The sequence below is a fragment of the Emys orbicularis genome, chromosome 4 (assembly GCF_028017835.1).
Source record: "Emys orbicularis isolate rEmyOrb1 chromosome 4, rEmyOrb1.hap1, whole genome shotgun sequence".
Taxonomy (NCBI): domain Eukaryota; kingdom Metazoa; phylum Chordata; order Testudines; family Emydidae; genus Emys; species Emys orbicularis.
The window spans coordinates 151431166-151501281 of NC_088686.1; the positions used below are offsets into that span (position 1 = coordinate 151431166).

At 48.7% G+C, this 70116-nt stretch overlaps 4 protein-coding genes across 5 annotated transcripts; 3 read left to right on the plus strand and 1 right to left on the minus strand.

Moving 5' to 3' along the window:
- Positions 1 to 22006: 22006 nt before the first annotated feature.
- On the plus strand, positions 22007 to 33411 carry ZFP91 (ZFP91 zinc finger protein, atypical E3 ubiquitin ligase). Of its 2 annotated transcripts, none has more exons than XM_065403054.1 (9): positions 22007 to 22053; positions 22351 to 22387; positions 24816 to 24908; positions 25800 to 25928; positions 30518 to 30568; positions 31048 to 31126; positions 31711 to 31825; positions 32432 to 32531; positions 32754 to 33411. In XM_065403054.1, exons 3-9 carry the CDS (start codon positions 24835 to 24837, stop codon positions 33262 to 33264), a joined length of 1059 nt encoding a protein of 352 aa, XP_065259126.1. In that variant the 5' UTR covers positions 22007 to 22053; positions 22351 to 22387; positions 24816 to 24834; the 3' UTR covers positions 33265 to 33411. The 2 variants fall into 2 exon arrangements, with proteins under 2 accessions (XP_065259126.1, XP_065259127.1); XM_065403055.1 differs by having other exon boundaries at positions 22008 to 22053; positions 24819 to 24908.
- A 5332-nt stretch (positions 33412 to 38743) lies between these two features.
- Positions 38744 to 43227, plus strand: CNTF (ciliary neurotrophic factor). The gene is made up of 2 exons (XM_065404426.1): positions 38744 to 38857; positions 42751 to 43227. The coding sequence occupies exons 1-2, from the start codon at positions 38744 to 38746 to the stop codon at positions 43225 to 43227; spliced, it is 591 nt and encodes a 196-aa protein (XP_065260498.1).
- A 4895-nt stretch (positions 43228 to 48122) lies between these two features.
- Positions 48123 to 50285, minus strand: LOC135878629 (macrophage-expressed gene 1 protein-like). The gene has a single exon (XM_065404350.1). It carries the CDS (start codon positions 50283 to 50285, stop codon positions 48123 to 48125), a length of 2163 nt encoding a protein of 720 aa, XP_065260422.1.
- A 15064-nt stretch (positions 50286 to 65349) lies between these two features.
- On the plus strand, positions 65350 to 67071 carry FAM111A (FAM111 trypsin like peptidase A). The gene has a single exon (XM_065404466.1). It carries the CDS (start codon positions 65350 to 65352, stop codon positions 67069 to 67071), a length of 1722 nt encoding a protein of 573 aa, XP_065260538.1.
- The last annotated feature ends 3045 nt before the right edge of the window (positions 67072 to 70116 follow it).

The window sequence follows — 70116 nt, forward strand, 5'->3', positions numbered from 1 at the left end:
CTTTCTGGTAGCATCGGGACGCTGTCCATCCACCTTCACTTGCTCTGGCTGGCCGCCCCACCAGCTGCCATTCCCTCCACTGGCCACCCCGACAGCTGCTCCGCTGGCCACCCCGACAGCTGCTGTTCTACCGGCCACCCTTGCTGGCCGCTCCACCCGTCTGTCACCTTCTGCTCCCACCTCTCTGCTGTGACCTCTGGAGGTCAGTCTTCTGAGGTTTCACCCAGCTCCTAGTGACTGTCATCTCTTAGTGGGAGAACTGCCTTGCTGAAGCAGGCTGGGCAGAAACGCTGTCCCACAACAAGTGATTTACTCTAGTAAATCAGCTCTAGTGATCACTTTAGAAAACAAAAAACTCATGAAGCCTTAATTAGCTCTATCTTTGGGAGAGGCAGGTTAAACCATGCCTGGGACTATGAGATAGAGACCATGCCTCCTGGCAGGGACCTCTGTCCCCACCCTTTCTTACCTTCACAGGGGTCGGGCATTCGAGCCCCTGGCTTAGCAAGTTCATTTCAGTTGAGGATGACCCGCTCAATCAGGACAGGCTAAGCACAGTTCTGCTCCCCTTTACTCATACAATAAAGATAACAACACTGATAACATTTCACTACCCCTGCATTCAGTACTTAGGTGATTTGTAACCCAACACCAGCCAAAGTTGACCACTTTGGCAACACAGCTCTGTCTGCTGCATACCTAGGCAGAGTGGGTGCATTCATGTGATCCTGAAGCCTTTCCTCTCCCCAGCTAGCTGTCAGGGGAGAGCTCATTCAGACCCTGCTTACATTAGAATCGCAGGACTGGAAGGGACCTCAAGAGGTCATCTAATCCCGCCCCCTGCACTCATGCCAGGACTATGTATCATCTAGACCATCCTTGACAGGTGTTTGTCTAACCTGCTTTTAAAAATCTCCAATGACAGAGATTCCACAACCTCCCTAGGCAATTTATTCCAGTGCTTAACTACCCTGACAAGTAGAAAGTTTTTCCTAATATCCAACCTAAACCGCCCTTGCTTCAATTTAAGCCCATTGCTTCTTGTCCTATCATCAGAGGTTAACAAGACAATTTATCTCCCTCCTCCTAAGTGTTGCTTCATGTTATTGTTCCCAGTCAGGAGGAGGAGGAGTGCATACTATTTATTTTATTTATTGCATTTTAATAGGGAATGCACTTTGCATTACCTGAACTAGCCACTGGGTGTCAGGGTAGCACCACGAGAGACCAGGATCTCAGAAAAATGCTTTCCTGATTTTACTCCCTCATCAACGCAGAGCTGTGTGTACAGTTTGCTGTAATGGGGACTAATAGATAATGAGCTGAGACTGTGGATAAGAAAGGGGCATGAGGGAATGTCAAATTCATCACTCTTGTAATCAAATTCTGCCCTGAACCCAGTGAATACACCTCAAACGTCACCCCAACACTCAGTGAGACTTTATTAAATGTATCTCAAACTTATCTAGTCATTTTACATTAAACCTGGAGCTTAAGCCTCCACCCTCCAAGGCCCAGGTCCCCTCCGATACAATGCTAGAGTGCTTGCTGAATCAGTACTCCAAACCTCAAGTTCCAGGGCCAAAGGCACACCTAATCCTACACCCTGGGTCCCTCAAGATCAAGGTCACTCCTAATCTAGTGTCATGACCGTCCTTGCCTAAGATTTAGTGCTAGAATCATCCACAACTCCATACAACAACCCAGCAACCCCCTCAAAACCCAATGCATGAATGGTCCATTGAAGCACAGTCAGCACTCCTCGGTCCCAGATCAAATGCCACCCAATCCCCTGCTCTACAGTTTTCACCCCAGTCTAAAGCAATGAGTTTCTCTCCCCCATGAGATCCCAGGCCTGAGCTCCTAAACAAGTTCCCAGCCAGGGAAAGACCAGGATTTTATGTGGGGGAAAGGTAACCCCTTAAGATGCACAGCAACTAGGGGCTGAACAGGGGAGGAGAAAATGGAACTTGGAGCAGAGAATTGTCATTCCCACCACAAACCATTCAACACCTCAAGGGAGCTGCCCTCGCCACAGCCTCAGTGTTCCATTCCCACCCCTGCTCAGCTGTCACTCTCTAGCATCTCCACCCCACCCCTGGCATAGCTCCACCTTTCACAACTGTCATCCCCAACTGCCATGGAACCTACTCTCTCCAACATTCCATTGCTGCTCATGTCATAGCGCCAGTCAACTGTCATCCCCAATGGTACAAGGCCCAGCAGGACTCAAACCCAGGCCTACAGAGCTACCAGGCAGTGAACACCTCCACACTGCCACCCGACAGCTGCTGTAATCAGCTTCACCACCCATAGCCCACTGAGGACACAGACCCCAGGAAGCCCCATCTCAAGGGGTCCGGCAGGCTGCAGCCTCATGGCTCACCAAGGCACGCCCCAGGCACGGTGAACATTTCCCATGCCTCAAAGTCCAGGTCTGCCTCCATGTTCCACGGGAGCATTACTGAATTCCCCCACAGTGGGCACTGGTGGATTCTGGTGCAGCAGACAACTTCACAGATGCCAATACAGCCCAAGCCTTGGCTATTCTGGTACAACAAAAAATGGTCCCCAACCTAGTGGACACGATAGATTGCTCACTCCTGTCAATGGGGCCAGTAACACAGAAGACAGTTCCTCTGGAAGTTGCCATTTGGAACCATTGGGAAATGCTTCTGTTTGGGATGATTCGCTTGCCACACTTCCCCATAATCCTAGGCATTTTGTGGCTGGAAGCTCATGATCTGCACATCCTTCAGTGTGAGCGCCAGGTTAGCTTCTGCTCCAAGTTCTGCCAGCAAGTCTGCCTACATGCATCACCTAACAAACCCCGGAACCAAGACACTACACACCAGGCCCTGGCCATGGGAAAGGTGAGACCATAGTAGACTTTGACAGTGTCCCCAAGTACAGCGAGTACAATGACATCTTCGAGACGAATGCTGATACCCTACCATCACAATGAGAATATGACTGCCAAGGTGCCATTTGGCTGTATCTACACAATGATGGAACCTGAGCTGACTGCCCTGTGTTCCTATCTCCAGGAGAACCTGGCCAAGGGCTTCATCCAGCCATCTACCTCTCCTGGTGGGGCTCTGATTCTTTTTGTCAAAAAGAAGGATGGAATCTTGCGCCTATGTGTGGATTACTGGGCCCTCAATCAGGCAACAATCAGGAATCGATACCCCCTTCCTCTCATCCTGGAACTACTGGACTGTGTACGATTGGACCAGATTCACAAAACTTGACCTGTGGGGAGCTTGCAACCTGGTTTGGATCCTAACTGGGGATGAGTGGAAGACAGCTTTTTGACGGTACAGCCACTACAATTACCTGGCAATGCCTTTTGTCCTCACAAACGCCCCTGCAATGTTCTAGCACTTTATGAATGACATCCTAGACCAATACATCGTAATCTATCTAGACGATATCCTCATCTTTTCTGAGAATCCCAAGCAACACACCTAGCACATCTGGTTGGTCTTGGAATGATGAATGTTATGAAACCGAGCATAGGTATGTTTAATTGACATTCAAAACAGTGTTAAAGGTGACACACAAAGCTCTTTGGAATGTTTCTAACTCTCATACATTAGCCTCTGTTAAAGTCCTAATAAATTAAAAACAAGACAAAAAGAAGTTTAGTCTGTTTTTTATTCCTCCTTGAAGTTTGCCTTTTGATACCCTCTTTTGCCCTCAGCAGTTCATGCAACTTGGTTTACTGCAAAATAAAGACATCACAGATCCTATGGACATGTGAATTACTGAGCTGCAATTTGAATCCATTTTCCTCCCCCAATCTGCTGAGAGGCAGCATTGTAACAGCTTTAAGCAGGACAATGCAGCTTGTGTGTTACGTAGAAAGAGTGTTCCTAGATCTTGTCTAGTTAGGGGAAATTGATCGGCAGAGCTAGTCCAGTATTATTTAGCTATTCTGGAATAACACCCCTTTGTAGACACTATTCTGAAATGAGTGATTTTATTCTGGAATAATTACTCTGCAACCAGTACAGAGTAATTATTCTAGAAGTCACTTATTTTGGTATAGAGAGTATTCACATGGGGGAGTTATTCCAGACTAACTATAGCAGAATATTATTTTAAAATAGCTGTACTGGTCAATTTCCCCCACAAACCTTTAGACTAGAGAAAGACATGTTATTTGTATCTGCTTGGAAAACAGCAGTAATGCCAGAGATAACTGTAACTTAAGTGCTTCTCACTTAAGATTTTCCTTGAGAGGGAGAAAAAATTTTAATTTCAAAATGTGTGACAAGAAGGATTTTGTTAAAAAAAATGAGTACAGAAGTTGAGCTTTATGGACCACGAGTCTCAAACTGAAAACATAAACAAACTAAGAAAAAACTTTGCATATTACTTATAAAAATGCCAGTGACCCATCCTCTACATTAGGGCTCCCAACCTTGCTGACAGGAGTGGAGCCAGAAAATTGCTCTGGCATAGACACAGCCAGAGCTTCTGCAAGGTTCTGATCATCTAACGGAAGGCAACTGGTTGTAAGTAGTGGGATGGTTTCCAGGATGACCATCTTGAAGTCTTTTGGCCCGATACAGATTTGGGTCCCCAGATGTACTTTTTGATATTCCAGGAACACAAGGAATAAAGCCCCTTCCCTCTTTCATACTCTGGCATGGCCTCGAGAGCTCTCTTTTCCAGGAGGGACTGGATTTTATCCAGCAGCTCTTCATAATAAGATGGTACTCCAGAGCATTCTCAAGGGAAGACAGCTGGAGGGTTTTTGAAAACCTGACTATGGAGCTTCACCATACAATGCTCAGGACATAAGAACGGCCAGACCAGTGGTCCGGCTAGCTTAGTATCATGTCAGGTGCTTCAGAGGGAATGAACAGAACAGGATCTATGGATCCAAAGTGACCAGAGGCCTTTGAGAATAAAGGCTATCAACTTTACTGCCACCAATCAAAGATCCTACCAGGCTATTGAAAGTGATTAGGTGGCTAAATGCTCTGGAATTCTTCAAATTTCCATTGGTTTTTGATGTCTGTAGAAAGGGGATGCTGTACCTTACAAATTCTACTATTGAGGTGAGGCACCCTGCATAGAGGGGTACTGCACACCCTTGAAACCAAATGTGTAAGTAAAAACTGGCTTACAAAGAGGAGCCTCCCCTTTCCCACCTCCATGGAGGGGGGCAGGGCCTCAGGAGCAGTACACAAACCTAAGAAACTGCAGGGTGGCCTGCCTCTCCTTTGCCTTTTGTAAAGTGGCCTCCACCTGTTCCCCAGAAAGGTTCTCTCCTGTGTAGGGTAGGTTCTTGTGCTTTTTCTGGATCTCCTGGTGGAAGCCAGAGGCCTGGAGCCAAGCAGATCGATGAGTGGCCACTCCAGAGGCAGCAGCTCTCGCTATTGTATTGCCCGTATCAAAGGCTGCTCAGACCTGATGCCGAGTCAGGTCCATGCCCTCATTTTGGAATTCCTGGTGTTGATCCTGGAGAAGGAACTTAGCCAGGGAAGAAGCCTTTTTCCAAAGCTCAACTTGCCCTTTGGCCGTGTTTACCTGGTAATTCACAAAACGAAGAGTTGCGGCTGCAGAAGGGTACACCCTTTATCCAAATGGATCCAAGCATCAAAGTGCACGGTTTTGGGGCATGGCACCATGCACATCTGTCACCAAGATATTCCCGTCGCACAGGCACTGCCAGGGGAAGCTGCCTCCCCCACCCATAGGGCCGGAGGGAAGGGTGGGGGGGGAGGCAGCAGCAGCAGGAGACATTGGGCCCAGCTCTACCATGAACTCTGCGCCCAGGAGGATACCAGGTGGGAGGCCCCAGGGACTGCAGCCAAAGGAGGTTAGGCGAGACTTTGCGCAAGGATGGCCTGAGGAGGAGCATTTCCCAGCTGCCTTCGGGGCAGCTTCCAGGTTAATTTCTCCTACGCGCCAACTCCCAGCCTTTGAACTCTGAGACTACAACTCCCACAATGCGCTGCCCCGGAGCCAGAGCGCATGCGCGAGCAGGAGCGGAAGTGGGCAAACGTTCCACAAGCCGCGCCCCCCTGCGCTGGCCGCCATTTTGTAACCGACTTTCACCCGCCGCCCGACAGGGCTTTTTTTTTTTTCTTAAAGGAGAAGCGACAGCCAAAAAAACTCCTCCCCCGCTCCGGCACCGCGAGTGGCGGGGACGGTGCGAGAACCAGAGAGGGAGGGTCGCGGGGGCTACCGGCTCCCTCGCGGCCTCTCCCACGGACCAGGGACTCGGGGGGACCAGAGGGGCCCAGGCTGCGGCGGGGGCGGTAGGAACCACGATCGTAACAGCAGAGGCTGGGCGAAGCGATTACGCCTGCGCGGTGCGTGCCCACCCTCCCCCGAGCCGCGCGGGACAGGGGCTTCTGGGCAGAGGGGGGTGAAAAGGTCACCGAGTCGGGCGCGAGACGCGACTGTTAATCGGCTAGGGGGAGGGGGTAGGGGCGCGCGCCACGGGTTGGGAACGCCGACAGCGCGCGCGGTCCCGGGGAGCTGCGCTCGCCGATTGGTAAACGGAGCGGCGCGCGGACTAAGCTAGGTGAGGCTGCTGATTGGCCGGCTCTGGAGGGGGGTGTGGCGTGTCCCAGCCTGTGCTGCTTGATTGGTGGGGGACGGGGCAAGGGTGGAGAATCTTGCGCCCGGTCTGAAGCCGACGCCGGTTCCTAATTGGCTGCTATTGAGCGGGCGCGACTGCGTAGGGCGGGGGTGGGCGGAGCGCTGTCGGGGAGGAGCGAGGAGGAGCAACCGCCGCGGCCCCCTCCGCTCGCCGCCCCGATGCCGGGGGGGACCGAGCTGTCGGGGGGCGCCGCGGAGCAGGGGGAGACCCAGGGGCCGCCCTCCGCCGCCGCCGGCCGCCGCCGCGCCCCCGCCCCCGCCCCCGAGCAGGGGGAGGAGTCCGGGGGCAGCCGGGTGCTGAGGGGAGGCCGGGAGCGGAGCCGGGCCGCCGCCGCCGGGGAAGGAGCCGCCGCCGCCGCCGCCGCGTCCCGCCGCAGGAAGGCTGAGTACCCCCGCCGCCGGAAGAGCAGCCCCGGCGCCCGCCCGCCCGAGGAGTCCGAGCCGCCGCCGGCAGCTGCCGCCCCGCCGGGAGCCGGGGGCAAGAAGGGGACCTCGCGCCCCGTGTGAGTACCGGGCCCGGAGGAGAAACCGGGACATCGCCACACCCCCCCCCCCCCACACACACACACAGTGACCGGGGGAGACTTTGGACCTCCACACACACGGACACTTGGGGGGGGGGGCGGGGTTCTGCGTCTCCCCTTCTCTCTCTCTCTCTCTCTCAGACACTTGGGGGAGCGGGGTTCTGCGTCTCCCCTTTTCACACAGACGGGGGGGGTTCTGGGTCTCCCCTTCTCTCTCACACACACGGACACTGGGGGGGGGGGATGGGCTTCTGCGTCTCCCCTTCTCTCTCTCACACACACAGACACTTGGGGGGGGACGGGCTTCTGCGTCTCCCCTTCTCTCTCTCACACACACAGACACTTGGGGGGGGCGGGGTTCTGCGTCTCCCCTTCTCTCTCTCTCTCTCTCTCACACACACACACAGACACTTGGGGGAGCGGGGTTCTGCGTCTCCCCCTTTCACACAGACGGGGGGGGTTCTGGGTCTCCCCTTCTCTCTCACACACACACGGACACTGGGGGGGGACGGGCTTCTGCGTCTCCCCTTCTCTCTCTCACACACACAGACACTTGGGGGGGCGGGGTTCTGCGTCTCCCCTTCTCACACGGACACTGGGGGGGGGGGGGGGGGGGGGAGAGGGGATACTCTGCTCTTTAGCCTTATCAGAATCTACTTGTACTTTACTTCTCTATGTTCATATGCACTCACAGTACAAGAGGGTCTTCTCCTCAGAAGAGTGCAACCTTTTCCATTCTGCAAAAACTGGATTGCTAGTCAAAGGCATTGAATGAATATCATGATAATTTGGCAGCTACTTGAGTAGTGCTGGGGGGATGGAGGGGGGGGGTGGTCCACTGGCTTGAAAGGTGCATGAAGACTCTTGGGACTTGTCTATGTGAGAAAATTGCACTGGTTGAGGCTTCAGGTCATGCCTTGGGTAGAACTGTATGACTTTTTCATGTAGACAAGCCTTTATAGCCATAAGATTTCTCTTGTTAGGATGCATTTCAGAAAGCATTTTTGTCTCACCCTAAGAAAGCCATAGATTTTATTCAGTGAGGGAGGGATGCCATGGAGAAACTGCCAGTTTTATTTGAAAGTGGTTAAAAACCAGCCTTTCAAGATAAGGGAATCTTTATTTGTTTGTTTACTTTGCAGGAGCTGCCCACACAATTACAGTTTAATGGAGTTAAATGTTAGTTTGTGTAATATGGCAGCATCAATCTGTTACTTATATTTACTTTTATATTTCTTTCAGATATGCGCATAAAGCAGCTGGTAAAGGTAAGATCTGAATGCCTCCTTCATTCTGATTTGTTCCTTATGATTAACATGTGGCATCAGGGAAAGGGAGACTTTTCCTAAGGCAGACTTCCATCTGATGCATCTTCCATTTTAAGATAGCATTTCATGTTTGTTTGGTGTTTAATATTGCAATAGTGCCCCAAAGCTCCACTCGAGATTGGGGTCCCATTGTGCTAGGCTCCATATAAACATAATCCTGGACCTGAAGAGCTACAAGGCCTTGGTTCTCAACAGTCTCTGTGAACATCACAGGATCAGGCCCTAGTGTGACATATGAAAGGTACAGGGAGAGGGATGCAATCCAATATATACATTTGTATATGCATATGTATTTGCTTTCTACTGTAAATGATGTCATCTAGCCCCATCTGCCTCTCCATGGATGGCAGTAGATTTCTTCTAGGTGCTGCAGCAGAGGTGACTGAGGAGAGATTTGGAGGAGAAGGTAGTGGCCTTGTGGATCAAATCATGGAGAGCATTTAGTGTGTAAGGGGCAGCATGGGAGGAGTAGAAACATTATGTGCAAAAAGCTGACAGATGGATACACAGGGCTGACAATGGTGGAGCAGGGGGATGATAGAGGCCTCCTCCTGCAGCAGTTTACAAAACAAAGTATTATGTAGTGGCAGGCTGAAATGGACAGAGCCTCACAGAATGGGAAATCTCCCAGCAATCTCAGAATGCAGAGACTGTATACATACACAAACAGCTCACTTTTCTCTGCTGCAGTGTTCAGTTTAATTTTGATTTGTAGGCATTTGTGCCCAAAAACCTTGGGGCATCTCTAGTCAAATGATGTGCTGTAACTTCCTATTGGCACTAATCTGTGTTGCCATTTGTAGACAGACAAATAAATAGCCAAGGAGGAAAAGGAAGGATTGTAGGCTGCAATGTTATTAACAAGCAATTTGAGCCTTGGATCCCAGGCATATAGTGAGACCTTAAGAAGGGAGAAACCAGGGGCCTTGTCAGAGTTCAATCCAGCTGGGTGTTAAAATGTCACTCTTCTACCTACCATATGATAAATTAATTCTGTGCTGATTTGCAATGCGTGCTTATGAATTCATTTAGCTTATACACCGCTAATATATATTCACATTTTACTATGTAAAGAACATAATTAGTGATGTGTGTTGAGTTAGTGCCTTCTAGGTTAGAGTTAAGGTTGCTGGAATGTGTAAGGGGAATATCAATGCTGTTTTCTGAATGTATGAAGCATAATTGAATATTTATGTAAATTATATTTTATCTAGTTACTCCCACTCTATTAAATGCTTAGGCTTTTTTAAGCGATCATGCTGCTAAGTTGGCCTAATGATTCCACTTTTTTCAGTTGCTTAAAACTTTCTGAAACTTTTCATGTTTCAGATTAGAAAAAGACAAAGCTTGGGAAATTACAAAGTTTAATTTTTTTAAACTTTGAGCAATGAATGCTTTAGCTGTCCTTGAATGTGAAAACATGGAAAAAATTCTCCACATTGAAATTCTTGTGCTTTTTCTTTATGAACCAGCCCTAAAGCCAAAATAGATAGCTCTATTTCCATGCCAAATTTCAAGCTAACTGAAGAGCTGTGCCTAGCCTTGTTTAATAGGAAAACTTGCTTTGAGTTTTTCACCTTTTAAAATCCCATACCAAGTAAGAGCCTTTTGTAGCTCAAAGTGTGAATGAAAGTAACTATGTTCAGTGATTGTACAGCACCTAGCATAATGGGTTTCTACTGCAGGGCTGGGACCCCAGACACTGATAGTACAAATATTATACACTTGCACGTTTGTACTGAGTGAACCTGGGAGTACATGAAAATATCCAGTCAGCTATATTACTGTGCATGGACAGGGATGCTTGGAGCTGGGGAAAAGTTAAAGGTGTACAGAAATTACTCATAGTCTGGTTCACCTTAGCTTTATCGTATAGGAAGATGCCAGCATCCTTCTCAGCCACACAGCTCATGGTGTGCAGGAGAGAGGCTAGAATATTTTGGTGGCATCTATTCAAATAGTATCAGATTGTGTAACTTACGTGGTATAGTGGCAGTTTTTGCTAGCCAGCAGACCTTTGAAGTCCTGGAGGGTGAAGCTGCTGCATGTTTAAAGATTTAAGTCAATAAATGCTAACATTAAGTTTATATGTGGAATTTAACTGTGCATCCTTATGTACTTGAGTTATGGTGGTATTTAATTATCACATACTATTAAATACAATACTGTATACAGTTTTTTATTTAGATCAGTTGTTTTCAACCATTTTTCATTTGCGGACCCTTATAAAAATTTCAAATAGAGGTGCAGACCCCTTTGGAAATCTTACACATAGTCTGTATCCCCAGGGGTCTGCGGGCCACAGGTTGAAAACTACTGATTTAGATAAATCTGTACAGCATCTTGTAATTGCTTGTCTGTGTATGGCAGACAAACAGTTCATGAAAATCACTTAGTTGAAAAGTACACAGTAAACCAGGGGTAGGCAACCTATGGCACGTGTGCCGAAGGTGGCACGCAAGCTGATTTTCAGTGGCACTCTCACTGCCTGGGTCCTGGCCATCGGTCCAGGGGGCTCTGCATTTTAATTTAATTTTAAATGAAGCTTCTTAAACATTTTAAAAACCTTATTTACTTTACATACAACAATAGTTTAGTTATATATTCTAGACTTATAGAAAGAGACCTTCTAAAAACGTTAAAATGTATGACTGGCACGCGAAACCTTAAATTAGAGTGAATAAATGAAGACTTGGCACACCACTTCTGAAAGGTTGCCGACCCCTGCAGTAAACCATATGTATACAACATGCATCTTAGGTATTCAACTGAGCAGAAGTGTAAATTTTCTGCAGTATATAGGTCACCAAAAGTTTTAGCTCAATAAGCTCTTCATATTTGGAATTGTACTTAGAGGGGCAAGCATCTGTGCTGCAGCTTGCAAAGAAAATGTATAGTTTGAGTGCAGACAGAATTACCTATTATTTAATAGGTTTATTACAATAGTGCCTCCAGGCCAACCAAGAGAGGGGCCCCATTTGTGCCAGCATTGCACAAACATAGAGTGGCTGCTACCCTACAGAGTTTACAGAGGGTGGGAGAAGGGGTATAAAACACCAACAGAGTGAACCATGGGATGGCAGAATTATTAAAATAAAACAAGTACTTACACTATCAATAAAAACCATAAGGAATTGCTATGCCAGTATAACTAGTATTGTGTAAAAGAATAAAAATAGTTAGTGTAATGTGTATCTAAGGGCTCACCGGATCATTGACTTCAGTGCATAGGCACAAAGGTCTGCCTTTGTGCATCTGATAGCAAGATTGTGGGAAGGTTAAGGTTGAAGAAGGTGTGTATTGTATTTCATGATTGATATCAATCACAAATAGAAAACTAGCACATAAGGAGACCATTAAAGTTACAAAGTCAGCCTTAATTATTGTATTTCCTGGCTTGTGTGCTTTATCATGCAACTGTGATAGAATCCTAATATATTTTATGGGATGATTGTATTTTCAGATGTTCTTGTACAAGTACTTCTTGCTTTTTATTAACTATATTTTTCAGTATAATTAGTAAGTCCTTTTATATAGCTGTTTAATTTTGTCAGTTTTCATCCTAATATCCATAAAGTTCTAGACAAACTGTGTACTATAGTTCATAGATTCATAGACTCTAGAACTGGAAGGGACCTCGAGAGGTCATCGAGTCCAGTCCCCTGCCCTCATGGCAGGACCAAATACTGTCTAGACCATCCCTGATAGACATTTATCTAGCCTACTCTTAAATATCTCCAGAGATGGAGATTCCACAACCTCGCCAGGCAATTTATTCCAGTATTTAACCACCCTGACAGTTAGGAACTTTTTCCTAATGTCCAACCTAATGTGCAGTTTCACATGGGTTTAGATATTCTTCTCATGAAAAAAAATTTAAAACTGCAGTTCTAACTAAAATGCTAATGTTGGAAACTACTGGGTTGTAGATTTAATGGTTAAATTTTGATTCTTGCTTTTCCATTATCTCTGAATTGAAAATTGACCTTATAAATTGAACCTGTCAGTCCTGCAGGTACTGAGCCCTTTAAAGCTACAAAGTAGCTTTCTTTCTAAACCCCATCCCATCATTCATCTGACATTAGTCATGGATATATTTTGAGCTAAAATTTTACCTCTGGTTTCTGCCAGAAGCTGAATGTTTTTGGAAAGTTAGAGTAAAATCCTTTCACCAGTAAGAAGTTATGAAAGTTTTTTGTTTTTTAAGACCTTTTTGTATCTTTAAAAAAAGATACTTCTGAGTGGGCTAACTTTGGGAAGGAGGGGGGAGATAGCAGCTGAACTTTAAAACTTGATGTGTAAATAAGGCCTTAAATGAGCAGGAAGTGCTTTGCTAAGTTTGGGAAAAAATGACATGAATATCTGAAACTTCAAGATTAAGTGCTTGCAGTGGAAATGTGTGAAGATGCGAACTTTGCATTTAATGATTGATTCTCTGCATTTGTGTGTAGCCTAAGGTCTCAGTTACTGGTTCACAAAATACATATGCTTTGCCTTCAGTCATTAGTGCTTGTAAGCTGTACAAGAAGCCTACTTTTCTTTTTGCCTTTTGAAAAAGAAACTAGCCTTCAATATTAAGTTTGGAAGATCAGTCACTCAAGTCCCAAAATCCCCAAAGTTAATGTTGCTCTGCCAATGTTAACACAACCACATTCAAAGTTTGTACAGTTATTCATTGCAACCCCCTAAAGATAGCATTCTTAAGGTATACCACGAAATATACAAGATGTTTAATATGGCAGTTAACTTTTCCAGAGTGTGACTTGAGTGCCCTGATATTGCAACTTTAATTTCACATTGTTACTTTTTTGCATTTAATACAGAAATTACTTTGTGTCCAGATACTTCCTAATTTTATTGCTACAGTACAGTACTACAACTTGCTAAATCTGTGTTTCTAAAGTTGCAAAGAGAAGATTTATTCTGTTTTGAGAAATAGAGTGGGGCTACAAAAGACAGTGCTAGAAACAAGAGGGAATAGTTAAAGATGACCTGTAGGATATTTTTAAAAACTGGGTTTGTCCTTTTTTTACCTATGATCAAGGATTCCATGACTTACCGTGACCTCAGTGACTTCTGCAGCAGCCGGTGTGGGAGCGGGCTCAGGGTTGGGGCAGGGGGTTGGGGTGGGGGGCGGCACTTACCTTGGGCGGGGGGGGGGGGGGGGCGGGCTCCCGGGCTCCTACCAGTATGTTCCTGCAGCTCCCATTAATGAAATTAATAAGCAGCAGGTTTAAAACAAACGGAAGTGTGTTTTCACACAATATCCAGTCAACCTGTGGAACTTCTTGCCAGAGAATGTTGTGAAGGCCAAAACTATAACAGGGTTCAAAAAAGAACTAGATAAGTTTATGGAGGATAGGTCCATCGGTGGCTATTAGCCAGGATGGACAGGGATGGCGTCACTAGCCTCTGTTTGCCAGAAGCTGGGAATGGACGACAGGGGATGGATCACTTGATGATTACCTGTTCTGTTCATTCCCTTGGGGGCACCTGGCATTGGCCACTGTCAGAAGACAGGATACTGGGCTATATGGACCTTTGGTCTGACCCAGTATGGCCGTTCTTATGTTCTAGGGACCGGGGGCTCAGCATACTACCTGTGCCCACAGGCACCACTCCCATTGGCTGTGGTTCCCAACCAATGGGAGCTGCGGAGCCAGCGTTTGTGGCGGGAGCAGCGCGCAGAGCCCCCGGTCCCTCTGCCTAGGAGCTGCAGGGACATGCCGGTCGGAGCCAGGTAGGGAGCCTGCCAGCCCTGCCACCCTTTCCTCCCCACCCCCCATCACCAGCAGGGGTCCCAGGCTGCACGCCCCCCTTCCCTCCCAGTGCCAACCGCGGTGGGGGGTGGGCCTGGGCCATCACCCGCGGTGACCCCGGACTACCCTGGCCCAAGTTTTACTTAGGGGTATATAGTAAAAGTCATGGACATGTCACGGGCCATGAATTTTTGTTTGCTGCCCATTACCTGTCTATGACTTTTACTAAATATACACATGAATAAAACGTAGCCTTACTTATGATGTATAATGAAGGCCTGAAAGAAAGGTGTAGTCTGATTTTTAACCTTGGAACTATCAGAAATATCACGTCTGGTCTTTGTTTTGCTGGAGGCTCTGATATATATTATATGCTTATGTCTTAGTTGGAGGGGTGGGTATAGTGCTAGAGGGATGGGGACCTAGGCCCAGAATTAAGGAGTTAATGAGACTCTTGTTTACTACCACTGAAGAATGGCAAATCTTATTACAAATGTATCTTTTCTCCCAAGTGTTCATTACATATTGGAGTTGAAGGGATGATACATTTTAAAACAACCTGACTAAAAATCCCTTCCTGTCTCAGTTGATCAGGTCTCCAGTTACCATGGTCTTTCAGTGTGGACAAGATCTAAATTTCTAACTGAAAAAACAAGCCAGAAAGCTGCCTTGGCAAACCTTTTGAGTCTTTATACATTACAAAAAAGAGGCTTCGGACCACTTTATTGTCTTTGCAGGTCACCTTTATGGTTGAATGTGTCATTTAACTCTGCATTTCCTATATCTTGTGTTTAACTGTGCAGTCTTCACATTGCATTATTGCAGTGGTTCTCAAACTATTTATCATTGTGGGCCACATATGCAGCTTGCTATGTATTATGTGGGATCTATCTATCTATCTATCTATCTATCTATCTATCTATCTATCTATCTATCTATCTATCTATCATCTCCTAGCTGTGCCACAGCAGAACGGTGAAATCGTATTTAATGCAACTTCGTAGTCAGTTAGGCGATTGAACTAATTAAAAGTCTAAACGTACATCCCAGAAAGCTAGCATATGTTAATACAGTTTTGTCTTCAGATTAGTAGCTCACTTGAAACTCTAAAGCACAAGTGAATCATTTTTCACTTAATTGTCCACGATTACTGTCTACCGTGTAGAATGCCACTTTCAAACACTCGTAATTTAAAGATGACATTTTTAAAATTTAACAAAGGTCCTGCCCCTCACTTAAAAACCAAGTTTAGTTGGTTTGGGGTTTTTTTGTACCTGGGGAAGTGGGAAATGAATATATAAATGGCATATTTGTCTTACTGTTTCAACTTAAAAAAAAAAAAAAATTACCTTTGGGCTGAGGTGGAGCATAAAATGTTTGAGTCGTAATGGGAATGGGAATTGTAAATAAAAATGGGTCTATAATGGGAAGGCCTGCAAACTTTATATAGCTTCCACTGGCAGTGAAATCAGCAATTCAAAATTAAAAACACTGTTGTAAAAGCTAAATATAGCAAATTAAACAATTGCCATTTTAGTTCTTACAGTGATAGTGGTTGAAAGGGTCCTCAAACTGCTGCTGAAAAGGTACCATGCCACACTGAGGGAAAGGAGCAACTTAAAACTCACTTTCCTCATTCCTTCTTTCTCTTCCCTGTCTGCCTGTTTCTTTAACCCCTCCCCCCCTCCACTGACTCCCATCATCCTTTTGTTTAATGGGAGGATTGGAATTTTTGTTTTTAATTGATGGAATCTCAACTGTGCACTCTTGGGAACTGGTGCATGGGGGTGACACCATCAAAATAGGCCACCAAGCTAAGCGGAATGTGACTTTGCATGTTGATTGTCCTCAGCCAGTTCTAATGTGCAAATATCCCTTGAATCAGTCACTTGTAAAATACCATTTTAGACTCTTCCCTCATCATATGATTCATTGAACCTGCTTATTGTCACTGGCTAACAGCAGCTGAAAGGTTTTAGCAATGATACATTTCTGGTGCACTTGGAAGTCAAGCTAAAGCTTCAGTTGCAGATTCCACAGGAGACTGTGGCTCTTAACAATGGATGGAGCAAGTTACATTGGCTTTTCAGAAGACAAGAAATGTAATAAAGGTTTTGACCCATTTTTGCTCTTTATGGTGAATTATGTATTTTTGCTGTCCAGTATCTGATTCCTCTCCAGGATTTCACTTTCCTTTTCCTCCAGTGTTCTGGTGCTTTCACTTCAAGGAGAGCTTGTCTATGGAGTGTCTTTCACTTCTGCTGGGACTCTTTGATCAGCCAGCATGCTAAAGTACAGATGCACTATGGCACTCTTACATAACTCATTTGGTTGAAGAGGTCAAGAATGTAGACCAAGCTCCTGGAAAACTCCTCTTAAGGAAAAAAGCTGGTATGGGACAGTGGTACGCTACTGATGGATAAGAGTGTACTAAAAGTGTGGAAATTTCACTGTTGCCTTCCAGTGAATTGTCATGAGAGCTGTGGGAATGAGGTTTTTTTTGCCATGCTGCAGAAAGCTGAGGTTCAGAAGGAAAAAGTTGTCTCAAGCAGTAGCAGAGTGGAGGGCTGCCAAAAGTACTTCAGCATTTAACCCTTCTGATATCTGGCTGCTTCAGCTATCCTTACATTTTTAAATAAACTGAATAACTCTCTGATCTGGGGTTTGAAGGAGAGGACTTCCTGATCTCTGTGAAAAATGCTTCCAAATCAAAACTTGCATAGTGGAGAAAACTGTTTATCTTGTGCATCTAGAGTTCGGACTCATGATGCCCAGCAGATGTTATATTGAGTATGGAGGGTTATTTGGGGGAGGGATAACTCAGTGGTTTGAGCATTGGCCTGCTAAACCCAGGGTTGTGAGTTCAATCCTTGAGGGGGCCATTTAGGGATCTGGGGCAAAAAACTGTCTGGGGATTGGTCCTGCTTTGAGCAGGGGGTTGGACTAGATGACCTCCTGAGGTCCCTTCCAACCTTGATATTCTATGATTCCATGATTTGAGAGCATTCAGTTGAGAGAAGTGAAACACTGAATATCCAGACTCTGTCCCCTTCGTTAGCATGGCATGGAAAAATAAACATTTCATAACAAATCTGTGTGGCTAACTCCCTTATTTTCAGTGGATAGTATTTTCTTTGCTTGCAGTAATATTTTAAATAGTTTAATGGTTATTGTGATGGAAGTGGAGTTACTCAGTAATTTACAAATGCAGTATGGTGACCTGATTATTGGGATGTTTACTATGTGAATGTATTTGTAATAGGGGACTATAAGGGTAAACAAGTGGAAAGGGAGGAATGGCTCAAGATGGAAGCTGCTTCTCAGCAAACCCTTAAGAGACAATACCAAGATAGGGAAAGACCTGGAAACCAGAAGATCAAAAGAACTGAGACAGAATTTAAAGAAAGGACTCTGTCAGGAGACAAAGATAGGTTTTTGCGGGGGTGTCTGAAGAAGATCACCACGTGCCCAGGTCAGCATCAGGAGATGGGAAGCCTTTGGGTAAGATAAACATGAGACTAGACTGCTTTAAAATTCTTTTTTCTCTAAATGATTTGTTCCTACTGATAAAATAAACAATCTTTTGGTTTTAAAAGGCTGTTTGGTCACTATACACCAATGGTCATAGACTCCAGAAGGGAAGAACCATGGGTGCCAAACTCACTCAGACCTGCCTGGTAAGCACGGTTGATACACAGGATCCCGTAGCCCAGGGCCCAGTGTAGGGGTAGGTGAATCTCAGAGCAGGGAAGGAGCACCAGGTGGAGTTGTGATATATCTGCAGCACCTCCAGAGGAAGGGGTAATAGCTTCTTCTAACACATTGGGTTATGTGAGCTAGACAAGAATACGTCCGTGGAAAAGGTGCTGCTTTTTCCTTTAAAGGATTCTCAGCTCTATAGACACAGATTGATTGCAGAGTTGTAATGGTTAGGGACACATGAATACTGAATTGGAAGGCTGGCTTCTTCAAAAGAGCCACTCTTTTCCTCTGCAGAAATGGCTAAGCACTGTGAGGAGAAAAGGCTTAATCCTACAGCGGTTCATTGGGATCTCTTCTTTAGCATGATGAATTTCAGTGAACATCAGTTCTGAGTTCACCTATTAGTAAGGCTGAATGTTTGTTGGAGCTTGCATGACACAACTGTGACTTTTACAAACATGGCTCTGTATGTACTCAGGATAGTGAATTCTGGGGTTTGTAATGGTTTTAAACTAATAGGTGTACATTAGTTCATAACAGCTTTTAATGTAAAACAGAATATTTGACTTATAATTTCCCAGTATTCATCAAATTTGTGTTTTGGCTGTACAGAAGCCAGCTTAACATGCAAAGAGCAATGAATTTGCTAGACAAAGTGATACTAAAGCAGAGGAACATGTGGAAATGAGAAATTGGGAAATGGCTTATTAAACATTTTTACTTTGAACAAGTGCCCTGAAATTGCCACATGTGGTGTTTTGGGTGTACTTTATACATGGTAATTCTGAAGCCTGTTTCAACTTGATTCACTGAATTAAGCCTTAAAATATTAGTTTTTGCCAGCCTGCCAGCCAAATAAATGTGTAGGACATATGTCCAATCTGCAACGTGATTAAAAACATTTTTCAAGAGCAGCAGTAAAAGGGTTAACATTTATATAGAGGTGGCACTTGATAGGGAAATCTCAAATTATTCCATAAAGTATTCAAATGAAGGGACTGATTTGTAAATCCACCCAAATGAGAGCATTTTGTGAATTGAGACAGAGGTAAAGCAGAATAGGGCTAGAGATCTTAATGTAAACTGGGCAGCAGAGAAATGGGGTAGGTCATGCTCTGAAATTAAAGCTTACTCAATATATGTAAAACCATAGATAAATCTTGTTCACTGTTTCACAGTAAACTTGCAATACTTCATACAGATCTAAGCCCCAGTTATTGATTACTTACTCTAACCATGGCGGCTGGGCTTGAAAAATCCACTTACCAGAGATAAAGGGAAACTTTGCCTGGTTGGGGTGAAAGTGCTAAGCCACGATTTCTGCAGAATCCAAGTCTTACATTTTTTTTTTCTTAAAAGGATGATTTCTCATCCTTATGTTTGGGTAGCTAGGTGGGGACTTTTGAATATGACTCTCTGTGGGGCTGTATCCTAAGGCTGCAGAGGGAACCATTGTGTTACTGCTTAAACTTTGAACAGCAGTAGAGTAAAATTACCAACTCTTGTCTGTTTCACAGTTGCTATTCCCTACCTCTGGACTGCAGTGAAACTGTCAAGAATCATGTCAGTTTCACAGTACTGCTGTTGCCAAGAAAGCTTTGAGTAGCAGTAGAGGCAAGCATTTGAGCTAGTAACTGTGGACGACTCCAAAAAAGAGACTGAGAAATTAGTAGAGTAGAGAAATACTCCTACAGACCTCCTCTACAACAAGGAGGCCCTGGAATAGGAGAAATCAGTAAGTGCCTTTTTCAAATATCTGGAGAGGAGTAGAGCTTCAAGTTTTATCAGACAGTTCTTAGCCAGAGGCTGATATAACAGATGGACCTTACATAGGGACTCCAGAGACTGCATCCTGGTAGAAATCCCAGCTGGTGTTGATGGAACACAGGTTTCTCACAGGAGACTTGGCTCTGGTCCAATAATTCAAGAATCAGTAGTAGCGCAGAAGAACATGAATATATTGAAGATCCATGATGGTTGGGTGGGGGGACCATGATATGAGACTTTGTTCACTTTGCCCATCAGACTTTATTAATTCTGGGACTCTGAATTAAGGTATCAGAATGGTGCTTTGGATGGTTTTCACACCCACATGCATTTGGGCTGCTGTTTTCCTATTAGAATTCAGCCCTGATATCAAGAGAGGGTGACTGTCGGGGAGAGATGCACTTAATAGCTGTGTCTCAGCCTATCCTTCCAAAACTAGGACTGCCTCTTCTGCAGGTCCAAATGGAAAACTCTTCTAGGTATTTACAGTTGGGCAACTAAATTGCTTACTTAGCTAGGTTATTTTCTTGCTTTGCCAGACTTTCCTAGAAAAGACAGTACATACAAATGAGCTAAAATGGACAAGTAAAAAGGAAAGAATGGATGCTCAATTTGGATTGCAGGTCTCTTGGAGAGCTGCACTTTGTTCTAAAACAGTAACAAAATACCTGAGCATAGCCAACAATTCGTTTCTTCTGCACACCAGGATTCACTAAATGTGAAGAAGCACTTGGCTTCATTAGGGCTAATCTGATGGCAAGTGGGAAATGGGGGGGAATCTTGGCATTACTGGGGCACAAAAGATTTTTCTGAAAGTTGCTCCCACAAAGTTTTATTGACTTCCCAAACATTTACATGTGGGGATCAATCTGAAATGCATCAGCCCAAAAGGAACAACTTCTAGTAGTTATAAAGAAGTGAAAATGCAGGTTAAGAATGCAAGGGCTTGTTAAAATTGTTACAGGTGATTGTGTTGCTTGCTTTTGCATAGAAACCAGCAAGTCTCAGCTCAGATTCTTCAGGATTTTTGCAATGTGTAAATTTCAGTTTAAACAGCAGTGTTTGGCGATTCTATGAACAAGATATTTAATGTGGGCCAAACTTTTGCAGACCTTTCATAAAACTTGCTTACTGAAATCTGTTTCAGTGCTTTATAATAAGTTATAGGAGAATGATGGTTGGTTGGGGACAAAGGGCAACAAAGATGATCACGGGCATGGAATGGCTTCCATACGAGGAGAAACTAAAAATATTAAGGCTGTTCAGGTTAGAAAAGACACAACTAAGGGGGCATATGATAGAGTTTTCTAACATCAGAATGGTTTTGAAAAGTGAATAGAGATGTTTTGTTTACCCTTTCCCTCAATACAAAAACCACGGGTCACTCAATGAAATTAATAGGCAGTGGTTTTAATACAAACAGGAGGAGGTACTTTTCATACAATGCACTGTTACCCTGTGGAACTCATTACCAGGATATGTTGTGGTGGCCAAAAAGTATAACTGGGTTAAAAAAAGAACTAGATAAGTTCATGGAGGATAGGTCCATCAATGGATATTAGCCAAGATGGTCAGGTACCCAACCCTATGCTTTGGGTGACCCTCTCTGACTGCCAGAAGCTGTGAATGGAAGATGGTTGGATCTCTCCAAAATTGCCCTGTTCTGTACGCTCGCCTTGAAGCTCTGGTACTGTCAGAGACAGGATACTGGGCTAGATAGATGATTTTTCTGACCCAGTGTGGCAGTTTGTGTTTTTAAGTCCTTTTCATGTGAGCCTTCGCCTGAGAAACTTAATTTTTAAAAACATCAGATTATTTTGTTATCTTTAGTCTGAGTTACAGAGATCAGGGTGGCTTCCAGAAAAAATACATGGGTAGAAAAGTGTGATAAGACTCTGTTTATATGCTGTACCAAGAGCTCTTCTCTGTGAGGTGAAGGATCTGGCCTGTAGCCTATCTGTATCACTTTGCAGTGTTATAGTCCAGGTCCACAGCCCTCCACCCACTTACTGAACATAGAGGGACATCTCCATTATTGAATAAGCAACACACTGGTGGAAATATGGCCAGCAAAGTGTAGAGACGGGTTTGTGTTCATTGTTAACCTAGGAATTGCTTTGCGTGTTTCCCTCATAGATCCCAAAGAAGAGAGGGAGGAGGAAGAGGTTTCCACCATTCTCACCCACGGGTCTCCTGTCAGTACAGCCAGGCCCGGACGAGGCTGGCGCAGCAGCAGGACGGCTGCTGCTGCTCGCCAACATGACACAGAAAATTCACGCAGCTCCAGGTCCAAGACTGGATCCCTGCAGCTCATCTGCAAGTCAGAACCAAACACAGATCAGCTTGAGTATGGTATGTAGCAATTATGGGAGTGGGAAATATTGGGATTAAAGTGTGAACAATGCCAGCAGAACAGTTTGAGGCTGATAATTTAGGTGTGGGAGACTGGTGCCAAAACACAAACAATCTGCTAGAGACCACTGGCAAAAAGCATGGTGCCTCGCTATCCTGAGCATATTCTCATCAACTGCAGCACATCCTAGTGCTGAACATTGGCAGAAATACTTCCACACAGATATGCACATTGCAGTCTGGTCTGTGTCCCTTGTGAACAGTGATTAAAAACCTAATGGTGGCTTTTCTTTTCAGAGGTCACAGAAGAGCATCAGTCTCCAACTGGAATCAGGTAGGAAGCTCTGGTTTGGGCCTTTTTCTTTTTGGTTAGGGCCATGGGAAGAGATGTGGTATCACTTTGAATGGTTCCAAAGTTAACTCTTCAATCTAATGGATCCTGAGCTTGCCATGGAAGGACCAGTTCAGTTTCCATTTTCATTCAATTTTGGGTCTTTCCTCCCTACCATGTATTGGAGGTGACATCTTACAATGTAGAGCAGTGGTTTTCAAACTTTTTTTCTGGCAACCCAGTTGAAGAAAATTGTTTATGCCTGTGACCCAATGGAGCTGGGGATGAGGGGTTTGGGGTGTGGGAGTGGCTCAGGACTGGGGCAGAGGGTGGGGGTGAGGGCTGTGGGGTGGGGCTGGGAATGAGGGGTTCAGGGTGTGGGAGGGGGCTTTGGGCTGGGGCAAGGGGTTGGGTTGCAGGAAGGGGTCATGGCTCTGGGCTGGGGGTGCAGGCTCTAGGATGGGGCCAGGGATGAGGGGTTTGGGGTGCAGGAAGGGGCTCCAGGTTGGGGGGGGGGGTGGAGCTCAGGGCTGGGGAAGGGGATTGGGGCATGGGGTTGGGGGGGGAGGTTACCTTGGGCGGCTCCCGGTCAGCGGCGCAGTGGGGGTTCTAAGGCAGGCTTCTTGCCTATACTGGCACTGCGGACCACGCTGTGCCCTGGAAGCGGCCAGCAGCAGGTCCGGCTTCTAGGCGGAGGTGTGCAAGCGGCTCCGCGCAGCTCTCGCCCGCAGGCACTCCTCCCCCCAGCTCGGTGCAGGGGCAGCGCGCGGAGCCCCGTGGTCCTCCCACCTAGGAGCCGGACCTGCTTCTGGCTACTTCCGGGGCGCAGCGCGGTGTCAGAACAGGTAGGGACTAGCCTGCCTTAGCCTGGCAGCACCGCTGACCGGGACTTCTAAAGGCCCGGTTGACGGTGCTGACCAAAGCTGCCATGACCCAGTGCCTTACATTCTGTGACCCAGTACTGGGTCACAACCCGCAGTTTGAAAACCACTGATGTAGAGGTGTGGGGATGTAAATAGTACAGTGTGGATTGTATCCAGGCTTATTACATAGCAATGGGGCTCCTTCAATAGAACCTATAACCAGGTTGCTTGGTGGCCCATTGTTGCTAGAGCCTAGTAAAGCTTGAAAAGGTAAAGCAGGGTCGTGTTCCCATGAGGCTGTTAGTCAGAGTCTGCTGTGCGGTACCTAGAGGGTCTATTTTGAAGCTGTCTCTGATGCATACTGTCACAGTTCAGGGCAACTGCATCTCTAGTCCCCCTCCATGGTCCAGCAAGGGCACACACTCAGGCTTCTGGCTCCCCATCTGTCCTCTCTCCTGCAGGAGACCCACATTGCTTTCCCTCCCAGGCTGCACAGTTCCCTGACTACACTGAATTTCCCCAAAGGCAGACTGCCTTAGCAGGCCTTCTTGGCCTTCTCTTCAGAGGCTGTAAGCAATGTCACTGCCAGAGTTAAGTTACCACATTGCTCTTTCTAAGCAACCACATATATTCTTCAGGTAAAAGCATTACCTAGAACATGAACACAATAGGAGAACCTATATGCATGCTAACAAGCTTACCAGAGATTCCTCAACCTCAACAAGGCCTCTGGCAGTTTTTCACCAGGATTTTTTTTCCCTGCGGTTACAAGTTCATAACCACATTGACTCAGAACAAGCACTCCCATGAATCTAAGAGTCATTCTCTTATCCACTTTGGGGCCTTTTAATCTGTCCTCACATAACAAGTGGTCAGCAGACAAAAGGCCGCCGCCTCCTCAGCAAGCTTCAAAGGCTGAGTTCGGTGCATCTCCAGAGGAGTTTACAGTTGCACACACCTCCCCCTAGAGACTTCTGGGAAACCCACTTTAAAAAATGCGCATTATTTCAGATAGTCCTTTGAAGCTCAGAACCCCTCCCAGAGCTTACATTAGTCAGGCTCACCCCCCTAGAGACGTTCCATAATAATACAGAAACAGGTGCATTTTCAACACAGTGAACTCCTAAAATACTTAAACCTAATTCAGTATGGTTCAACTTAATTCCATAAGGTTTGGCCAGGATATAGGAGGAAACTGTCATATCTGTCACATGTCCCGTTCCTATTCTGTATAGTCTGTTCATTTTCCCTAAACAGTCTTGGCTGAAGGATATCCTCCCCGTTCCAGGGAGTGTCATGCAGTGACTTATTTCATATATAACAGGGGTTCTCAAACTGGGGGTTGGGACCCCTCAGGGGGTCGCCAGCTGTCAGCCTTCACCCCAAACCCTACTTTGCCTCCAGCATTTATAATGGTGTTAAATATACAAAAATGTGTTTTTAATTTATAAGGGGGGGTCGCACTCAGAGGCTTGCTGTGTGAAAGGGGTCACCAGTGCAAAAGTTTGAGAACCACTGATATATAAGCAGTTCTACTACCTCTTTTTTTTTTGCCTTCTCCATCATAGCAGTGATGAAGAGGAGGAGATGCTGATCAGTGAAGAAGAGATTCCCTTCAAAGATGACCCAAGAGACGAAACCTACAAACCCCACTTAGAAAGGTATGCTGGATTATATACATGCATAGCTTGCAAGACCAGAAGGGAGCATTATGATCATCTACTCTGACCTCCTGCAGAAAACAGGCCAAAGAACCTCACCACATAGCATCTGCATCAAGTCTAGAACTTTGAGCTATAGCATATATTTTGAAATAAATATGGTTCTCTATTAGTCAAGATTGATGAGTCTCCACTGCTTAGAGCTAACAGCACAATTATCTTATCTAACAGCTCAGACGACTTGGGTTTGAGTGCCACTGACTACCAGCTTCTCCCTGAACCTTGGTTTGAGCTATCCCTGTCTCTGCAGGGAGGTGTATGTAACATTTGTATAGGAGTCCAAAGTTGCCTATTGAACTCCCTCCCCTCATCATCCTTAATTAAAAGCATAGGTCAGAAGGAATATGACAGGGAGGCACTAAGGATGGTTAAGACAATTCATTTGCAAACTTAACACCATCAATTTGGGCTTGAATAGGGACTGGGAGTGGCTGGCTCACTACAAAAGCAATTTTCCCTCTCTTGGTATTGACACCTCATCAATTATTGGGAGTGGACTACATCCACCCTGACTAAATTGGCCTTCAACATTGGTTCTCTACTTGTAAGGTAACTCCCTTCTCTTGATGTGCCAATATCTATTTATGCCTGTATCTGTAATTTTCATTCCATGTTTTTTTACCCACGAAAGCTTATGCCCAAATAAATCTGTTAGTCTTTAAGGTGCCACTGGACTCCTCGTTGTTTTTACTAGAGTTGTGCAGTTCCCAGGGATTGCTCATGTGTGGCGAGGGGGAGAGCAGTGGTGTTGCAGTGTAAATGCAGAGGGCACTATGACAGATGGAGGATTTCTGCTGAGTACTAGAGTGTATCATATCTGTATCTTTGCAGGGACACTCCAAAGCCAAGGAGGAAAGCAGGCAAGGGGAAGGAAGAAAAAGAGAAACAGAAGGAGATTAAAGTGGAGGTGGAGGTGAAAGAAGAAAGTGAGTTTCGGGGAGATGAGGAGCCACCCAGGAAGTGAGTAAAAGATTCCAGGAACAGCTATTCCTGCATGTATGTTTTTGCATAGGCATCCTGGACAGTGTCTTATGCTTTCCCCTCACAGTTTTGTGGGAGGCAGGAGTGGTTCTTTCCCCTTCTTCACCTGAAAAGTGATTTGAAATCAGTAGGCTGAAAGGATCAAAATTCCTTACCCTGGTTGGAGATCACCTCTTCTAAGGTCCTGTCTCTACTGGGCAAGGAGACATTAAAGAACACTATTTCAGTATGGTTCAAGCTAAATTGTCTTGTAACATGGCGTGGCCAGCCAATCTGGATGAGGCAGCATAGTGTGAAAAATGGCTTATTGTTTTTTTAAGTTGTATGGTTTTTAAACACATTTCTATTGGCCCCATCTTTGCTGGTCATCTAAACTATATTAGAAGCCTTGTTAGATGGAGCAGTTATTCACAGTGCTCATTTTTAAGCCCAATGCAGAAGAGACTGCCTAAAGAAACTAGTCTGGAAGAGTCAGATTTTTCTCTGTAATGTGCATCCAGGAAGACATGAGTATTGTTTACACACTGCCATGGGAGAGGTGCCCCTCTTTCATATCTGAGGCAGGCATGCTTGGATGTGGGAAAACAGAGAACCTAAGAATGACCGTACTGGGTCAGAGCAATGGTCCATCTAGCCCAGTATCCTATCTTCCATCAGTGGCCAATGCCAGGTGCTTCAAAGGGAATGAATAGAACAGGGCAATCATCAGGTGATCCATCCTTTGTCATCCAGTCCCAGCATCAGGCAGTCAGAGACTTAGGGGGACACGGAGCATGCGGTTGTATCCCTGACCATCGTGGCTAATAGCTATCGATGGACCTATCCTCCATGAACTGATCTAATTTTTTTTAATCCAGTTATACTTTTGGCCTTCACAACATCCCCGGCAACAAGTTCCACAGGTTGATGGTGTGTTATGTGAAGAAGTGCTTCCTTTTGTTTGTTTTATACCTGCTGTCTATGAATTTCATTAGGTGATCCCTGGTTCTTGTGAAGGGGTAAATAACATTTCCTTATTCATTTTCTCCACACCATGGTTACACAGACCTCTATCATAGCTGAATAGTCCCAGTCTTTTTAAATTTTCTTCATATGGAAGCTGTGCCATACCCTTAATCATTTTTGTTGCTTTTCTCTGCACCTTTTCCATTTCTAATGTATCATTTTCAAGTTGGGGCAACCAGAACTGCACGCAGTATTCATGGCCTAAATTTTTTAGGGGTCCGCAAATGGAAAAAAAGATTGAAAACCACTGCTCTAGACAAACAAATAGTTCGCATCAAGCTAGGGTATAAGTCTCCTTTGCACTAGTCCGCTGTAGGGACCCTGCTGCACTGCACTAACCGTTCTAGTGCACTTTGAGTGACTCCAGTTTCAAAGTGGGGTAAATCAGAATGCACTAGGGAACTTTTAGTACATGGCACCTGGGTCTGTATGGCCAGTTAATGCTCAGAAGCCTGGTACGCTGGAGATTTACACCCCTTCTTGCCACGCACTGTTTGTCTAGACTTTTCCAAATTGTCTTGAGGCAAATAAAATTTTGCAACAAGCAGGCAGGATCCTGTTAAAAAAAGCAAACATAAAAGTAACTTGCAAGCATTCTGTGTGGAACCTCAAAAGCTTCAAGAATTGTTTTCATTGCCCTGTGGCTTCTTGAGCTAAACATTAAGAAGCTCTTCTCTTTAGCAACTGAGATAAATCAGCTGGGATGCATCTAGGGCTGTGGTTTTCAACCTTTTTTCATTTGCAGACCCCTAAAAAAGTCGAATGGAAGTGCAGACCCCTTTAGAAATCGACATAGTCTGCAGCCTCCCAGGGGTCCACAGACCACAGGTTGAAAACCTCTGATCTAGGTTCAGGGGTTTCCAAACTGGGGTGCATTTGCCACTGGAGGTATGCAATCATAGTGTTCCATCAGTTCACTTCCCAACAATTTAAGAAGGTGGTGCACGAACCAATAAAGTTTGGGATCTGCTGGTCTAAGTCAAGGCCTCACTCTAGCATGAGGTAAAAAGGGACATTTTAATCTCGAGAGAACTTCTGGATGGGAGAGGGAGAAGAGCAGGTCTCGCTCTGCTGGACTGCACTGCCAAAAAATCAGCTGTATGTGGAGTTCAGTCCCCAACTGTGGTATCTGTTCTTCAGCTGTAGTTGATTATATTTCTGCAACTCTAATATTAAAGTGCAGTAGTCCTCAGAAAAGTAACTCTTCTAAACCCTGGCTTTGTGGGGCTCCTTGATGTCTTAGTGACTCCAGATCAAACATGCTCAGTTTGAGGAATTAAAATTATGCCATTCCTGTGAGCTCATTTTGAGATCTAAGAGTCCCTGTGGGTTCTTACTAGCTCACATATCGCCAACAATAAAAATTCAGCAAATAGTGTTGTTAACGATTCTGCTTTGTGAGCCAGGAAAGGATCCATCTCTCTGCTATAAATATATTTGTGTTGCAGTGTTAACAGAAGTAACAAGTTACTTTAGGCAGGTCTGTTGCATAAGTTTTTTATACAATTATTCTTCAGAGCAGAACCACACTTAAAGCTTTTTGTGTCTGGATGTGTGTTGGTGTCACGGAGTCACCAGGTCAATGCTCTGGAACTACTCCGTATGAAGCCAGTCTCTGAACATACTGTCTCCTGGGTCTGACCTCCGAGCATTCAGCATCCCCGTCCACATCGTGCGCTTCCCGCAGCGAGTTTGCACAGGCGGGGCTCCTGGGGAAGCTAGAGGGCCCTGCACCCCAACTCTGCAGTCAGACATGACTCTCAGCCAGCTGGTAAAACAGAAGGTTTATTAGTCAACAGGAACACAGCATAGAACAGAGCATGCTATTACAGAAGTCAGTGACTTTCAGCCAAGTTCATCTTGGGAATCCTGGGCCAGACGCCCTGGACTCCCCCTCTTCCAGTCCCCCCACGCAGATTACCAGCTTCCAGCGATCCGACCTCCCAACACCCCCGCCCCTCCTGTTGCTCCTCCTCCTCCTTTCTCACTTCCTGGGCAAAAGATGTCACCTGGTTGCATCCCCCCTCCTGGGTCTCAGGTTACATAGGTGCAAACAGCTGGGCAGCCTCACCTGCCCTGAGTGGCTCAGCAAAAATCACACACACCCAATTCCCACCACTGAAGTATCAGTGCAGTACACAGGGAAACTAAGGTACACACGGTATTAGTATAGGACAGTAAGACTCACATACAACATAACAAGGTGAATAAAACCTACTTCGTCACAGTTGGACAATCACATGGGCTACGGTGTTCAATTCTTGAGTGCTCGATATTGCAAACTAGAGAGCGCTGAGAGAAAAGCAACAAAACACCTTTAGAGTTGAAAAGATTCTTATGACATGCATCATATCAATCCTTTAATATATCTTTTTAACAAAAGAGCTGTCTTACTCCAAATCTTCGTGTGTCCAAGTCATACCTGATTGCTTTTCTGACATGAGGTTTTTGCTATTTTTGTTATGCCTGTTAGCTGAGCAGAGCAGATAGCAATGGAGAGTGAGCTGGCTTCTGTATTAGCTTGACTATTAACATTCACTGAGTGCAGAAGTTCTTGTGCTTATATATGAGCCAAAAGGGACCTAACTTAACTTTCCGATCCCAACTTGTTTTCTGGACAGTCAAAAACACGTCCTATAAACTGAGCAAACTTCATAGTGTCGTTGAGAAGCTTGACTGTCCCAGGTACTGTCACATCAGAGCAACCTCTTCTATTAAGCCATACCCCTCATCGCTGTCAGTGCGGGCTCCACTTTCTTTGGTTCTCTGTGGTGCTTGTGTGTTAACAGGGATAGCTCAGTGGTTTGAGCATTGGTCTGCTAAACCCAGGGTTGTGAGTTCAATCCTTGAGGGGGCCATTTAAGGAACTGGGGTAAAAATCTGTCTGGGGATTGGTCCTGCTTGGAGCAGGGGGTTGGACTAGATGACCTCCTGAGATCCCTTCCAACCCTATGAGTCTGATTCTTTTTCACTATACAGAAATGTTTTGTGACTACTAGTATATGTTTTAAAGATTCTCTGTGAGCTCTTTGGTACAAGCAAAGTCTTTTGTATGTGTTTGTATGGTATTTATCATCTTGATGGCCTCTGGATGTTACGCAACAAATAATTGATCTATATGACATGAATACTTGGCTGCAGGGAAAAACAGTAGATGAAAAAGCACAATTTCCCGAGGACCTTTTTTGATTTTTCAACCCTTCATTCTGCTTGAGATCCAGAGCAGTGAGTACAGAAGCTAGCTACATGGACTGAGCATAGCTGGATTAGTGGGTTTGGCACCCTCTTGTGGCATAAGAATACAAAAACCAAAGTTCTTGTTAATAGTTCTTATGGAGGAATATCCCTATGTGAGTGGCACATTCCCACTGAAAGAAAACCCCCCATCACTTGGAGTTCCTCTAGTGTAGCATGCTGGGGGCTGCAACATGTGTATTAATGTTTGGATGGATGCTGGTTATCTGAGGTCATGTACTCTATATGACCCTGATCCAAAGGCTATGTGCCCTTATGCCTTGCAAAGGAGCATAATTTTTAATCCTATCTCTGTAATCCTATCACAGGAGGGGAAGGAGGAGAAAAGATGACAAGAGCCCACGGCTGCCTAAAAGAAGGTGAGTGTGACTTACCTTTTCTCCACCTTCCTTACTGTAGATTTTCATCCTTTCCATTCCTTGTATGGAGGAGCTTAACCCCCTAAGAACCAGCTACTTCATACAAGTTTTTATTGGGCATAGTTTAGAAATAATTGTAGCTCACTCTAAAACCACCATGATGGATTCTTGCAGTCAGGTCATTTTGAGTTGGTCGGTAGCATGGCAGAAGCCAATGATAAGGCTACAGGCGCTCTGTCACTGTCATCTCTTGGGTGATGAGCACATGTGGCTAAAACCCATGAGCAGTCCTAGGGGTGGAGAGTTACAGGGGAGAGCACAAGTTGAAATGTGTTGACTCACAAGACAGTTGATCTGGTGACCTCGTCACTTCCACATTATTGGTGAGCTGCAATGGCTTTCTTGTTTAATCTATACTGCATCTATTTCATATTTTCCATCTAACCTCCCTGTGCATTACTCTCCCATGTACTTCTTAGGAAGAAGCCTCCAATACAGTATGTACGCTGTGAGATGGAAGGCTGTGGCACAGTCCTCGCCCACCCTCGCTATTTGCAGGTCAGTCAGGCTCTTCCACTCATTTGGATCTGGGGTCAAGGAGCTGCCACTCTTTCACCTTTCACTGCAGTGTTCCTTTTTAATGCAGTTTGGTAAGGGAGGCACTGGTTTAGAAGGTGGTGCACTGGACTGGGACGCAGGAGTTTTGGGTTCTGTTCCTAGCTCTGGAAGAGGCCCACTGGGTGACCTTGGGCAAGTCACTTTCCCTCCCTGTGTCTCAGTTTCCCCATCTGTAAAATGGTGATAATATGCTGACCTCCTTTTGTAAAGTGCTTTGAGATCTACTGATGAAAAGCACTAAAGAAGAGCTAGGTGTTCTTACTAGCCAGTAACAAGTAATGAAGCTAAGCCCAGCCCCGTTGTAACTGTACCATATGTGCCTCTTCACCTGTATTTCTGCTTTTCATCAGATCTCAGAGTCTGGTGTAATTGCATCCTGTTAGCTCTCCTGCAATGCACAAGGAGGTTGATTGTAGCCCTTATGGTCTGTCACGTTGCTTAACTTGTCACCTGGGATCTGATTTTCAGCAGTTCCTTTAGTCAGCCAGGGAGAAGGTTTGTAACTTTTTCGTCGTCTTTCCTAGCATCACATCAAATACCAGCATCTGCTGAAGAAGAAATATGTGTGTCCCCATCCCTCCTGTGGACGGCTCTTCCGGCTCCAGAAGCAGCTGCTACGGCATGCCAAACACCACACAGGTACTGGGGGAGGTGGGGAGACTTGAATCCAACCCATCATCCCATGGATGGTTGGAGAGGGGAAAACACTCACCTCTCCCGAGGTGAGGAAGAGTCTAACCTAGGTAGTGCAGATGACTGGTGGTTATTCCCTTCCTGCTGGGACTACTGCCTAATTGCTCACGCACACCCATTAGGCAGTGCGAGTAGGTGGAAATAAGCCTTTGGGTTTGTACTGTAGCATTATTTTATTTGGCATACAGGTTGCCTTTTTGCAACAGTGTCATCCTGTTTTCTCCATATTTAAGATGCTCGTGTCAGGCTTCACCTTGTCAAGCATGTGGGATTGGTCAAGATTCCCTTTCGAGCCCATCAGCTCTACCTTTAATAATCCACAGGGCTTGCTGTTGAGCATCCTGAGATGCTTCCTCCTTCATTAGTCCTGGTGGGATCAGACAGTTCTTAACTCTTAAATTGCTGCCTCGCTTTCAGGAAGCTTCACCCAGGAACCTTCAAAATTAAAAGTGGGGTCTTAGGGCAACTTTCAGATGAGTGGACTTTCAACCCAAGAATGTGGTTCTGATCCAGATGCAGGTGTTAAGCTGAGATGTGTCTGCTGCTTTACAGATCAAAGGGATTATATCTGTGAATACTGTGCCCGGGCATTTAAGAGTTCCCACAACTTGGCAGTGCACCGGATGATCCACACGGGCGAGAAGCCTTTACAGTGAGTACTCCTGCTTTGCCTTGCCTTGCCTTTTGAAATATGCCTCTACCTCCTTCAACTGGCCACGTTTCCCTGGCCACAGCTGACTCTGCCTTGTGCGCCGGTCTGCGATTCTGTGTCTGGCCTTCATATGCCTGCATTCTCTGTTGCATCGCCTTATTTGTGTCCATGTTCCCCTACTGACCTCTTTTTTTAATATTTTTTTTCCCTCCCACTCCCCAGGTGTGAGATCTGCGGCTTCACCTGCCGGCAGAAGGCCTCTCTGAACTGGCACATGAAAAAGCATGACGCAGACTCTTTCTACCAGTTCTCCTGCAACATTTGTGGCAAGAAGTTTGAGAAGAAGGACAGCGTGGTGGCACATAAGGCCAAGAGCCACCCAGAGGTGCTTATTGCTGAAGCACTAGCTGCCAATGCAGGCGCCCTAATCACCAGCACCGACATCCTGGGCACTAGTCCAGAGTCCATTGCCCCACCCACCGATGGCCAGGGCCTTCCCCTCCTCCCTGACCCCCTGGGAAGCACTGCCCCTGGCGAGTGCCTACTGCTGAACCCTGACGGGATGCCAAAGGCGTACTGCAGTGGGGCTGAGCGCATGAGCCTGATGGCCGATGGCAAGATCTTCGTTGGCAGCGGTAGCAGCGGGAGCACGGAAGGTCTGGTCATGAACACGGAGATTCTGGGAGCCACCACAGAGGTTCTGATTGAAGATTCTGACTCTACCGGACCTTAGCAGGCAGGGAGCACGTGGTTGTTGGGACAGCTCGGACTTTGTATTTAAAAAAAAATGGAGAAACTTATTAAAAAAGAGAGAAGTTAAACAAATTTAAAATACTAGTAAATAAACGAAGGGCCTGCTCCCCTCCAGCGTGGATCACAGCACCCCCCGCTTCCTGACCCCTTCTCTGTCCTACTGCCCCTTTTCAGAAAGGGGATGCTGCAGTTACTAGAGCGAGACAGAGCAAAGGAATTCTCCGAGTGAAGGGAAGCAGCCAGAGGCCCTCACTCACCCCAAGCCCAGGCGCCTTCCCTGCTCAACAAATCCCTGTTTGCAAACTTGAAAGAGTTTGGGCTCTGGACCAGCTTCTCGTTCTTAAGCCTCCCTCTGCCCAACGTCTATGCATTGCTGCATTCTGATCCTTGCAGTCTTGTCTTCTTCCTCCTGGGTCTGGGAGTTTGGCTTGGCACTTTAGGGCCCCTCAGCAGGGTGAGCTGTAAAACAGCACCTGTCCCCCCTCTCGCACCCTTCCCCTCTGTCACTGATGGGAAGTAGAGGGCACGCCCTGGCGCTCAGATGGTGCTCGCTTGCTGAGATGCTGGGGCTTGGCTCTGTACGAGAGCCCTGGGTGGGAGAGGCAGTGAGAAGGCTCCGATTGGTGACAGTCATTTGCACTTTGAACATGTTTCGTTTTTGTGTGGTGGTAACAAAAGTCCTTATTTATTGATCAGAGGGTCTGGTGTTTTTAATTACATTTGCGGGGGGTTGGGCTATTCCAAAGTGGGCTCCTTGACATCAGTGGAACTCCTAGGGGTTAGCCGTGCTGGAGCAGCAGCTGCTAGGACTGATCCCCACCACAAAGAGAATCAGGGTGAAGAAAGCACTACGGAAGCTGAGTAGCTGGTTGTAAACAGGGCAGTGTGACAGACCCCATGGGAGGAACTCCATTTGCATTGTGGAGTTTTGGAGCAATTGTTTGCTTTGGGGTGGGGGATGAATAGCTTAGTTTAGGGCTCTGAACTGCAGAAACAACTTATATAGCGTTCTCTCTCCCTCCCAAGTTTATTCCAAGCTCCTTGCATTAACCCTTTTTTTCTCACTGATTCATCCTCACTCCCTGCCATCGGAAGGATTAGCACTGATAGCCAAGGAACTTGTTCCAGTCTTGTGACAGATGTATAACTAAGTGGTGCAGGATACCGCGTTCCCCATCCAATTCTGCCTCTCCTTTCCTGAAAGAGATACAGCTATGGGGGGAAGAGACTGGGCTCATGATTTGAATAGAGGCAGGCAGACTGACTGACATGTGGTTGCGGGAATGGCAACTTCTCTCCCTACATGGACACCCTGGGGACAGAGCATGGGGTGTGTTCCCCCTACACATGCTCCTTACAAGGCCAGCTTTCGCAAACGTTCCTAGTTTCTGTGAGACATGGTGGTGTGGTTTTGCCTGCGAGCGAGAGATGGGCATGCATAGCTTAGTAATTAAGACACTTCAGAAAGGTTTAGGACATAATGTATCTTAAGTCTTGAGCGCAGATCTTTGCTCTGTCCATTGTCAGAAACTTCGTGCAGTGACCTTACATTTGTTTGCTTTTTGGAAAAAGCGAGGAATAATCTGTTTGCTTGTGTCCATGTGGTTCAGGAGGAAGTTACAATACCCTGTTTAAACACCGAGCCAGCAAAACTTGTTTGTTGTAGAGCTGGTTGGAAAATGGAATTTTTCTGCAGAAAAGTTTGACAAACTAGAAGAATTTCATTTTCATTGGAAATTTATCACAGAATGTTTTTAACTTTTGTCTAAAAACTGGAAACAGGCTGACCGCTGAAATCTTTTGGGAAAATCACAGCAAAATGTCTTGTTTCTGGTCAGGTCGACCCACATTTGTCAAACATATTGTGAAACAATTCACTTCAGTTTGGATCAGTTCAACATTAAACTGTGTTTACCTGAGCTGCTGCAGGTCACCCTATGGGGTGGGCTCCCTGGTCAGACTGCATCTCCCGGGATGCACCATGTTCTTCCCTCTTTCTGATAGATTGGTTGTCTCATCTAGTCACATGGTTGTGGTGCATCATGGGAGATGTAGTCCAGCTGAGAACATAAGTTTTTAAGAATGGAATGGGGGCTTAAGGCATCGGAGCTACAACTCCCAGCAACAGCAGCTCAGGAAGATGTGCTTTAATGTTGAAATGAGACACAACTAACTTTCATTTGGAATGTTGAAATGTCTCATTTCAGTTATAAACCTCAAAACCGTTTTAACATTTCCAAATTGAAGATTTTGGCTTTTGGGCAGGAAGCTGAAATTTTCTGCAGATAACTGAATTAAATAAAATTTGCTCAAAACCAGTTTTGATGGAAAGCTTTCAACTAGCCCTAGATGTGTGGTTTTGCTGGCCAGGACGGCTGTGGCCATCTCCTGACACCTGTTTAAAACTCTTCTAGTCTAGGTCCTGACCTTGCATGATTAAAAGCTATTGTGGTGCAGGTTAGTTTTGGCTGGCTGGTCAGCCAGCCAGACACTGCTACAGACCAGTTCTGCGGGAGCTCTGTGGAAAGCCTCCGTCACGTGGTTTGAAGTCTGATGCAGACCGGGCCTTCCAGGGAACACTAAAAGGAGAACTTTGCCTTATCAATTTCCTTTTATTTCTAAGGATGGCACTAAAATGCTGTTGGGTGGAAATCTCACTCTGGGGTGGTGCAATAGCTAGACAGCCTGCTGTGGAGACTGCCCCATGACTTGCCTGCAGAGTGATGCAGCCCAGTCACCTCGCCTGGGAAATAAGGATGTGGGCTGTTCAACTTCTCCAGTAGAGGGAAAGTTTCTCCCATTTCCAGCAGGCAGCAATGAGTGGGGAATTCGGCTCTGAAGTCCTTCCTATCCCTGTCACTTCCTTGCCGTCATCCCACACACTCTTCTGATTTAACCTTCCTTCCTCCCTCCCCCCTTTGGTCTCATCCAATTGTTTCTGTCCTTAAACACAGCCTTCTAACCTCCAGGGCAGGAGAGACCTGTGTAACTTCCAGCCTCGGGTTTAAAAAACTAAAACTGACACTCAATGCCTTCCTGCTGCTTCTCCCCCTCCGTGTCTTTCCCACCACTCGCATGCAGTTTGCTTCAATAAATTATTGTAGTAGTTTGCAATAAACTTTTTTGTATTTTTTTCCCCCATGTATTTATTTTTTTCTCCGGCGGCGGGAGCACATTGGGGAGCTGGGCTTAGGGTGCTTCCTTTTCCCCTTTCACGTAGGCTGGTTTGTGGTGACTGACTTAACATCACTCCCCACCCCTTCCTTTTAGTGGTCAGTGTGGGAACTCCCCATGTAAGCTGCATTCTCCGCAGTTGGAGTTGCCTCTTCGCGTCCCACCATCAAGGTTAAGCTTGCATGGGAGTTGTGCAGAGGGGCTTTTGCTTTGTGCATGGGGCATCAGCCGCCCGCTGTGTCACTCTGCTGCCACTCCATCTGGCATTGATGCTTCCTGAAAGCTGGCTGGGCATCCTTCAGCTCCTGGGACAGGGTGGGGAGGCAGGGGGGACAACCTGGATTAGCATGAAACCTGCCAATGGGGAGGGGGGGTTAAACTTTATACTGCTTAGCAGCACTACCTGCAGTAGCCACCAGGTGGCAACACAGCTGTTGCATTGGCACACCCCTCTCGTGTGGAACAAAAGCTGGGGAGAGGAGATGCATAAGCTGACAAACCTTTGATTGCTAGAAGTCTTGTCCCACAGGGAGAGGGGGAGCCCAGGTAGCTACCTGAACCCAAGTTGGGGAAAGGGTAATGTAAAATTTAATAAAGGGATACTCTGCTTTTCAACTCGTTTTCTCTTAATCTGGGTAAGACATAACCAAAATAAATGTATAAAGGAAAACACAATAAAAGTTGTTTGTCTTGGTGCATGCAGCTTGTCTGCAGTGGTTGTAGTGGATTATGCTGGGATCACAGGGGAAGGGCATGGTTATATATAAGCAGGGTGGGAGCCATTATTTTCAGTTACATTTGAGCAGGGTAAATGTCTAATTAAATTCCCAGAGGACTGCAGATAAGCAGGGATGTGGGTGGTAAGGATGGATGGCACTAGTATCCTGCCTGCTGGATGGGGCTTTTTCCCTTCGCGTCACCAGTTTGGATCGTGGTCAAAAGTCTGGAAATCAGGTTGAGCTGTCTGCTGTTTGGTGACGTGAGTGTGCAAGGGCTGTCTTCTGCCTAGAAGGACACAGTCACCACTAAAAGCATTGGGACCCTTTGAATCTCAGGAGAGCACCAAATCTTTCCAAGTCCATATTTGGGTCCAGATAAACTGACAGTGTGCAGAAACAGTTGCGCATGCTGTCCTGGATTTGCGAGTTCTCCGCTGGGGGCTCTGGGCCTGAGCTCCCGCAATGTGAGTGGTGCTTTCTCCAGTCTCAACTCAAGGGGAAAGGGGAGAGAAGCGGCCCATGGTGATAGAAAACATCCCTTGCCTCTCTGCAGTGACGGGCTCAGTAGACAAACCTAGTAGGGAGTGCTGGCCAAGATTTTAAAACCAGCCTAAAAGGGATGGCTTGAGCCACTAGCTCCCGTGGACTGCTGTGGGAAGTTATAGGGTGCTCAGCATTTTGGAAAATCAAGTCACTTATTTAGACACCTGTTTTGGCAAAGCTTGGCCCCTGTGGAATGGTTGCAGTCTCTGGCTGTTGATCAGATCACCTTTGCTGGACAAGAAAATTCAAGTGTGGATGCAGCATGCATGCTTATTTTCTCTTATATTCATTTATCGGGCTGTGATTTGTCGTTGCTTAACATTAGCTAGTGAAATGACTCCAGGTCTGGGAAAAGAGGGTTATGGGCACTAGACCTGGCTCAGCACGAAAGGAAAGAGCGAGAACTTCCCAGACAGAACAGGGAGGATGCGGGAAATAACAGATCATATCAGGCTTTGTCTCATCTCAGTGGGGGATTATCAGGACACCCATTTGGCAACTGTATACAACAGGGGTAGTCAATAGGACCGTGGGCCAAATCCCAATCGCCAGATGCTTTTGAACAGACTCCAAAATCTTTTTATTTACTTATTTTTTATTCTTTTCCCTGGAGTTTGGACCTTGACCAAGAAATTTGGACCTTCACAAAAAATAGACTACCCCTCATACAAGTTGTGAGGGACAGATGTAGCCGCAGATGAGTGGACTAGAGCTGTAGGGGAGACAGGCTGTGGGGGAGGAAGGGTGGAGTGAGTGGGAGACTGATTCTGGGCCAGGCAACTTGAAGGCGCGTGGAGGAGGGACATGGTAAGATATGAAAAATCTGCCTTTGTCGATCTCCATGGCAGACATGTTCAGTCTCTCCCCAGGCCTCTGGGGGAGAGAGGCGCGTGAGTGGCTAATGCTCTCTAGAGCTGGAATGTGCGAGCTGAGCAAGGGATTTTTCTGGCTTGGCCGTGGCGCAGCCCCGTGTGATCTCTCTGGCTCAGCTGCTCTCTGCATCTGGGACAGCCGGCTGGCGTGATGGCTTCGGCCGAGCAATCCCCTGTGACCCTCCAACACCACAACCTCTGCAGCCGCATCATCCTCCTAGCCAGGAAGATCCACTCCGACGTGGCCAGCCTCCTGGAGTCCTATGTGAGTCTCCTCCCAGGCCCATCCCTGAGCTGCGACATCTCGCCTGGCAGCCAAGCACGGTGGCACCTTGCTCTGCCACCAACACTGCCTTTAAAAGCAAAGGGTGTGGCTCTAGTTTGACCTCCCTGCCTTGGGTTTGGGTGCAACTTCCCATATTTGATACAGGTTTATAATGAGCATGGGGAGGGGTTGGGGGTATTCAGTCAATCAGCTCAGCCAGTGGATGGAACTTGCCAGGTGAGTAAAAGGGTCCTTGTGCAGCCTCATGAAGGTAAGGTGTAGACTGAATTCCTCCTGTGCTTTTCCCCCTCTCCCTGTTGGTAGGGAGGTGAGTTACCAATGTCTCTTCCACCTGTTGCAGAGAATCCAGGCTCTTCTCCTTTGTCCTACTGCACCTCTAGGGCAGGTTCTGTTCTTTTCTATCACCCCTGAAGCAGAGAAACCGCCACCTCTAAGGTAGAACGTGACTCATGCTTGAGAGCATGCATCACGCACACCCTTCTGGGGATTGAACTAGCGAGATAAAGATTGCTACGGCCTCACCCGCACCCTCTGGATCAGGGACAGAGAGGACATGTAACACGTTCCCCCTGTGCAGCAGTTGAAACGGTCTCCAATTGACCCGTCAGTGGGAGGGAACGTACATCTTTGGGCGGTGTGGGAATTCAGGCAGGGTATGGGTTAAAGTTCCTGCCCTTTACCCCAAAATGCAGTGGGAGGTTTGGTGGGGGGAGGGGAAGGACCTTGGGTTTGTCTCAACAGATGCTAGAACTTGGTTGGGGGGAAGGTGGGTGTGCTCAAGGTGCCTCAGGCCTGGTGTCACCTTGTGGGCGCTGCTAGAGAAAGAAACGGAGCTGATGGTTCATGGAATCTGAGTCAGGTCCTGAATCCGCTTTCCACCAGCACATGGGTGATGTGGGCTGGCACTATCACAGGAGCCCAGGGAGCACTGGGTGCCAAGCTCTGGAAAAGCCCTGCTGTAAATTCCCCTGATCCTCGCACCTTCCTTGAATGCTCCTGACTTTTCACCAGGAAGCTTTCCAGCGGGGATCTTCTAGCCAGCTCTAGAGGGCAACTCCTGCAGAGTTCCCACCGTTTTGCTTTTCCATTAGTTTGGGGCTTGTTTAGGAGAGGAGTGACCCCTAAATTCATAGATTCCACCACTGGAAGGGACCATTGTGATCATTTAGTCGGACTCCTGCAAAACACAGGCGAGAAGACTGCCCCGAAATCATTCCTGGAGCAGAGCTTTGAGAAAAACATCCAGTCTTGATTTTAAAACTGTCGGTGATGGAGAATCCACCATAACCCTGGGTAAATTGTTCCAATGGGTAATTACTCTCATCAGTAAAAATGTACTCATTTCCAGCCTGAATTTGTCTAGCTTCAACTTGCAGCCAGTGGATTGTGTTAGACCTTTCTCTGCTAGATTTAAGAGCCCATTATTTAATATTTGTTCCCCAGGTGGGTACTTATAGACTGTGATCAAGTCACCCCTTAACCTTCTTTTTGTTCAGCTAAATAGATTTTGCTCCTGGAGTCTCTCACTGTAAGGCAGGTTTTCCAATCCCTTAATCATTCTCTTGGCTCTTCTCTAATCCCTCTCCAATGTATCAACATCCCTCTTGAATTGTGGGCTCTGGCTCCGGACATGGTATTCCAGCAGTGATTGTACCAGTGTCAAATACTCTCGCCTCGAGAGTCCCATTTGTGCATCCTAGTATTGCATTACCTCTTGTGGCCACAGCATCACCCTGGGAGCTCATATTCAGTTGATTATCCAGCATCACCCCCCACAAACTTTTTTCAGAGGCCCCTACCATGTATGTATGGCCAGTACCGCCATAGGCAGCACCTAGGGGCTGGCTCCTGTTTTTGCTGACAACAGGGCTTGAAACAGGGACTTCCAGCGTGACCTGCTGCATCTTCAGCTAAAGAACCAGCCTCGGTAGGTGGAGACTGTAGCAGACCCATCTCCTCTGTGGATCAGGGACAGAGGGGGACACAACACTGGCTGGTAGCTACCCCCTAGCTGTCCCAGCTAAGGGCTGACTGAGGCTAACCCAAAACAGCAGAGGCTAGGCTACCCTGTCCCTTCTGGTGGGTTCGCTAGCAACAATTTTGCAAGCTCTTGTCGTCTCCTTGCTCATTTCTCCATTGTTCAGACAATGTGGAGCAGCCAAGGCCCAGGGCAGTGCCAGTAGCAATCTGGTTCATAATAAAGCTTCCCCTTCCTTCCCTGGCCCTACTGTGGTCTGGCTCAGTGTGCGAGTGATAAGTGACTGACATTCCCCAGGCTACAATTTGGACTGCTGGACAGTTGTCCCCTCAATATTCCAGCCTGGGGTGCCTTTTACACTGCTTTGCTGTGAGAACCGCCACTCCAGGTCTGTTCACACACCGTCTTTAGCATGCAAAATCACCCCCAGCTGTATTACATGAATGCTCTGGTCAGCCACTCATGAATTACATACAGGGCAACACCATTCGCAGACCTTTCCCCAGACATGTAGAATCATAGAATATCAGGGTTGGACAGGACCTCAGGAGGTCATCTAGTCCAACCTCCTGCTTAAAGCAGGACCAATCCCCGGGCAGATTTTTACCCCAGTTCCCTAAATGGCCCCCTCAAGGATTGAACTCACCCCCCTGGGTTTAGCAGGCCACTGCTCAAACCACTGAGCTATCCCTTTCCCCACAAAAGTTGTCTCCTTGGAGTCTGTACATCTTGTACAGCCCAGCACCCACTGATGATACAAGCTCATAGAAAGGCCGTCATTTCATCAATGGACAATGATATGCACAGACCCTGCTATCTCAAGTGGATGTTCCCAAACACTTCAATCCAAACAACACCGGTTTAGATAAAACAAGTTTATTAACTACAGAAAGCTTATGCTCCAATACATCTGTTAGTCTATAAGGTGCCACAGGACTCTCTGTTGCTTTTTACAGAAAGAGAGAGATTTTCAGTGATTACAAGTAATGAGGCATAGAAGTCAGAATTGGTTTCCAAGGGGAAAAAAGATAAAACACCAGTTTATACCTAACAAGTGAAGTGAGCTTAAAAACCAAAGATTTTTCTCAGTATAAGCTTACAGCAGTCTGGATTGGCTGAAAAGCCTCCTAGCCGGGATCCTTGCCCCAGTTCAAAGATGTTTCCTTTGTCTTTCAAGCTTTGTAGCTGTCCTGAGTAGAGATGGGGGGGAGAGAAGTGATTTGTGTTGTGTGTGTCCTCCATTCTTATACCCTTCTCACCGTTTGTAGGATTACCTTTAACTGGGGTTCAGGCAACAGGCAGTCTGTTTACACAGAAGCTCCCAGTTGTCCTATTGTCAATATGTAAAGTTCTCGCTCACACCCTTCTTCCTGCCACAGAATGGCCATTTAACTAGGTGATTGTCCAATTGATCATGCTGATACATGGCTGGGGTGCCAGTGTGTCTGTCTCTGAAGAACTGGTTTGGGCTTGCCTTTCTAACTCTGGAACATATCACAGCAATGTTACACAGTAGAATCTTATAACTTTACATACAATGTTGCCACACATTTTACTCTGACAATAATGTTCAGCAGATTATGAGTTTTTGAATGATACTTCACAAGGCATACTTTGTACAGAATTTATCATAGTCTTGTTAAAAGGGTGAATGTGGGGTACAGTCTGTCTCAGTGACACTGGGATTTCTCTTCTCCCTGGCATGGTTTCTGGTTATCAAGAAAGGAGCGAGTGATTGGGTTTGGCTGCGGGGGCTGGTGAAGTGGAGTGGGTGGATTTGGGGTGATGGCGTGGGAGAAGGGGAGATGATTAGGTGGAGAAGGGAGGGGAGTGGGTGGGGCTAATAGGGGAGAGTGGGGGGCTGATCTTTCTGTAACTGAACCTCCCCCCTCAGGTGGAGAGGCAGGGGCTGGACAGGACCATCAGCCTGGACTCGGTGGATGGCGTGCCAGTTGCGGCCGTGGAGCAAGGGGGCGAGCTGACGGTGGCCGAGCAGTTGGGCGCCAACCTGCAGGCGTACCGGGCATTCCAGGCGCTGCTGGGCGAGGTCCTGGAAGAGCAGAGGTCTCACCTGACCCCGCTGGACACGGACTTCCACGCCTCCATCCAGGCCGTCCTGCTGCAGGTGGCGGCCCTGGCCTACCAGCTGGAGCAGCTGCTGGCGCTGCTGGGTCACAGCAGGCCAGCCTGGGAGGCAGCCGGCCCCGAGGACCCGGGCCGTCACAGCTTGTTCGAGATGAAGCTGCGGGGGCTGAAGGTGCTGCAGGAGCTGGCTCACTGGACTGTGCGGTCCGTGCGAGACCTGCGCCAGGTTGCCAAGCACAGCCGGGGCTCTGGCACTGCCCATGGGGGCCAGGCCCAGAAGGAATGAGGCCGCCTGCCACTGGGGCAGATCCCCCCTCCCTTCAGCAAGCCAGGAGCTGGGGGGGGGGGAGGAGGGTGCTCTCCCACCCAAGGGTTGGGGCTAGGCTCTGGCACAGGCAGGCATCCTGCTCAGCCTCCCCCAGACAACGTGGCCAGCTGGGCCATAGAAGGAACCTATTCCCAAACCACCCTTGCTGGCTCTGCAAGCCAGCTGGCTCTTTGCGGGGGGGAGGGGAGGGGCAGGCATCAAGCAACCACTGGCCAGCGCCATAAGGGCTAATGGGCTGCTGTGGCAAGAGGTGGGAATGGCCAGATGGGGGAGGGGGGGGGGGGCTCAAATCCCTGTTGTGCCTGCTCTGTCCATTCCCCCCTCCTCTTTGGAGAGGAAGGTGGGCTGGCTCTAGCTCTGGGGTGGCTCAGCAGAGGGCAGGGGGGTTGAGGGAAGGTGTGGGCAGGGTACGTGTGTGGCGAGAGGGGGACAGGAGGCGGCTCCTGACTCCCACTTCTCAGCTTAGAAGCTGATGGCCCCACTTGCTTGCTGTGGGGAGGGAGCTGGGAAGCGGCTGGAGCCCAGAGCAGCTCCTGAGGGGTGGGGGCAGGGGCTGCCCGGGGGGGGGGGGAAAGGAGGCAGAGCTGCTGCAGGGATCCCCCACATGTCCCAGCCTGGGTCCCCCTCTTCCCTCTCCCACTGAGCTGCCTCCCTCTGCCCCACGGCTGATCCCTAGCACTGGGGAGGTGGGCATGAGCAGACAGGAGTGAGTGGAATGAAATCTCTGCGGGGAGGGGGAGCGGGGACAGTCTTCCAAGGCAGTCAGAGGGAGATGGGGGTGGGGGATTGTCTGAGACAGAGTGAGGAGGATAGATGACTGGGGAGGAACCCGGAGCTGCTGCGGGGAGTCGTCCTACCCATCTCCCACATGGTTTGAGGCCAGCTGAGGCCATCACCGAGTTCCCACCTAGCACCACGTGTCCCCTGCCCTGAGATTACAGTAGCTCTATTTGATGGTCTTGCTACTGGGGGCTGAGCTCTTAAGGGAAGAAGGCCAGACAAGCGCCTTCATCTCACTGCCCCCCCACCCTGACCATGGAAGTTGGGGTCTCCTCTCCCGCCCCTCCTAGCCTTGGCTGCATTCAACCAGTGTGTTGGCGCTTGGAGAGCTAACCAGGAAGTAACGGCTCCTGCTTAAGAAGGGAGACGGGGGCCCAAGACCGGTGGCGCTCCTGAGCTGGGGGCCATGTGCTGCTGCACCAGATACTCCATGAAACCCACTAGGGCCTGCGCTGTTGCTGTTGGTTTGACATGATGCCCAGATGCTATGGTGATGGGCAGCAGGATAAAACCCATGAAAGTCAAGTAAGCAGCAGACCCTATCTGCCTGATGCAGGGCAGGTGGCCGAAGATGCTGCAGGAGCTGGCTTGCTGAACCGTGAGACCTGTCGGGCTAGGACCTTAAGCCCTTTCCAGACCCTGATCCCCATTTTCCAAGTGGGGAAACTGAGGCATGGAATTGGGCACGGTCACAAAAGAAGCTTGCATCAGCCACAGGAGGGGAGCTGAGATCTGCCCACCTGTCCTGCCCCTTAACCATGTGACCCACAAGACTGGACTGATTGATCTAGCTGCTTTGGGGCCAGACATACCCTCCTGCATCTGCTCTGGAGACAGGGCAAGAGCAGCCTCCCAATGTATAGAGAAGGCTTGAAAAAGTGTGTTCTGTTTTGTTTGCCCCGCTTTTCCTGACTGCCTCCTTGAACGGATGGAGAACAGGGGTAGGATCTGGCATGAGAGATCCAGATTAAGCACAAAAAGAAGTGACTTTTATTCAGACTGGGGGGGGGGGGGGTGTTCTTTTTAAGCATGCATTTAACTCAAGCGCTTTGCAAACAGGTAGGAGAGAAGAGCTCTGTTAAAAATAAATTCAACTGAGGGCTGGAAATCCAAACCTGCGCCTTCCTTCCAGCTATCCTGCCCAACCAGGCACACAACTTTGATCCTGATATTTGGAAGGTAAAACACAAGCAGAAATATAAACTTTGCGTTGTTTCTTTATATGGAAAAACAGCCCTTTCAGCCCTTTAAATCTACGTCTCTAACATAGAGTTTTCTCTAGTTTTCATCCCTTACAACATGCTACCTATGTGTTTTTCTACAAAGAGGTAAAACAGACCATACCACCCTGCCACACATTCACTCACCCACTCTCCTCCTCTCATCTTTAACCGCTATCCTTCTACCATGGCTGGGTTTGCACTATGTGGTTGAACTGTTCTATGAACTATTTTGACACGTGAGATGGTCTGGATCTGACTGGTTTTTGGCTTTTTGCTTTTGAAAAATTGGAAGGAATAATTTAATCTGTAACTGTGACTGGAGATATTTTAATACTGACCCATGAAACTCGGCGCTCTGTAATTTTACAATCTCACTCACAATCTCTGCTTCTCCTAGAGGGGATCTTGGAGTGATTTGTTTTGGCCTGTAGAAGGTTTTCTTATTTTTTCCTGAATGTAACAAACAGATTCAGAAAGAAATTGAACCTAAATGGCATATCAATATTTTGCTTTTTCACTCCCAAAAACGTTGCTTTACCAATTTTTGTTAGAGACAGAGTACTCTTTTGTTTGTTTGGGGGTTTGTTTAGTTTTTTTGGACACACACAATATTTTGGACTTAGCAGCAGTTGAAATGTTTAGTGTAGTTTGGGGAGATCATTGCTGTCAGTTGTTTCATACTGAGGAAATAAGACATGGAATGTACCAAACGAAACTTTTGGTGGCTTGGGGAAAGGAAGGTGGGGGAAATACAGGTGAGCGGGGTCTCATTACCTCCCCTAGACCGGAGTGCTGGGCCTGCCTTAGCCCTCCATGTCCCCTGTCTACACATGGGAATGCAGAATGTTCAGCCTAGAACAGTGGTTCCTAAACTTTTCCACCCTGCGCCATATTCCCAGGGGTTGCACTGCCCCAGGATCACTGCCCTGGTGGGTGCCAGGGAAAAGACAAATATTTCTGCAGTGCAACCTCTCAAAACACTTTACAAATACAAGGAGTGAATCTGCCTCACAGCCCTGTCCAAGTATCACCCCATGGTTAATGGGGGAAACTGAGGCACAGAGGTTAGCAGTCGAGGCTGGTGAGCAATTAGAGCTGGCACCAGAAGCAAACTCCTGCGTCTCAGCACTAACCACTAGCCTGTGCTGCCTCCTGGATAGGGTTTGGCAGGACCTGTGCTGCCTGCTTGTGGACCAGGCCTCTGTCAGGGAGGGATAGCTCAGTGGTTTGCGCATTGGTCTACTAAACCCAGGGTTGTGAGCTCAATCCTTGAGGGGGCCATTTAGGGATCTGGGGCAAAAATCTGTCTGGGGATTGGTCCTGCTTTGAGCAGGGGGTGGGACTAGATGACCTCCTGAGGTCCCTTCCAACCCTGATATTCTATGATTCTGTCAGACCCTCCCTTAGCGGGGGGGGGCAGTAATTTAAAGGGACACATCCATATGTTTGGTTAGCAAAAAACCAACCGTGCATGACCCAAGGACGGGTTTGAGAGAGAGAGACACACGTTCTGCTCTGTTGGGGAAGAGGTATAAAGGCAGGTGTATGGCAATGTAATTAGCTTTGAGCTGTCCCCCCCACCCCCACATTACACCACAGCATCCATTTGTCCCTGCTGCCCACACACAAGAGAAAACAACCAAACATAAAAGGAAGAGAAAGAACTGAAACGAAAGCCCTGAAACTGCTCGGTTGGGTGAGCCTGGAACATTAACCCTTAGAGTGCTGCAGTTGGGCACCTTGCTCCTCAGGCTCGCTAACTTGCCCCCCAGCAGGGCCCACGTCTCCCATCATCCCCTGTTGCAAACTCCCCCCTTTAAGCCACCATAGCTGGTTCCCATCTGCCCCAAGCTGCTGGCTCTTCTGTTACTGGCCGCTCCCACTCCCCCTGCCCCGCCATTACCTCCTCCGGTTATCAGCAAACAACTGAAAATCCTTCTGTTCCCCACCACCCAAAATGCAACCTCCATCACAGCCCCTAACCCCCTCCTCTCCCCAGCACTGTCCCAATCTTCCTGCAAACCACTGACAAGTAACCCTGATCCCCCACCATCTCCCCCCAGCTGCCAAATCCACCCACTTTTCCTCCATCTGGAACCTCAGCATTGCTGTAAGGTCGGCAGGCTCCGCCCTGCCCCACAGCAGAGGCTTGTGAGCAGCTGCTGGGCAGCCCGGCAGCCCCAAGAGAGATGGTGAAGTTTTGAGCTGGGGTGAAGGTCTCTGGCCAGGCTCAGAATCCCCTAGAGGCTGTTCTGGGCTGGTGGGGGCAGGCGGGATCCCCGCATGGCCAACGCTCACTGGTTTCATTACGCTATTTAGTACGTTCATCAAGGCCCAGCTCCTGCAGGCCCAAGAGTCCCCACCAGAGAGTCTCAGCTTTCCTTTTTTAAATAATGTTTTTAATAACATTTAATAACAAATCCCTCAAAACATTATTTTAATCAATCTCATGATTTTTGAACCTGGGGGGGTTGGCAATCCTCGGATCCATATGTACATGTGGCCCCTTCCCCTTTAAGAGGTAGATTTTCTTACTGCCAGACGCCTACTTTCCTTTGTCCCCGCTGGTGCGTGGAACAGTGCCCCCCTTTGGCTAAGCATAGGAACTCCCTTCCAGTTGATAGGGGGGTCCTAGGGCTGTTCTAGACAGATGGGGCTTCTCTTAAAGGTGCCATTACCATCCCCAGGTGCATCAGAGAGCTGCCTGAGTGCAGCCTGCAACACTAATGCAGTCATGTGATTAAAAGCTACTGCTCCCCCAGCCTTGCCACGCCCCGTACCCCTCACCCAGGAGGTGTGAGCCATTCAGAACTCACCCCAGGGAGAGTCCTTGACCCAGTTCCCGGGCTCTCAGGCTGAGCTAGTCCCAAGAGACATTGTGGTGGATCCGTAGCTCTCTTGCTCTTCCACTAGACGGCTTGGGTGTTGTACCTCCTGGTACCCCCTGCTCTTGTACCTCCGGGTACCATAGACAGCCCCCGCAATAGCCGCCGCCAGGACAAGCGTCACAGCCACTGAGATGCCAGCCACAGCGCCCCCCGTGGGCCCCGCGCTGGACTGAGCCTGGAAAAGCTGGGCCATCTCCCTCTCATCGGTGACGTTGGCTGACCGCCAGTGTCCACTGCCCTGCAGCTTCACCCAGGCCTGGCTGCCCTCCCCCAGTACCAGGATGGTCTCGGCCATGCTGGCATTGGGGGATGGCTGGCGGAGGAAGGGCGGGAGCTTGATGGGAGCCAGCTGCTGGGCAAAGAGGCTCCCAGCCTGAAGGCAATAGAGGATCTGGCAGCCGTCGCTCAGATAGGCTTTGTGCTGGCTGTACCCCTGGGGGCACTTCATGGGGTAGGCGGTGTCGGAGTCTTGGTAGAAGAAATCCTGGAGGATGCCAGGGCTCTGTCCCTTCAGGGGCCCGGCCAAGGGGTTGCCGGCCTGGCAGCTGAAGAAGCCGCCGAAGGGCAGGCCGAAGCGGGTGCCCATCTCGTAGTCGTCACTCACGCACACCTTCAGCCCGTCGAAGAGCGAGAGCGGGTAGAAGTAGGACGGGCAGGCGCGGGCCCCGGTGAGCGGATTCTCCTCCCCGGCGCTGTACAGCCCCCCGAAGAGGAAGCCGGAGCCCTGGGGCACAGGGCCGGTGGCGGCGCACCAGTGGGCCGTGAAGCGCACCGTGGTGGAGTAGTAGCGGACGCCGCACTCTTTATGGCAGCAGGAGAAGAAGAGCCAGCAGGAGTGGCACTCCTCGTGGCACTCGGCTTGGGGCTTGCTGGCCGTGCGCTCCTCACTGTGTAGCGGGACGGGTGTGAAGCCGGACGGGCAGGAGAAGCCCCCCGTCAGCGGGTTCTGGGTGCGGTACGGCTGGCACATCTCCTCCCCATCCAGGCCTGACACCCCGCGACATTTCTGGAAGACACCCCCGAAGGTGAAGTTGGTGCTGGCTCCCAGGCATGAGCCGTCATCCACGTTGGCCTGGAAGTTGAAGTTGCTGGCGTCGGCCTTGACGCAACCCGGGTGGGTGTTGATGGCGTAATAAAGATGAATGGCCTTGTCCACCACGGCTGCCACCCTCTTGGCTGTGGGTGCCGGCAGCTCCGGCAGGGCCTCCGGGCTGATGAAGAAGGGCAGGGGCAGGCCGGCCTTGCCGATGGCCACCAGGTGGTTGGGGATCCCTTCCTGCCACTTCTGGAGTGTGATGCCTGGGTAGAAGGGCACGCTGCCCCGGCTCTCGATGCGCGAGTCCACCGTGTTCTCCATATAGCTCTTGGTCAGCTCGTCTTGGACCTGCGCGGCGGCGCCGATCCCCACGTTGACCTTGCCGAAGAAGGTGGCGGAGGCCGAGGCGGTGATGCTCGCCTTCTCGGCCACCTTGTCCTGCAGGAAGGTCAGTTTGACCTGGTCCTCCTGGATCAGGCTGGCTCCGGCCTCCAGCCTGGTCAGGACGTGGGTGCCATAGTTCAGCACCAGCAGCTCAGCGAGGTACGTGGCCGTCTGGCTCTGGTTGTTCTCCAGCTGGTTGCCGATGGCCAGGAGCTGGTGCCGGAAGCTGGGGTGGAGGGTGAAGGCGGGCTGGGCCTTCACCGAGTAGATGTGGTGCCGCACTTGCACCCGGGTGGTGACCGTCTGGTCGTAGACATTGTGGGTCTTCGTCTCCTGGCACCCAGAAGAGAACTTGCCATTGAGGACGCCCAGGAAGGAGGCCTCGGCATTGATGGAGCGGGCAAAGGCGTCAGTGTAGGAGAGCCAGTTCTCGATCAGCTCGGCATGCACCTCCACCCTGCTCTCCCGGAGTGGCACCACCTCCACCTCATCCGGCAGCAGGTACTCGCCGTCCTCCGTGGTGCGGCATTGCGAGTAGTTGAGGCTCATCACTCGCCCCACCTCCACATTGCGCAGGTTGTCCCAGCCCCCGCCAGGCAGCACCTCCAGCACGCTTACGTTCAGGGACCTCTTGCAAGCTTGGAAGCCGGGCTCCAAGGTGCCCGCCCCAGCTGCCATCAGCAGAGCCCAGAGCCAAGGCACCATGGCTGTGCCGTCCTGGAGCCAAGATTCCTTCAATGGGACGCGGCCCCTGCTCTTCTTTATGCCCTCTCCCGGCTCCTCCCTCTCCCAAACGCTGACTTGACTCTTTCCCCAGTGAGGTTCCTTTTCCAGGAAGTCTCTGATTTTTAAATGTGCACCAAAAAAAAAAAAAGAGGAACTCTTAGATTGTCCAATGGCCTTCGTGGAGGCGAGGCCTCTGTGCGAGCCATGAGCTAAGTCACCGGAGTTATCATCTGACTTACCCTCCCCACAAAAGAGGAAGAGAAACCTACCCTTGAAAAGTTCTCCAGCCAAACACAACCACCTCTGCACCCCCAAAACACACACCCACACACTCCCCTGCCCGTCCACCCTCATCAGCCCTCCCACAAATGCTTTCAGAAAGTTCCCTGCAGCACCATCCCCTGGAAAGCAGATGAAAATAGGCTGGCGTCAGCCCTTGGAATTTCCAGCCCCCGTCACAGGCCAGTCGAAACCTGCCTGTGGCTGGGACGCAGAGAAAAGGGGATTCCCTGACTGCTGCAAACTCAGCCTGCTTTGGTTCTTCCAGCCGAGGAGTTTCCCTAGGCTGAAGAGGTCCCGTGCCAGAGCAAAACTGAAAGAGTTGCAGTGTGGAGCAGCCAGGCCTGGAGCAGGAAGACCTAGAGCTGTGGGGCTGGGAGGCAGAGGGTGGGGAGGCATCTGGCAGCCCTTTGCTGATGTCAGCTGGTGGGGAGGGGAGGATGGAGTGAGGGGAGGGGGGGGCTCCTGCAGGGGGTGGGAGGGAGATGGGAAAGTGGTGTGATGTTGCAGCCTCAGGGCTCAGTTCTCCACTGCCTTGCTCTGACCCTCCCCACTAGGGCAGTACCCCAGCTCTCCACCCACCTCAAGCACAGTGCGCCCTGGACTCTGCCTGTGGAGGGGTTACGCCCCAAAGGGGGGGTGGCTGATCCCTAAAGGGACGTGGATAACTAGCAACATTCTACCCTTCTCCTGTGCTGAGCATGGGTAAAAGAGGAGTCCTGGGGAGCAGACCTTCTGCTCAGTAATGTCTCCAGAGTGAGGCCCCCATCAGGGCCGGCTCCAGGTTTTCTGCCACCCCAAGCAGCAAAAAAAAAAAAGCCGTGGCAGTGCGATCACACCGCTCCACTCTTCGGCAGCAATTCTGCGGCTGGTCCTTCGCTCCAAGAGGGACCCGCCGCCGAATTCCCGCTGAAGACCCGGACGTGCTGCCCCAATAGCGGCCGGAGTGCCGCCCCAAGCACCTGCTTCTTTAGCTGGTGCCTGGAGCCAGCCCTGAGGCCCACACACCCTTTCCTTGTTCCCCTCCTCCCCACCAGCTGCCTCTTTTTGGCAGACACTCAAGGCCTGGCCCAGAGGCCGTGGGCTGTGCCTTGGTGTGAAACAGCAGCTCGGTTTCCTTGCACACAGCTGCATGGGGCAGCGGGCAAGAGGCCCTGGGGCCTGGGCCAGAGAGGGAGAACGCGGTGCAGATGATTGCTGGGGAGGTGGGCATTGAGGGGCAGCAAGGCGGAAGGGGCGCTTTGCAGACTGGCGCGTGAGCCTGGGCCCTAGGACAGCCATTGGTGGGGGATTTCTCTGCCTTGCTGATCTACTCCACAGCTCTGCTAGTGTCCCCAAGCCAGACCTGCAGCCATTTAGGTACTGGGGTTGCAGAGGGGCAGCCCAAGGGTAGGCAGAGGCAGTAGGTCCAAACCCCCCTTGTCGATGGGGAGTGGCTTTTACACTGCAGTCTGCCCCAGTGAGCGGGGGCTAGATGGTGACTGACAGTAGCCCACGACTGAGGCAAGGTGGGGATAGAGGGTTGGGGGTTTCCCCTGGGTGGGGAGACCCTGAGACTGTGGAGGTATTGCCAGGGGGCAGCACCCCAAAGACAAGGGTCACTGGGTCCTGGGAGGGACATGGGGGGCCAGCGGCAGTGGGACACCGGCCTGCAGAGGGTGCTCCGGAGGCTGGAAGAGCTAATTCCCAGAGACGACCAGCAGGACGTGCCACAGAGGTGAGTGCCACAGGGGTGAGTCCCGCACCATCACAGTCCCCCTTCCCAGCTCTGACACCACAGAGCCTTGCCTGTGTTCCTGTTCCCATTCCCCCCCCCTTAGCAAAACATTATTCCAATTCTGTCCCCTCCCCCCACACACACACTTCCTGATTGACTGCAGACTACATAGTAAAACTTGAGTTCTGCTTAGCTATACCTTAAACAGTTACATTTCAGTAAAATGATTAACAAATCCTAACCTATTGTAACATGATTATCTAAACAATTATATCCCACCACCTTAATTGGTTTACACCCAACAAAATTAATTATACAGCAGACAGAAACAATCACAGAACCAGACAGAGATTATACAGACAAACAAGAGAGAAGTGGAGACTACAGTGATCGAACAACACAGAAATGAGGATTTCACACCCCAGCTATTGATAAGTGAGTTCTTGCCAGACAGGACGCTATCAAACTAAGTTTTCTTTAAATCTTCTAGGCTCTTCCCTTTCTCTGGAGGTGATCAATTGAATCACCTTTTTAATTGCCCCAGATTGCTTTATTTCAGTGTACTACACCTCTACCCCGATATAACGCTGTCCTCGGGGAGCCAAAAAATCTTACCACGTTATAGGTGAAACCGCGTTATATCGAACTTGCTTTGATCCGCCGGAGTGCACAGCCCTCCCCCCCCCCCCCCCCGCAGAGCGCTGCTTTACCACGTTATATCCGAATTTGTGTTCTATCGGGTCGCGTTATATCGGGCTAGAGGTGTAGTTTGAAATGTGAGGATGTAACCATACATTTCCCAGCTTATGGCTGCCCCTGCTGCATGGTCAAAGGCCTTAGCTTAAGAACAGGGCCTCAGACTGTCCGTGAGAAAAGGCCCTTACACAGGCAGACAGTGATTTTAATTCTTGTTGTGTAGCTCTATAACTAGCTAAGTGATAAGAATACACCTACATTCTTAAAGTATAGGCCTTTGCAGACAGGCCTGAATATCTATATCCTAACATGGGAGCGTAGCCTTGTTCTTACACTTTGTCAACACTGGTCTGGCTCCTGCTGCCGAGAGAGTCCCATTGGCTGGAACTGACAAAAATTGAGGAAAGATGGTGAGTGCAGCACTGAGTCCCAAGGGGGAAAGTCCTTCTGAGAGCCTCGGGTCAGCAACATCCTCTGCAGGCTCAGTGGCTTTGTGGATAAGATGTGGCCCAGCTGTGGTACAAGAATTGTCCAAACGCCGATGAGCAACTATGGTGTGTCTGAGCCACATCACTGCACCCGACCCCGTTCAGCTTTGGTTAAAAGACATTTGAAGGCAAAAGGGGGTTTAACTGGAGATTTATGTGTGCGCCTGCGTAGTTGTGAAGGGGGGGGGGGGGTCTAAAACGAAGCTTCCAACAGAAAAGTAAAACTCGGCACCAGATCCTCAGCCAGTGAAAAATCAACATCGTTCCACTGCAGCTCAGCTGCGATGAATCCAACAGACGTCACTGATTGACACCGTCTGGGATCTGGCCCATTGACTCCAGTGGAGCTCTGGCCAATTGACGCCAGCTGGGATCTAGCTCATTGACTCCAGTGGAGCTCTGGCCAATTGACGCCAGCTGGGATCTGGCCCATTGACTCCAATGGAGCTACGGACAACTGACACCAGCTGGGGATCTCTTTTATAAATGTGCAACTGCTCCCCCAGAACAACAGTTTTGTTTTAGGGTGGCGGGTGAAAGTCCTTTCAGCGTCCCAGTGCAGCCAGAGCCTGAATGTGGCCGGGGGTCGGTCGGGTGGGAAGGTGGCGTCGTTAACTCAGATCTGCTCCGAGACACCCCCCCCCCCCCCAGGAAATTGCCCACCCTCCCTCCTGTCCGGTGGCCTCTCTCCTTCTCTCCAGCACAGCCCCTGACCTTCTTGCTACATTTCAAGGGCTTCCCACGGCCCGCTGAACAACCAGGCTATTGTCTGTGATGCAGCTGGATGAAAACCATTCCCCCCTGCTTGGATTCAGAGACGTGTGCGTGTGTCAATTGCCGGTCTGCAAAGAGGGTAGTCCCCAGATCACATCAGCCACCTGCCATGGCTTTTCTGCACAGTCTAGATCATAGACCTCTTGCCTTCAGTGAGGATGGATGGAGTGGGGAGGGCTGGTGAGGAGCTCCCCACACAGCCACTTGTGCAGCTGTGAAAGGTGCTCCCTGCTTTGGCTGCTGTCAGCTGGTGTGCGTGTGTACTCTCTCCGTACGCTGTACTAACCCTGCAGAGAGCTGGTTTAGCGGTCCTCGGTAGTACTACCCAGAAAGACCACAGACTCTGTTCGGTGGCGAAGGCACTTGGCCAGGTTTATTGCCGATGAAGCGCGGTATTAGTGCCTGATAGACTCTACGTGTATGCCCAGGACAATGGACTCGGCTCAGTCAGCAGCGGGATTGTCTGCTGCCCCCTAAGCCAGACAAAGATGGCCCCCTATGATTTCTCTTTTATACATTGAGACAAACAAATTACGTATTACACTCCTGGCATGTTACCAACCGTACCTAGTGTCTAGTACTTCTTGGGAGTGCCTGTGTTTTAGCAACGCTCACTGTGCCTTTGCCAAGTTCATGTGCCGGACAGCAAACTTGTAAGCAAGCGTCTGCTTGATGACAGGGCCGGACTTTTGCTCCTAGCCTGGCTTTTGCTGACTTTGGTTCAGATCTCAGGTCTTGCACCAGGCCCGGTGCTCCAGGCTCTCTCTCTACTACAGCTGGAGGGTGTGGGATTTCCTGGGAGGCCCTGGTGTGACCCCCTGATCCCTTGTGGACCAAAGAGACTTGGAACCTGTATTATTGGGGACTATGCCTTTAAGGACTGAGCTTCCCAGACAGAAAACCAGGGAAGCTTTTGTTACACTGCCAGCTGGAACAGGACACAGCAGGAAGCAGAGCTCTGGCAAGCCCCTTAAGCACCAAGGCCCAGATCCTCAAAGGTATTTAGGTGCCTAACTCCCATTGACTTCAGCAGGAGTTAGGGGCCTAAATTCCTCTGAGGATCTGCACCTAAGTGTTCACTGAACACCACAGAACTGGCCCCTGAGCCTGGTCTCCCAGCATCCATTGCTCCTGGCCCCACCCTCAGGTTCTCCCAGCAGTGGGCAGGGCCAGGTTATTTAGTCTAGGTTCCTAGTCCCTTTGCGGTGGTGGTTGAGTTGTTACATTTCCTGATCTGACAGTTTCCCCTTTCCCAGGATGAGTGGGGGCCTCTGCATACCTATCAGAGCCCAGGGGAACATCCTAACTCCACTTTTCACCCCCTAGGCTGCTCCCCATCTTTGTCAGAGCTCCAGGGGTGTCCTGTCCCTACACACAAATCCCATTGCTCCTGAGAGCTTCCCCATCTCAGTGGGAGCCTTCGTCCAGGTTTCACCCTGCTCCCCAAATCACTGAGTTATTTATACTGGTTTGTTATCATAGGGTCTCTTGTGAGTGCTGGGGTTGCACGTAGTGGCTTGTGAAGGTCACTCGCTTGTTCTTGGGCTGTACACACTGGTGTCTGTCGTCAGATGTCACCAGTGTGGTGCTCTGCTCTGTTCAATGATAACAGTCGGCTGCGTGCGTGTGTTCCCTCTGTGTGCTGCCCCGGCTCTGCAGATCGCTGACACAGCAGACCCCGAGAGAACCCCCAATGACCACAGACTCTGATAAGGTATGAAGGCACCCGGCCAGGTTTATTGTCAAACGAAGCACAGTGATAGTTCCCCGCAGTCTCTACAGGACATACTACGAATATGTGCCCCTGACAATGGACCGGCTCAGTCAGTGGCGGAATTCTCCACTGCCCCCTCGGCCGGACAAAGACAACCCTTCAGGGGTACACTTTTATACACCGGTACAAACAAGTTACACATCACTCCCGACGTATAAAGGTGCAACCCTTCTACGTATTAGGGTGCCGCCTCTCACCTCGTACATGTTGGTTCAAACAAAACAACTCTATCCAACTCAAAACAACTCCTATTACCCTCCTGCCCCTGTCTTTAGGATGGGTCAGCATGTTCCTTGTTATCATATGGAATGTGCTAGTACCGGAATGTTCTGGTACCATCCGGGCATATGTTTATATTACTAGTGCTTAGTACCTTTTAGGTATGTGTATATTTGCAACATCAGCCTTCTTCTTGCCAGCTTCTGTGAGCAGGGCCTGCCTCGGGCTCACAGCTTAACTTTGTTTTATGTTAGCAAAGTCTTGACCATTATTTTAGTTCAGGCCTTAGGTCTCATACCAGGCCTCTGATACAAGGGTTTATGTTTCAGGGCCTCATCTTACCACAACTGGTATGTTATTACAGGGTTTTTCTTGAGCACTGGGGCTGTAGACACTGGTTTGTTAGTCCAGGTTCATCTAGATAGGAGTACTGGGGCCCTGCACACTGGTATGTTATTGTAGGGTCTCTCTCTTTGGCACTGGGGCTGTAAACACTGGGGGGTGGGGTTGTGTGTAGAGTTGCTGGAGCCAATTTTTTTAGACCAGAGAGCATTGAAACATCTGTTTTGAAAGAGGGATCAGATCACAGAGGTAGAATCCCAGCCAGTGAGCAGATCTAGGGTAGGTCACACAGACTGAGCCACCCATCCTTAACTTTCTGCCTGAGGGGACCTCTACGGGCCAGTTCTGGGTCTGTGCAGCCTGCTTACAAGTAGTCATCTCTCTCCATCAGCTGGATCACCAGGTCTGCAATTTTCCCAGCAGTCCCCTTCTCCTTCCTGCTTTATTGCCCCTCATTTAGTTGGGGATTGGTCCTGCTTTGAGCAGGGGGTTGGACTAGATGCAGCACTGGTGTAACCACTAGACAAACTAGGTGGCCGCCTAGGGTGCCAAGATTTGGGGGTGCCAAAAAGCAGTGCCCCCAATTTTTTTTTTTACACTATTGCTCCTGGCGGGGGGATGGGCCGCTCACAGCCACGTTAGCACCTACCTCTGCAGGCGTCCTCTGCAACCACGGGCTCCGCCGCCTCCCTCCGCTGCACCCCACATCACTGCCCGCCCGTGCCCCCGCCAGCCAGCCCAGAGCCGCCTCCTCCCAGAGCCCCTGGGCTGCCACATCGCTCCCTAGCCCGCTTCCTCCGGCTCTGGCAGTCCCGGACCCTCTGCCACAGCAGCGGCTGCTGCCCAAGGGCTGCCAGCTGCATATCGGAGCGGGTGATATCAGCCCAGGCCCTATTGACAGCAATGCAGCGGGGAAAAGGAAAAGGAGACCATGGTCACCAGTCCACCTGCGGGGATGGATCATGGCCCTGCCAGAGGATACAGGATTAAAGAGCTGCAAAAGTGTAACCGTCCTCAGCACGTGCCACCTTCCAAAGCTTCATCCCCATCCATCCCTGCAGCCCTGTGGAGCAGGTAAATAGAGCCCCATTTTGGGGGGAAACTGAGGCACACAACAGGGACGTGACTTGCCCAAGGTCACCCGTGGAGTCATTGTCAGAGTCCTGCTTTGAACACAGAAGATCGAGGGTCCTAGTTCTGCGCTGGCTCAGACCATTAGACCAGAGGCCTTCAAGCCCTGAGCTCTGCACCTGCCCACATAGGGTGACCAGACAGCAAATGTGAAAAATCGGGACAGGGGGTGGGCGGTAATAGGAGCCTATATAAGAAAAAGACCCAAAAATCAGGACTGTCCCTATAAAATCAGGTCACCCTATGCCCACACAAGGTATTAATCTGGGATTCGGGGGAGCACACTGCAAGTTTTCAGTGAAGAAACACGGCTGTCTCGAGCCCTTATGGCCACAAGGAAAATCTTCCAAAGGTGATGGGCATCTAACCGACACAGTTCTGTCTGCCCGAGTCTGCAGCCAGCCTGGGACAACAGCTCTAGGAAATGCGGCAGTAACTGTTAAGTCTAATTACGACACCGTCAGAGCCAGATTTTCATGTAACATGGGTGACCAGTTGTGTGGTGCACAACCACTGCAAGTGTGCGAGCAACTCAGGTTGAGTGCAGTTGAACCCTGGGCAGGCTGCAGCACCCAAGAGATTTTTGTACTCCCACTGAATGACAGCAGAGGCACCAGTAACTTTACTAGGTAGAAGTTTAGTGACCACATTAGGGCCATATCCTCCCCACTCCCAGCATTGGGCCAGGACTGAGGGACATCAACAGAGCTGTGAGGGGTTCCAGCCAGCTGACATAGCTGTGGGAGTTGTGAAATAGGATTGATGTGCACTGAGATAGCTGAGCTGAAGCTGGGTACATTTGCACCAGTGCAGGGGTCAGATTGGGAAAAACAAGGTGGTGATTGTTATGCTCATGGCATATACACAGAGAAGTTAGATAAAGAACATAACACTCTTGTTGGAAGGTTGCAAGGTAACACACCTTTATTTCTTAGAATTCAGAGCAATAACCCACCAGAACCACAAACCAGAGAGAAACAAAACAGGCTGCTCCCTGAAAGGGCATGGCTCACACCACCTTCTTGGTCTGCAGACTGACTACTACAGACACAGATCACACTTTCCCCTACAGAGTCCCCTACCCTGGAAGCAGGACCAGGAAAGACCCATGAAATTTAAAGTGACAGCTTGTAATTTTTAGTTTTCAAGGGACTACAGCAGTGCCTCTTCCAATATGCTCCGCCCCTGTGAGTTGCCAGAATGAGATGCTGCTCACAGCAGATAGCAGCACTGTGTCTCTCTCTGAGCTTTGCTGGGCTCCTTGAGGTTGGCTCCCCCTCGGTGGGGCTTGGATAGGGGGATGGTCTCTGCTGGGCTCCTTGAGGTTGGCTACTTGTTTGGGGGAAAATAATATATGGTGGCATCTCCCAAACATGACATCCTGGTGGCACCAAAATCACTTCACAACACAATGAAATAGTTACTAATATTGGCATTTAAATGACCATCGCTGGGCATCTGAGCTAACTAGGGTGGATGGGGCTGTTCACATCTCTCCGAGTTGTTGCCTCAGGCTCTCTGCAGACTCCTCTCTGCATCCATTACACACAGGTCACCTTCTTGAGGGTGTTTTTTAACCCCTACAATCATAACAGCTAGTAGGAACTGATGGGAGGGGGAAGGGGCTGGGATATGGGGCAAGGGATAGGTGAGATGCGGGGATGGGTATGTGGGGGCAGTGGGAGGGCTGGGATGTGGGGGGCTGGATTGGTGAGGGGTTGGCTAGTGAGGGGGATTTGGGGGGTGAGTGGGGGAGTGGCTGGGATGTGCGGTGAGGGGCAGTGGGGGTGGGGTTCGGGAGGGGCAGGGCTGGGATATAAAGGGGTGGAGGATAGTGGGGGAGGGGAGGAGGCGGGACAGACTGTGCCCCGCCCCCTCCCGTGACGCACCCCGGGCTCCTCCCCTTTCTCTCTTCCCGCCCCGTTCTCCCCCTCCCAGCAACAAGAACGCCCGCCGCAGCCAGCTTGCCAGCCAATCAGCGGGCAGGGAGGAGCCTCGCGCGGCGCCCAAGGGGGACACGGCTCTCGCGCCCACCAGACACGGTGCCGTCTCTCCGCCCCTTCCCGCTTCCCCATTGGCAGGCGGGTGGCCAATGAGCGCGGCGGGAGGAAGCGGGACGTTTCGATTTGAGACGGATCGAGCGGGCTGACTGAGGGGCACTCGGCTGGCTGGGAACGAGCTACCCAGTGCGAGGCGAGTGGTGGGGAGTTGGGGGAGAGGGAAATGTCGATATAGTTTGGCAGCTTGTCATGCGAACACCATGGGGTGGGGGGCGCTGCCCAGTAGCCTGTCCCTGTGTGTAAGGGGGCTGTAGAGATCGGGGGCCCTGGCTTGCCCACCCCCAGTCGGGGTGCTGGAGCCTCACGGGGTTACACACGCCTGGAAGGTGCAGAGGCGAAACACACATTTTGCCACATAGTTCGGGGCCCGGGCTCTGCACTGTGGCTGTGACAGGAGCGGCCTCCATCCCGGAGACCAGCCTGAACTAGAAAATATATGGAGATATACCTATCTCATAGAGCTGGACGGGACCCTGAATGGTCATCGAGTCCAGTCCCCTGCCTTCACTAGCAGGACCAAGTACTGATTTTCCCCCAGATCTCTAAATGGCCCCCCTCAAGGATTGAGCTCACAACTCTGAGGCCAATGCTCAAACCACTGAGCTATCCCTCCCCCCGGGACAGGTGTTCTTTTGACATTTCAGGATATGGGAGAGAAACAAGAGGAATGTGTGTGTATTTTTTTAAATCGGCAAGGTGGGTGAGGTACAGTAACTCCTCACTTAACATGGTAGTTATGTTCCTGAAAAAATGCAACTTTAAGCGGAAATGATGTTAAGCTAATCAAATTTCCCCATAAGAATTAATGTAAATAGGTGGGGTTAGGTTCCAGGGAAAAAAATTTTCACCAGACAAAAGATCTTGTATGTGGTTTGACTCACAGCTGTGACTAGGTAAGTGAATATCCTCTGGCCCCAGAGCTCTGGTGAGGGTGTCGGCCAACAACACCCCCACTCCTAGACCTGCAGAGTCCTCCCCGCGCAAGCTCTGCGGGTTTGGGCATGATACGGGAGACAAGCAGAGCAGGCAAGCGGCAGCACATAGGCAGAGACACTGTTCTGCATCCTTCCCCAGCACCCAATAGGGATGTCTCTGCTGGCCTCTTAGCAGTAGATCACACAAATGCCTGCTCCAGTTAGTCACTGAACGCCCCCCTACCCCCTGGGATGCTGGAGAGACCAGTCGTCTCCTAAGGGAACCAATCTGCCAGGTTGCATGGTAGGTTCGGGATACACAACGCAGAGGCACTGGGTCTCTAGATCCCTGCAGAGCTGGAGACAGCCATAGGCTTCTGGGGCCACAGACGCTGACTTTTCAAACTGCTGGGGGGTGCTTGACCCCCTGCTCTGCCCTGGGCCCCGCTTCCACTCCACCCCTTCCCCTAAGGCTCCATCCCCACCCCGCCTCTTCCCGCCCAGTTCCGCCCCTTCCTCCGAGCGCACCACGTCCTCACTCCTTCCCCCTCCCAGCCTCCCTACACGCCGCAAAACAGCTGATTGCGGTGGGCGGGAGGCGCGGAGAGGGGAGGGGCAAGGCGCTGATCTGCGGGGCCTGCTGGCGGGCAGAAGGCACTGGGGGTGGGGGAGGGTGTTAGAACATCGCGCAACTTTAAACGAGCATGTTCTCTAAAAGAACAGCGACTTAATAATGAAACAACTTTAACCGGGACGACTTTAAGTGAGGAGTTACTGTAATATATTTAATGGAGCCAACTGCTGTTGGTGAAACAGACAAGCTTCTGAGCTTACACACAGCTCTTTGAGTCTTTTTAATTTATATATTTTTTTCTTTAAATAAACTTTGCGAGCCTCCTCAGCACCCCTGCCCCTTCTTTACCTATCATCTGTCCTTTCAGGTCAACTTTAAATACAAACTGATTTAGTAGCAATATTGCCAACCGCAAACATTCAGACAGCGTGAGTCAGGCCCCCAAATCATTAGATTGGCTTAGAATCATAGACTATCAGGGTTGGAAGGGACCTCAGGAGGTCATCTAGTCCAACCCCCTGCTCAAAGCAGGACCAATTCCCAACTAAATCATCCCAGCCAGGGCTTTGTCAAGCCTGACCTTAAAAAACCTTTAAGGAAGGAGATTCCACCACCTCCCTAGGTAACCCATTCCAGTGCTTCACCACCCTCCTAGTGAAAAAGTTTTTCCCAATATCCAACCCAAACCTCCCCCACTGCAACTTGAGACCATTACTCCTTGCTTTGTCATCAGGCACCACTGAGAACAGTCTAGTCTTAAAAATCATTAAAAACCCCTCCCAATTTTTTTTATTTGTCTTCTGCGGGGTATAAGCCTTTGGGGTTCACATTTTCATGCTTTCAACACCAAATATCAAAAGAGTTGTGGTAATAGTGTGAGGTGGCAACACAACAGAAAGACTTGTTGTTAACGTACCCTGTGCTCTCCTTTATAGTGTGCCTTCTCACTTGGCTGTCTCCAGACACTGAAAACTGTCTTTTACATGTTCTCAGTTGCATATGCTTTGAGTCAATATGGGACCCAAGAAGCAAGCTGTTGGGAAGAAGCCCTCCCAGAAGGGAAAATCAGGCAGCGATGGAAATATCCGGAAATATTTTACGGTATATTAATATTTGACTTATTCTAAGCAGCACTACCCCATCCCAACCTCCAGTAACCGTACAACAAAAAGAGGGATTGGTATACCAGCCGCCCTTCCTCAAATATGCACACACAGAATGCAGGAAATGCTACACTGGATCACACTAGTGGTCTATCTAGCCCAGTATCCTCTTTCCAACACTGGTGTATACTGGATCCTTCAGTAGGAGGTGTAACTCTCCCCCTCCACCCATAAGACACTTGTCGTAGTCCTAACCACCTGCACCTGTGCTATTCCAGCTTCCTTCTCAACTGTACATAAGCACTGTTAAGTAAGTTGCAAAAGAAGAAATAAGTTTGTGCCTTTATAAATGATAAAGAAAGCCTGAAGGGTTTTTCCCAAGATTTTTTTCTGTTTTATTTTATGTTATAAATTCAGATCCAGTTAATGTTGGAAAACTTTGTGGTGACTGGAAAACTAGAGAAAGTAGAACATCACAAGAGCCAGGAGAATGAAAGAAAAGTAATTAATACAAAGGGGTTCTAAAAATTCCTTCCTTTATTGTTGTCAATTCTTAACTTAAATAACTGACTTTTTGGATAAAGGAAGCCTTGTTTTTTCACCTAAGATAGGAGCAATAGAAATACACATGCAGTAAGAGTCCCAATATTTCTTCCAGGAAAGACCGAACTTTACATTTTTGATTTTTCTAATCAGGCTGCCTTTGTGAATCCCAAGGAAGCAAAACAAAAGTCCATTTTTCTAAACTTCCTCTGCAGGTCATAATTAAAACTGAGTTCTTTAAGAACTGAGGTGGTTCTCAAACTGTACTTTGAATCTTGGATGCCAGATTTATTTTCCACTGCAGTGAGGCGGTCCCAGCAGCACAGGGAATGAGCAGTTGAATGCTCGAGACTTTCCGTGCTCAGTGCTAGCTTTTCAGCAACCTTGGATGTTACTCTATTTCTGCTTATTCTTTTTGTCCCTTTCCCTGCCTCAGCATGTTCTGTGGCTCCCCCACTCCATATATCTCACAGTACTTCTCACACAAGAATCTATGTCTACAGCCATGTTTGAGGATTCCTTGAGCCCGGGCTGGCTTAGACTCAAAACCAGTAGTGCCCAAACTCTTCTGGTTGTGTCCCCACCCCCCTTACCAGTAATGGAATCTGTCTGCCCCCCCCCCCTCTTTTTACTGCACAGTTGGCTCAGCAGAGGAGCTTGGGCTGAAGGCAGAACTGGGGATGGGCGGGGAATGAGGGCTGGGTGGGGGCCAGAGGCAGAGCTGGGCTGGGTGGCACTCTCTCCCTTACCCCCCCCCCCCCCCCCCGTGGGGTCTGGGCCAGGCCCGGCCCCGCTGTGCCTCCCCAAACGTTCCTCTGCGCCCCCTAGGGAGGGTGCATCCCACAGTTTGGGGACCACTGCTCAAAACACAGCTTAGCTGTAGTGTGGGCAAGGCTTGAAAAGGGATATAAATGTAGATATACACACACGCACTCCCCCAGTGCTGTCTGTCAAAAGATGGAAAAACTTAACAGTTCCCCATTTATCCCCAGTTTCTCTTACTAGGTTCAAATGCTGCCATTATCCAAGTCCCTGTTATTTTTAAAAGTACTGTCACAGGGACACATGAGGCTCTCATGGTTCCTTCTCCCAGCTGCTCTTAGGTGGCGGTGGGGTGAGGAACCTGTAGCTCCATGTGGCTGGGCAGAGTGCTATTTGATCAACAGTTTTGGGATGGAGCCCCTTACCAGGTATACCCACAAAAAGGTATACCCCCGCACCCCACCCTCTTCCCTTCCAGCTACAGAAGCAGTTTCTCCTCCCTTGGTGTTCACACCTCAACTGCTAGCAGAGCACCTCACCCTCCCTGATTGAACTAACCTCGTTATCTCCATACTGATTTATACCTGCCTCTGGAGATTTCCATTACTTGCATCTGAAGAAGTGAGGTTCTTACCCACGAAAGCTTATGCTCCCAATTCTCGAGCCATTGGTGGCTCCCATCGACCCTAAGTGTGGCTCCTAAATTCTCTCTCAAGCTGTGCGGGTGCGCAGCAGGCTATAAATAGCCACGCAGCAGGGACCTGGAGAGGAGAGGAGAGAAGTAGGGGCTGGGCGGGAACTGGGGAGGGGAGCAAGTTGAGGCTTGCAGGGCTGCTGTGGACCTCTCCCCCAGCCCCGGCCGGAGCTCCCGTGCTGCCTGCCAGCAGAGGGGAGAGAGGGCCCCTTTCCCTGGAGCTCCCGTGCCACCTGCTGGCAGGGGGGAGAGAGGACCCCTTCCCCCAGAGCGCCGTGCTGCCTGCCGGCAGGGGGGAGAGAGACCCCTTTCCTGGAGTTAGCTGCAGCTGGCAGGGAGAGGGCTGGGGGGAGTCCTCTGGCCCCAGCCCCAGGACAGCCTGCCTGCACCCCAAACTCCTCATCCCTGGCCACACCCCAGAGCCTGCACCCCCAGCCAGAGCCCGCACCCCCCTCCCCGTATCCCAACCCTCTGCCCCAGTCCTGAGCCCTGTCCTGCACCCTGAACCCCTCATCCCCAGCCAGCAGCACTCACCCCCGCACCCCACCCTCTTCCCTACCCTGGGCCACCTCTCACACTCTGAACCCCTCAGCCCCACCCCATGTGGCTCTCACATTGAAGGTTTTTTGCCCAAGTGGCCCCTACTTCAAAAACAGTGAAGAGCACTGACGTAGGGCTACAAAAGGGAAACTGCAGCTGTTGTTTATTCACACTGTTTTTTGTTGTTGTTGTTGTTGTTCAGCAAGAGAATGTGCAGGATTCAAACCCCCCCACGCCAAAAAGGATGAGATCCAACACTGGTGCCAGTGCTCTGAAAGTCATTGGTAAAACGCCGATTTCTACTGAGAAACCTGGAACCCAAGACCCTGAATCGAATGCCAGTGAGGATAGAAAATTCACTGTTAACTTAGGTAAAAATGGAGGGGAGTATGTGGTGAAAGGCAAAGCCAATGACAGTATTTACAGGGCCCTGATGGCTCTGAAAGATATCTGGACTCACATCAAGAAGCAGCAGGGCAAGGAGATGCATCTGCAGGGGAAGAGGGAGATTAAGGGGTTTGTGAACTTGGGAATGCCCCTCAAGTGCCTGCCTCAGAAGTCCCACTTTGAAATGAAGTTTTATAAAGTGAAGGGAGACCAGGGAGGTGGTGAGCAAGGATACCGCCAACTCGACGACACAGGGACTGAATGCGTTGTATTTTATATTGCACCCATTGGAAAGAAAGGGCCTGATGGGGCACAAATTCAAAAAATAATGCGCCAGGAGTTTATAAAAGAGCGCTGCAAGATATGCGTCTTTGCCCCAAAAGGGGAGACCATCAAGAATGCTCTGTGCAAGGATGGACGGTTTCTGCCCCTCTTGGAGGAAAAGGAGTGGTATCTAGTGGAGGACAACGAAACATTACACTATAGTCACTATTCTGTCGATGACTTAGACAATCAGTCATTTGAGGTGCAGGTTGTATCTGAGCCTGCCGTTAAGGCAAGGAATGAGCAGCGTGGTGGGGCCACTCAGGAGCGACGGGGGGAAGCATTCTATCAGTTTAAACTAGCTGTTCTGGCCCAGTATCCTGAATTAGAGAACCAAAGTGAATTGATCAAAGCGTTCTTTAAGGAGGAAGTTAGTGAGTCAGGCAAACATGTCAAAGCTCTGCTGGAATTGCATAGAAAAAATTTTAGTAAGGAGGCGAAGAACTCCACTCCGGTTCGGGTGCATAAACTCCTTGCTGGACTCAGCAACTCAGTAGGGTATGTAGAATGGAACTACAACGGAAACAGGGGCTGTGCCACTTGCTTTGTGTTATGTGATGGGTACATCCTCACCTGTCGTCACGTGGTGAGTGATGTAGCAGGACCAGGAGTTGAGGAGCAGCACTGGGCAGAAATTAGTCAGTCTGTCAAGGTTTCCTTCTCTTATGAAAACGAACACCCTAAGGAAGATGATTGGTTCTACATAGAGCCTTGCTTGGAAGTCTCAGACCAGGCTCTTGATTACGCCATCTTGAAATTGAAGAAAAGGAGCTCTAAATTCCCAAATGGGTTGGCAAAATATATATCTTCACCACCATATAGCGGCCTGATTTATATTATTGGCCACCCAGATGGAAAGGAGAAGTCCACAGATGGCTGTTCTATAGTAACCCCACTTGAGCGGGGGTGGCGATGCATTGAACGCCTCCAGAAAGGGCAGGTGGAAGGCCACAGCAGTACCAATTGTGGTACCATCCCTGAGAGCAGAACCAGCCAGTGCATCCACATGTTCACTCCAAGGAGCTTCCAGGAAGTGACTACCAATCCTACCGTAGTCACCTATGACACCAGTTTCTTCTGTGGCTCCTCAGGCTCGCCTGTGTTTGATGCGTCTGGACGCCTGATCGCCATGCACACCGCTGGCTATTTGTACAGTTACTGTAAACAGGAGCACAGCATTGTTGAGTGGGGCCAGTTGATAAAAGCCATTTTGTCTGATATCAAAAAGAAGAATCCAGAGTGGTATAAGTCTGTGCTCGAAGGCCATCTGAGAGATACTGAGGCTCCCTCTGGTGGCTCTGAGGACACTGCAGAGGTTCCCCATAATAACCCTGAGGGAGCCCTCAGCGCTGAGACCAATGATGTGATAATGGAAAGTGACAGCGACTTGGAAAATGATGACTTAGTGGCGGATTTAATTCCATCTCCGAGACCCATTGCCTGAATCCTTGCGATGCTTTTCCAAGGCCATCTCCCAGTGGCCGGTTTGTTGGAACAATTTTATCTCTGCGTTCCATAACCTTTGTCATTCAACTTATTTTTGCTTGGCAGTTCCCATCAAAATTGACCTGTGGACTTACCCACCCATAAAATCCCCATTCAGCTGACTTGGCTTCACTTATTCCACGTGAATGCTCACTTACACCTTGGGAGGTGGTGGTGGTAAGAAGAGACCCATACCTTCATGGGTCCCGTTCCATCATTTGGGCTGTGTAACATGCATCTTCACTGCCAAGAGGTGCAACTAATTAGTGGGCTGTTAAAATGGATTCTGTAATTTAAGCAATCTTTTAAAATACAATGTTCTGTCTCCCACAGGAAGAACCTTACTCTGAGGCCTTTGTTTCTTGTAATGAAGCAACAGGGTCAGAGTTTCAAATTAGGGAAATTTTAAACCAGGAGTCTAATCCAAAAATGTACGATTTCTTAAATTTTGTCCGTGTCTTATTTTTTAAACTAAGTCATGAAAATAAGTGTTATAAAATAAAATATCTAAAGCCTTAACCCAATCCATAGTCTATCAGGGAGGGATTGAACCGTACTGCAGGGTTTTTGATTTCATGATGAGGTTTTGTCTACACGAAAAAGTTGCACCAGTTTAAAGGTGTGAAATAAACGGATTAGTTCACATAGATCTCTGCACTTGTTAAACTAAATCACTTTCATTTCCCATCTTTATTTTAACTGATGCAACTTTCTCATGGCCTCAAAACCAGCTGAGTCTTTACAGAACTTCCATCTGGCAAACAAGTTTTATGGAGAGTATAAACTTTGTGGGTTGAGAGGGAGCAACTAATAAAACAGTTGCTTTAGTTGCTTAGAATGAAAAGACCCCAGGACAGCAGCATCAGAAGTTTACCCTGACGTGGTTAATTTGACTCGCCAAGATTGAAAGGTGAACTGCAAACCACTTTTAAAACTGTGCTTGTGCTGTCTAATACCTCCAAGAGGCAAAAAAATTTGACAGTTCTTACTTTGTGCGTCTTGATCTCTGCTATGTCTCATGGAGATTCATTGTGAGCTCTTGCTCCTTGACTAAAAGGGTGAGGGTGTTGAATCTTCCTTTATGCAAAGGCTTCCTTTATCGAAAATGTTAATCAGTCATTGAAGTTAATAGGTGTAAAACAAAACCCAAAGCTTTAAGCAGTCTGCACTTTTACAGCACTTTTTTTGGAGCAAAAACAAGGATATTAGCCATGCTATTCTAACTAAAATCTGTCCTTGATAATTAGATTTTAGCAAATAGGAAGGAAAAAACTTGTAATTTCAGTCAAAGTTCTTTGTGTCTCTTCCTGTACATTGTGCTGTGCATTGTCCCTGTTAAATTATGTTTCTCCCTAGCGGTAACGGTGTTTTAGCAGTTTGGAAGGGATGAAAGATGCTTGTCACTATAGGCTTTATAGCTCTGGCATTTTAACTCTTTCTCCTTCTGCCTGTGGTACTCACAGGTGATGGATCTCAGGAATAAGAGTATATTTGCACGTTGCTTTCTCTTGTAGTCTATCATTTGGCTAATGACTTTTCGCTTTCCATCTCTACTGGGAATAAGCACTCAGGAATCAGGCTTGTCAGGAGAGAAAAAGTGCAGTGACTTCCTATTAGCTGCACTAGCACTTAACTGACTCTGAGTCTGCTCAGGATTCTGGAATCACCTAGTTCACCCTCAGTACGCTCAAAGGCGTCACACAGGCATTAGCAGCATCACTTCCATACTAACACTACATTATCATCAGCTAGGGTGACCAGACAGCAAATGTGAAAAATCAGGACAGGGGGTGGGGGGTAATAGGAGCCTATATAAGAAAAAGACCCAAAAATCGGGACTGTCCCTATAAAATCGGGACATCTGGTCACCCTATCATCAGCATAACTAGTAATTTATCCCTAGCATTACAAGCTCACTGGCAATATATAAAATCCAGGTGTGCCAGTCCTTGTGCGTCAGGACATGAAATGATCATCCATGGTGGGGTCTGAGAAGGAATTTCCCTCTTGTTTGACACTACGCAGTTGGCAACATGCATTATGGGGGCTTTTTGCCTTCTGCTTAAGCATCTAGCGTTGGCCACAGTTGGACTGAGATTCTGAACTAGATGGACCAATGCTCTGAGTTTTTATAGGAAATCTGTTCCTCTTTGCTGTTTGTTCTTTCTTCCAAAACTCCAAGTGATGGGTTATAGTTGGATTTAAATTTATATCTAAACAATCAGTGTTTTGTGTGTGTGGCTGAGGAAGAGATTTTTTTGCTTTGTAGTTGCATGAAATTTGAATTGGTGCAGCAAACTCTACATACAGGGAACGACATGCACACTTATAGCTGAAATATTGTCTTTAAACTAAAGACTTATTCTTATGCTCAAATAAATTTGTTAGTCTCTAAGGTGCCACAAGTACTCCTGTTCTTTTTACGGATACAGACTAACACGGCTGCTACTCTGAAACCTGTCTTTAAACTGGGCCACAGAATGACACATCCTTCTTCAGTTTAACCTGACAGATTCCTTTTTTATCTCAATGCCTGGGGGATAGTGGGGGAGGGGGGAGTTTCCTGCTCTTTTTGTTCTTGCTCCTGTGAATCATTTAAAAATAAACAGTGCCCTACACTGCTGGCAACCCAGAGGTTGCAGCCTTATGTTACCTCATATGAACTGCAAAGTGAAACTGACTCGTCAGTTTCATTGAGCAAGCTGAGACTTACACAAAGAGTACATCAAGGTCATAAGTAAATTAGATGAGTGATTTGGTTTTTTTACTTTCTAAAATGAAGTTAGTCACTAGATAAAGGAAATAAAGGCTGTTGAATCTGAAAATGTCTCTTAAAAATTCTTAATGGGATAAAATGTGTTCATATCTGTGTATTGATGCTCACGTGCCATGTATCAGAGGGGTAGCCGTGTTAGTCTGGATCTGTAAAAAGCAACAGAGAGTCCTGTGGCACCTTTAAGACTAACAGTTGTATTGGAGCATAAGCTTTCGTGGGTGAATACCC

Excerpts from the sequence above, each read along its gene's own strand:
- ZFP91 (XM_065403054.1), top strand. The coding sequence starts at position 24,835 with ATGCTGATCAGTGAAGAAGAGATTCCCTTCAAAGATGACCCAAGAGAC. Across the intron at positions 25,929-30,517 it reads GATGAGGAGCCACCCAGGAA|GAGGGGAAGGAGGAGAAAAG; the intron begins GTGAGTAAAAGA and ends ATCCTATCACAG. Across the intron at positions 31,127-31,710 it reads CCCACCCTCGCTATTTGCAG|CATCACATCAAATACCAGCA; the intron begins GTCAGTCAGGCT and ends CGTCTTTCCTAG.
- CNTF (XM_065404426.1), top strand. The coding sequence starts at position 38,744 with ATGGCTTCGGCCGAGCAATCCCCTGTGACCCTCCAACACCACAACCTC. Across the intron at positions 38,858-42,750 it reads CCAGCCTCCTGGAGTCCTAT|GTGGAGAGGCAGGGGCTGGA; the intron begins GTGAGTCTCCTC and ends CTCCCCCCTCAG.
- LOC135878629 (XM_065404350.1), bottom strand. The coding sequence starts at position 50,285 with ATGGTGCCTTGGCTCTGGGCTCTGCTGATGGCAGCTGGGGCGGGCACC.
- FAM111A (XM_065404466.1), top strand. The coding sequence starts at position 65,350 with ATGGCTCTGAAAGATATCTGGACTCACATCAAGAAGCAGCAGGGCAAG.